Below are 72,089 nucleotides of genomic sequence, written 5' to 3' on the forward strand. Positions count from 1 at the left end.
AACGATCCAAAACGAAGTAGTATGATGCTAAGTCTAGTTATATGTATATACCGTATTTGCTCGATTATAAGACGAGGTTTTTTTCAGAGCAATTGCTCTGAAAAATACCCCTCGTCTTCTAATCGGGGTCGTCTTCTAATCAGACCTCAAATAGAGGTCTGATTATGAGACTAAGATCCAGATCCCCCGCACCGCTGCAGGGGACCTGGATCCTCCTGTCTCCCCCCCACACACACTTACCGGTGCTTCCTGCTGTATTGCCGGGGCAGCGGGTTGACGTATAGCAGCGGTGTGGCTAGCAGCGGGGGTTGTCTGCGTCCGTTGCGCATACCTTCCCCGACTGTCAGAGATCAGAGTTCCCCGCACCGATGCGGGGAACTCTGATCTCTGACAGCCGGGGAAGGTATGCGCGACGGACGCAGACAAACCCCCGCTGCCAACTCCACCTCCTTCCGGCTGCAGCAGAAGGAGACGTCAACCCGCTGCCCCGGCAATACAGCAGGAAATTGGAAGCACCGGTAAGTGTGTGTGTGTGTGTGCGTGTGTGTGTTAAATGGGGGAATAGGGCATTTCTGGAATGCCTTATACCCCTATATGCCACCTCTGGCACTTAGGGGGTTAAAAGGCATATTATGGGGCAGAGTGGCATATAGGGAGGTATAAGGCATTTCAGGAGGCAGAGTGGCGTTAAGGGGGCATTTAATAGAGCACTCTGCCTCCTGAAATGCCTTATACCTCCCTATATGCCACTCTGCCCCATAATATGCCTTTTAACCCCCTAAATGCCAGAATGGAATATAGGGGTATAAGGCATTTCTGGAGGCAGAGTGCTCTATACAATGCCTTTTAACTCCCTTAATGCCACTCTGCCTCCTGGAATGCCTTATACCTCCCTATATGCCACTCTGCCCCATAATATGCATTTTAACCCCCTAAATGCCAGAATGGAATATAGGGGTATAAGGCATTTCTGGAGGCAGAGTGGCACATAGGGGGTCAAAAGGCATACCATGGGGCACAGTGGCATATAGAGGGTTAAAAGGCATATCATGGGCCACAGTGCCATTTTGGTGTGGCAAGCCTGGGGGCAGATGTGCGTAACTGGGGGACAGGTTGGAAAATACAAGGAAATAAAAACAAAAAAACAAAAGTTAATATTCAGATTTTGGGGGGTCGTCTTATAATCAGGGTCGTCTTATAATAGAGCAAATACGGTAATAGCTTTATGTTGTCAATGATTTTCAAAGTAGAATGTTTTCTTTGTTTTCAAGACAAAGGGCTAGACAACAGGGGGCATAAAATACAGTTTGAAAATTTTCTCTCCCATTTCTCCCTACCTCTCCCCTTTCCCTTTATCTCTCCCCCCTTCTCTTTGACCCTGCTTCTCAGTATCTCTCTTCTTTTTCTTTAGCCGTCCTTTTTATCTCTCCTCTTGTTCTTTATCTTGCTTCTTTGTTTTTAGCTCTTTGTTCTCTTTATCTCTCCTCCTTTTTCTATTTGTATCACTTTTTCTTTATCTACCCTCTTCCTTCTCTTTACCTCTCGTTTTTCTCTCTGCCATTCCCTTTTTTTCTTATTTCATCTTTAATTTTAAGTCTTTCTCTCCTCTTTTTCATCACCTCTCCCTTTCCTCTCTACCTTTCCCCGTTCTCTGTATCTTCTCTCTTCTTTATCTCCTTCTCTTCATCTCAACTTTTCTTCTTCCTCTGTATCTCATTATCTCTCCCCTTTCCCTTATCTCTCATCTTTCTCATTATCTCTCCCTTTTCTTCCCACCTCTCTTCTTTCTCATTGTCTCCTCACTCTCCTCTTCTTACTCTTCATACTTTTCTGAAGTTCTGTGGTGGGAGCGCAATGTCTCGGTCTCACTGCTCCATTGCGGTGTGCGTGGCTTCACTGCTGGGCGCCAGCAGCATTGCAGGGAGCGATGAAACAAACGTCGGTGTGAACAGACCTCGCACTCCCTTTTTTTGGGCGGCTTAGAGGGAGATCCAGAACCAGTCCTGCTCCTCCAGTGGTGGGTAGACCAGTCCGGCGTAGAGGAGGCGCCGGCCCTGTGCACACATAAATTTTCTTTTTGCACTGGCTGCAAAACATGTGCATGGACACTCATGCACAGCCTACAGAGAACATTGACCAGAGCCTGAATTATGAATTTGCATAAGTGGACTTTTTCTTCAACTTGACTTATTTTGTCACATAATTTCTCATGCAAAACTTATACAACCACCTTAAAATGTGTCTGTTTTATCGACCAAAAAAAACGGCATAGGAAGTCTGAATATTGTTCTGCAGTTACAAATTTTAAATGTGATTTTTTAATATTTTTTTTTAACTGTTCTGTGGCCTTCATCCCACATGCTACTCTTTTTAATAAATTTTTTAGGTGTTTTAAAAAAAATTTAACTGACCAAAAAATTATTTATTTATTATTTAGAATTAGAAAAATTATATAAACATGCTTTATGGGCTTGTCACATTCAGTTTCTTGGATCTCAAGAGAAAGAAGTGATAATTGGATGGAGAGGCTTCTTTATGCCATACGCATATCCATCAACCTGAACCAATCCCCATCACTGACAATTTTTTATTGAATGATATTTAAATTGACTAATTGTAATTCAGTTGTAGCACTCCTGAAAATGACACTGGTTGTTACCCACATAAATTTTTGCGCTCCAGACAATATTTGAAATCATATATTTTTTTTTGCAGTACTGAGCAAAAGTACAGAAATACCATTTTAAGGAATAATTATTCACTGCACGTTCTTTAACCATAATCGCAGCTGTTTGTGTCTGCCCTTGCTGGAACGCTCATGTCTATTTATCAATATATTTTTTTTCATAACTTGGATATGTTCCCATGAGAGCCGTGAGAAAGAGTTTAGTGTTTCGTCACGCTTGTTAAGTTATTTATCATTAATGCTTATGCTGTCAGATTAATGCTTTTCTACTATGGCAATTGGCTGTATTAACAAAATATTAACCAAGCAGCGTGAGAAACCGAATGATTAGATTGCGTTACCAGTTTTTGTTAAAACACCATTAAAATTAAAATATGACTTTTCTTAAATATACTGAATCTTGACTTTTAAGATTCAAGTAGAATCTCCAACAGCAGCAGGGCTTAAGGGTGAAAGCGAAAGGAGAGGTCTATCCTGGAGGTTGCACGGGCCTCCACCTCTGGACTATGGCAGCTGTTGTAGGCCCTAAGGTAAGCCTGGGGCAAGGTCAACCGCCATTTTGCCCCACGTCATAGATGGCCTAAGACAAGCAGGGGAGGGAAATACCCATGTAATGAACCGTGTAGCTGAACTGTGGGTTCCCATGAATATACTGTTTGCCTCAATGGGCGAGGGAAACACATGAGTGTAATACTAATTGCTAATTAATTAAAATGGAGTGATTTCCACATGTAACACTTTAAAAAAAAACACATTCCACGAAAGAAAAGAGGGCCAATTCCGTAAGTATATAAATTCACAACATACCATGTATGGCTCCACAAGGTATACTAATCTTACAATTTATAGAGCCACTGTACATGCAACCAGTTACAATAGATACTTAATGTCCCACATCCCATCTGAGTTTAGCCACTAGGTTTTCGGGTGCCTAGATGAATTTTTACAAGTGTCAGTCATTTCGCAGTCACCTCTGCTCATTGTGACACAGCTGCGTTTTTTTATATGGAATCCATAATTTCATAGAAGAAGAATATTCAGTGGCATCAACTGACAACAACAGATGGGATATGGGAACTGATGTTTGTTTTTTATTAAATGAAAGCTTTGGCTGCGAGGGAATGGGTGGAATTATTTGCCTTTTGAAAACTTTTTGATTTTGAGGATGGAAAGTTCTTGGGGCCGCTCATTCCATGAATGTAATGTATATATTATAAACGCATTTCCTTTTTTGGATCCTGTTTTACCCATTTCTTGCTTATCTTGGATATATCGCTTGGCCTTTAAGGCTAGATCCCTACATCAATTGAAGGTAAGTATCCAAGTAAGGAAAGAGTTAAAAAATACTATTTTTTTATTCTATCTCAAAGCAGGCAAAGAAAAAAATAATAATATTTAATTCCACTTTAACGTCTTCTGATCCTTATGACAAAATGATTTTTTTCTATTCTGTACATTCTTTACGTAGACGGCATACTGCAAATCCTGACAATCTTGAGAAGTCACATTTTGACATCAGCGTATCACAGTTTCACCCAATTTAATGTAATTTCAATATTTCAAAGCAAACATAGAGGAGATATTTTTTCAATTACTGTTACCCTTTGAGAAAACACATTTACATTTATATACAATTTTTATACAATAGAGCACATAAAAATATTATTTGACATATACATTTTCTTTTAAATTCCTTATAGTCTGTTTTGCTAAAAATGGTATGAATATATTTTAGGAAGTAATAAAGAAAAATATATTCACGAGTAAATAACAAAAAAAATTACAAAAAAGGCTGAGGGTGTGAAGAATGTTCCAAAGGTGAAACATTTGTCTCTCTGTGACCATTTCTAGATGGACTTCAAAAAGTAACCTGAAATGTAAAGGTCGCTTGAGTCGATGCCAATGTAAATACGAATAGGAAGGACATCTTTTCTCCAGGTTGTAGTTAATGTGAAAAAAAATCATTAAAAAAAAGAAAATTCATTTCACTGATCGTATCGTGAAGTTTAATTGCACCTAATTAGGTTCAGACAAATAGTCATCAATAATGACAACTTATTATTTCTTTGAAGAATCGTTAAGAGGGGTCAGATGCTGTTGTGTTCCTTAAGTGTTTTTTTTTTTTAAATCGATGCAATGAGTTTCCATCATGCATAATGTCAGATAATGGGGTAAAAGAACAAGCTGTCCCAAGGTTCTTATGTATTAGGGACCTCAGTGTGACACAAAGCAAACTGGAGATGGCAAATTAATAGCAAATTAATGTGGCCGCCAGAGGCCCCACCATATAATTATTAGAATGAAATAAACAATCAGTATAAATGCCATTGTGACCTTGTAATTTATTATATTGGAAATAAACCCATCCATATACTGGCCTAGGCTGACTAGGCCTACACTGAGGGCAGAGGGTACTCGAGGGCATACCTGGGAACATCCAGGCTCCAGCTACCTGGAGTCCTCGCTCTTCGGGATGTGGGTTGGCGTGGACCATGAGTGAAAGGACCCGCTGACATGGATGGCCAGTCTGCTGACATTGCAGAAAAAGTGGTGGGAGAAGTAGACCGGTACAAGGGAGTGCCTCAATGCCGCTCTCAAAAAGCCTCTGCGCAAAAGCCGGAGAGTTCCCATGTATTCTTAGGGGCAGCATCTCCTCTGTCACCTATTAGGCCATCAGCCTCCATGGTGTGCCGCTGCTTAATGGGCCAGTTACAGGGGTGATCTTTGATCTCCCTAACCAGTCAATTTACACTATAGGGAACTGTGCCTAGCCACCATGGACAGAATGCTGTTCCCATATGCCACATGTCCTTAATTTGATAATAAAATCCAGACACTTAGCAAGGACAGCAGCTGTCGTGGGGCCCCTGGGGGTACTGCCCTCTCCCTAGGGAACTCCCAGCCAGGGCCGCAACTTGAAGCCAGAGGTCCCTGGTGCAAAAATCCCCCCAGTGACCCCTGACTTCACCAAGCAACATGTGCCACAGTGCCACCTTTGCCCTAAACAGCTTGAGTGAGTTTGTCCCCAAGCAGCTTATCAGTGCCATCTTTGCCCCAGCTGATCAGTGCCCAAACAGCTTGTATCTTTGGCCCAAACAGCTTGTATGTGTCATCATTGCCCCAAACAACTAGTCTGTGCATTCTTTGCCCCCCCTTTAACATACACTCTCACTCTGACACACACATATGTAAGCACACACAAATTACACAAACTTACTCATACATTACGAACACACATGTACACATTAACACACACACATACACACACATACATGCTCACACACAAACAGTTACACATAGATGCTCTCTCACACAAAATTACATATCCATGCTCACACACACACAATAACACATCTATGCTCACATACACAAAATTGCATATCCATGCTCACACAAAAAATGACACGTCCATGCTCACACACACACACACAATTACATATCCATGCTCACACACAAAATTATACATCTGTATACATCTGGATATGTAAATAAGCCTTTTCAGCTTTAGCTCTAGAAAACCTGATGTACAATTCCCCTGGACCTTTTTACAGGTTGGGAAAAATATATTCCAACCGTACTTAATGTTTGTCCCTGACTTTTATTTATGCACATTGCATAAATGTACTGGAAATCCTTTGTGCCAAGATAAAAGGAACATCTGCGGGGGCAAATAATAAAAATAAAAGTCCTTTTACCTTAGTTAGAACCTCTGCACATATGACATTTTTTGTTAGGTTTCTTTTACTTGTAACAAGATTTGTTTAGAATTCAAATTTCTAAGACACACAATAACGTAAAAAAAATAAAATTCTGCGGACAGTGTCAATGCATTTAAAAATTCCTCTAGAAAATAAGCTTTTTCCTGTTTATCATCAGTCAAGGTAGTATCATTGCTTCTGTAAACAACAGCGTCACCTCATGCATGTTTAAATTCCTTCACTGTATTAGCCTCCACCACTTCTGACGGGAGGCTATTCCATTTATTTACCACACTCTTTGTAAAGTAAAATGCATTGTTGATGGGGCTGCATGGGACACTCAACAGCATATTCCAGCCTAAACCAACTAGACCTAGGGTGGCAGGTCCAGGGGACATCAGTGGCCCTGCCACAACACAATCGCATTGAGCGCTGGTCTGGTTACAAGGAAGATCTTTGATCTCCTCAATCTGCCTGTTTCCACTATGGAAGACTACACCAAGCTCTTACGCACCTTTAAGACCCAGGGCACTGGGATATGATGTCATATGTCGGCGATGAGTGTGGCTGGAAACAACTAGATGAAATCTTTCATCTTCTGCTTCTGCAGGGGTTTTAAGTCATTATTGAGTTCCATTTAGCTGCCATGATGCAAAATGAAGCATAGAAACTCTTTCCCTATGACAATTTTTTTCTACAGTTCTAATATAATTTCCAAATATCTTAAAATATTTAAGAAACATATATAAGGCAGCCTTGAAGAGGAGACGACATACAATCTATGCAATATATGGTGCAAATTCTAGAGACATGTAATGCAAGGGCTAAGGATTTATTAAAACATATCTTGGTTTTTTTCTGACGAGGCTATGTATGATATGGAAGACTGATGTCTGGTGTATTACTGGTTTTTTCCACTTTTTGTGTACTTTCATTGATGCCTTGATACAAACGCAACTCACTCCTTTTGCGGTTATGTTATTAGATGACTTATACACGTTCAAATAAATATAAATATAATAATTATAATATATAATATAATTATATAAAACATTAGATAAAAAAATTTAAAAATAAAAATATTTTGACAGCTAAGCCATTTAAAATCAGTAATGGGGGGGGGGGCGTGTCCAGCTACCGAGGAAGATGGCTGCGTGATCTTTCAGCTCCGCCGCTGCTCGCTCTTTTTTTAGCCTGAAACCTGCTTTAACTTACCTCTTCCCTGCCATGGGACGCATTAAGAAGCTGCCTGCGGACCCTCCTACACCGGGTGCCCGCTCCCGCTCGACTTCTGCTTCCCTCCGGGAATATTTCCGCACTCCTGCGGACCTGGCTTCGCAGGCCTCTGAGGAGCACGAGGCCCGGTCTCCCGCTAGCTCGTCCTCTCTTGAAGATGGCGCCCCAGTGCCTCCGATACCTTCTCAGCCTCTTACGCCTGAAGTTCGTCAATTGTTTTCCTCCGCTCCGTGGCGTACGGACTTCTCAACGCTGATCCTTGAGCTCAAGCAGGTAGTGAGAGACGAGGTCTCTGCGTTGCGAACCGACTTAACCTCTCTGGAGCGCAGGGTGGTTGCTTTGGAGGACGCCTCATCGGCCCACCATGATGCTACTCGGCAGTCGCACCAGGACACTCACCGGCTGTTCCGGTGTCTGGGACAGGTCCGCCGCCGTGTTGAGGACTTGGACAACAGGGGCCGCCGCCATAATATCAGGATCCGCGGTGTGCCCGAAGCTGACGCCTCTGAGGACCTCCCGGGGCTGCTGTCATCTCTGCTCTCCAGCTTACTGGGTCGACCGTTTGATGCAGCGGGATCTGTCGACCGTGTTCATCGGGCCCTGCGGCCCAGAGGTACTCCGACCGGTCCTCCCAGGGATATAGTCTGTCATTTTACAGACTTTGCCCTCAAGGAAGCTGTCATGTCACGTGCCCGGGCGGTGGGGACATGGCCTTGGCAGGGGCATCAGCTCACCTTTTACCAGGATGTCTCTGACCTTACCCTCCACGTACGGCGAGCCCTACGGCCATTGACCTTGGAGTTACAGCGTCTGCACATTCCGTATCGATGGGGGTACCCCTTTGCCCTGGTAATCCGACACGCAAACACCTCCCTCACGCTTCGGTACTACCACGAGCTCCCTGATGTTCTCCGCACGCTTGGCCTGTCTTCTCTACGTATCCCCGATTGGACTTTCCTGGGTCTCGATCCTGAGATCGGATCGTCGCGGCCTCCGCTCCCTTCTCGCCCACGAAGAGCTCCGCGTCCCCGACTCGGGGGTACTCCACCGGACTCTGACGCGCACCCGGGAGCCTTACCTTCCGCACGGGCCGCTGAGGAATAACACGGTCTATTTTTCTGCTCTATTGGCTGCCCACTTGATGGGCCTCAGGCACGGTTTGCTCTCCCTATGTTGCTACATTCACCGGGGTTTAGACTTGCGGCTTTTCACACCCTCACGTTTCACTGACTTCTTCGCACATCTGAGGTGGACTATGTTACCTGTACAAATTCCCCTGCACGTAAGATGCCCGGTGTCCTTGCCTTGCATTATTCATGTACATTTACTTCTGTAATTTTTTGTATTTTTTTTTTTTTTTTTTACTGCGGTTGTTTATGTTTATTTGCGCACATCGCACATGTCTCTGAGGCCGCGCGGGGGTGCCCTGTGCGCACGAGGGGATGTCCTCGCCATGTGGCCCTCACCTGCGCTCACATACTCACCCATTTGCGTCGCTTTCTGCGTGTTTCTGGCACGCGCAGGGCTGTTCTTACGTTGTGGTCGATGGGAGGTGCGCTTTCCGCTCACCTGCCCACCGCCTCCTTAACCAGGTTCACCGTTGTGGGGCTGCCTCCCCACTCCTGTGCGCGCGGGGCTCTCCCTCCTGGGCCTCCCTCTATCCTCGCTCCTCGCCTACATACACATTTTTATTTTTTTTATTTTTTTTTTAGTATTGATTTTGTTATGGTGGTTGTTTATGTTTATTTGTGCGCATTGCATGTGTCTCTGTGTGCCCAGGGGATGCCCTTGCCGTGTGGCCCTCCCATACGCACAAATGCTCGGCCACTTATGTTGATTTCTGTATGTCTTTGTGCACGCACGGAGCTGTCCTTGTGTTGTGGCCCACTGGAGGCGCGCTTTCTCCTCACCTGCCCGCCACCTCCTCGCCCGGGTACCCCCCGCTGTGGCACTGGTTGCTCACTCCCTGTATTGTGATCCACGGGTGGCCCTCCGGACACTCGCCTTCTCGGAGCTGACTCCCTCCTCGCATGCGTAGACGTGTTTTTTTTTTGTTTGTTTGGTTTTGTTGTTTTTTTTTTACTGCGGTTGTTTATGTTTATTTGCGCACATCGCACATGTCTCTAAGGCCGCATGGGGGTGCCCTGTGCGCGCGGGGGGATGTCCTCGCCATATGGCCCTCACCTGCGCTCACATACTCACCCATTTATGCCGCTTTCTGCGTGTTTCTGGCACATGCAGGGCTGTTCTTACGTTGTGGTCGATGGGAGGTGCGCTTTCCACTCACCTGCCCACCGCCTCCTTAACCAGGTTCGCCGTTGTGGGGCTGTCTCCCCACTCCTGTGCGCGCGGGGCTATCCCTCCTGGGCCTACCTCTATCCTCGCCTACATACCCACAATTTATTTATTTATTTATTTATTATTTTTTTTATTTTTTTATTTTTTTTTTTCCCTTGCACTTGTCTTTCTGCGCGCGCACAGGGTTGTCCTCGCACGCTGGCCTCCCCTGCCTCGCACACACGCATATGCATTTATCTCTGCAACTGTATATATTTGTATGATTATTATTTTGGTGCTCTCGTTACTCTTTGAGCTGGTGACTTTGGCATGTCTGTTTACGTCACCCTGTAACATAGCGCACTCACTCTGTGTTCCTCCTGTCAGTTCTTTTCTGCCTCACCCGTGTTTCTCCTATCTCACCTGGGGACGGTCCTCTGTCTACCGCCCTTCTGCCGCTCTGTTCTTGCCTCGGTGGCTTGCTCTTTCTACATTGTGACTGGCCCTGTGGCAGTTTTAACTTGTAACTATGTTGTTTGCTCAGGTTTCTACTCCGCGTACATCTGTTTGCGTGTAGCGGCGGGGTTCTTTTTCTTCCTTGTTGGTTGCTCACCTCCCTGCACATATCGCCTCTTTTTTGCCGACTCGGCCCCACTTTCCCTTTTACTGGGAGGTGGTTTTCCCCTTTTTTGCCGTCTCGGCAGGCGCTTGGTGTGTTTCGGTCCCCTGTTCAGGGCTTCGGCTCCTCTCCTCTCCCATTTTTCTCCTTCCCTTCTTTTTCTCTTTCCTCTTCCCTTTTACCTCCCCCTAGAGCACTTGCCCTCCCCTCCCCCCCCCTCCCCTATCCTTCTCTCTAAATCTCTCCCCTTCCGGGAGCTGGATGTCTGCGTTGATCCGGACGGACGTTATTTGTTTCTCAGGGGGACTGTCGCGACCCAAACCTACACTTTTGCTAACCTTTACCTTCCTAACCGGGGGCAACATTTATCTTTGAAACGGATCCTGACTAGATTACGGGCCTTTACTGAGGGTACTCTGGTTTTGGGGGGTGATTTTAACGTGGCTCTTCATCCCTCTATGGACACTTCCTCTGGCCATTCCCGCGTTCCGCGCCGCGTCCTACGCTCCCTCCTTTCTCTTCTCTCCGCGTATCGTCTTGTTGACTGTTGGAGGGCTCTTCACCCCTCCGATAGGGACTATACTTTTTTCTCCACCCCTCATAATTCCTATTCTCGTATTGACTACTTTTTCCTCCCCTATGATTGCGCTGTCCTTTTACGTCGGGCTGCTATTGGGCTAACAACGTGGTCTGATCATGCCCCGGTGATTCTCTCCCTGGCCTCGCCTCTGACTCGCCCCACGGAACGCTCGTGGCGCCTGAACGACGCTATCCTTTCCGATGAGGCGGTGTGTGCTGAGACCTCACAGGCTTTATCCCTTTATTTTAGTGAAAATTCGTCCCCCGATGTCCCGGAACTTACTATCTGGGAAGCCCATAAAAGTGTGATTAGGGGTCATTACATACGACTCTGCTCCCAGCGAAAGCGAGCGGCGGGCAGGGAGCTCAGCTCCTTGTGTGCGCGCATCGCTGAGTTAGAACGGGCCCATAAGGCCTCTCTGTCTGGAGACATCTTACAGCAGCTTACGCTCCTTCGTGGAGAACTGGCCAAGCTCCTTAACGATAAATACCACTGCTCTTACTTACGCAATAACGCGTTGTTCCGTGAACACGGCGATAAGCCTGGCAAGTATCTGGCTCGTGCCCTCCGAGGCTCCCGGCGCCTGACATATATCCCTAGGGTCCGGTCTACGGACGGTCGTCTGCACCTTCTCCACTCCGGCATTTCGCGGAGTTTCCTTGATTACTTCACGGGCCTCTACAACCTCCCCCCTTTGGATGGTGGCCCCTATCCGACCGCTGACCGATCGGCGTTGCTTGCTTACCTAGATCGTACTGTCCGTACGAGCATCCCCTCTACTGCTGCGGAAGCGCTAGATGTTCCTATCACGCTGCCTGAGTTTGTTCAAGCGGTGACAGCCTCTCAAACAGGGAAATGCCCGGGGCCCGATGGTCTCCTTTTGCGATACTACTCTCGCTTCCGGGACACCCTTGGCCCACGCTTTGTCTCTGCCTTCAATTCGATCCTGGAGGGGGGCCAGATTCACGAGCATACCTTGATGGCTTCCATCTCCCTCATACCCAAGGAGGATAAGGATCCGGAACAATGTGGCAACTACCGCCCCATTTCGCTTCTCAACTCTGATTTGAAGCTCTTTGCGAAGATCTTAGCTATGCGCCTGAAACCGTTGTTGCCCACCCTGGTCCATCCGGACCAAACCGGTTTTGTGCCGGGCCGGGAGGCTCGGGACAGCACCATTCGCACGCTTAATCTGATGCACTATGCGAAGCGCAACTCGCTGCCTGCTATCTTTCTCTCGACTGATGCGGAGAAAGCTTTCGATTGGGTTGACTGGTCATTTCTATTGGCTACTCTCCGCCATATGGGTTTTGGTCCTGGGTTTCTCACCTGGGTCCGCTCACTCTACACGTCCCCCTCCGCGCGCCTCCGCATCAATGGCTCTTTATCTGATGCCTTCCCCATCCGTAATGGGACACGTCAGGGTTGCCCACTGTCGCCGATGCTGTTTGTGCTCTCCCTGGAACCCTTGCTGCAGGCTATCAGGTTGAACCCCGATATTACGGGCCTACAGGTGGGTCGCACATCTCATAAACTTCTGGGGTATGCGGACGATCTTCTTTTTGCAGTTTCCCAGCCCCGGATCTCTCTCCCTTCCATTATGCGAGAGCTTCAGTTGTATGGTTCGCTCTCTCATTTTAAGATAAACATGGCCAAGTCGGAAATTCTCAATCTCACCCTGCCTCCGCGGGAGTGTAGTGCCCTGGGTGCTCTTTTCCCTTTCAAATGGTGTTGCTCGAAGCTACGCTACCTGGGTATCTGGTTGTCCGCTGACCTTCCCCAACTTTATGCTTATAATTTCCTTCCCCTTCTGTCGTCTCTGCGCTGTGATCTGCGGAAATGGTCTGGGCTAGCGATCTCTTGGATTGGACGGATTAATGTCTTGAAAATGACTGTTATGCCCCGCCTGTTGTATTTATTTCAGACTCTTCCTATTCACATACCTCTTCCGTTCTTTTCTGCCGTCCGCTCTGCTTTTCTTAGGTTCGTTTGGGGGCGCCGTTCCCCCCGTATTCGTTTCAGTACTTTGATCCTCCCCAAGGCTAGAGGGGGCCTTGCGCTCCCCTGCCCTCGTACTTATTATAGGGCCTGCCACCTCCTTCGGATCTTGGAATGGGTGCATGGCCCGCCGCAGAAACTGTGGATTGGCATTGAGGATGCTCTCTTGGGCTTCCCTGCCAGGTCCCTTCCCTGGTTGGCGATTCCTACGGCCAATCAGTGGGCCTCCCACCATCCTTTTCTCAGGGCGACGCTGCGTGTCTGGCACTCCTTGTTGCGCGGTACTGCACTGTCTACTATCCCGTCGCCGCTCACCCCTGTCCGGGATAATCCGGATTTCCCGCCGGGTATGGGTGTTGACCTTTTCCCTGCTGTGACCACAGCGGGGGGCTCTGGTATTCGTGCCTTTTTGTCTCCTTCCGGCCTCAAGCCTTTGGGGGACTTGGTGGCTCCGGGTCCTCCGACCCTGTTGGCCCGGTTTCGTTATGTGCAGCTTCGCCACTTTTTTCGGTCTTTGAGTCGGCCCCATCATGTTCTCAGGGACCTTACCGCGTTCGAAAGCCTCTGCGTTACCGCCTCACTCCCTGCTCATGGTGTCTCCCTTCTCTACGGCCTCCTCCTGACGGTCCTGTACCCTGCCCTGCCCTCCTTTATGGGCAGATGGGAGTCTTCTCTACAAGTGGTCTTCACGGAGGCTCAGTGGGAGAAGATGTGTGTTCTTGCGCACCGCTGCTCCATCAGCAATAGGGACCAGGAAATGTCCTACAAATTGCTCGCCCTGTGGTACCGGTCTCCTGCTTCTACTGCGCACTATACCTCTGCTGTGTCAGACGCGTGCTGGAGATGCAGCTTCTCGCCTTGTTCCATCCTCCACCTCTGGTGGGATTGTCCTAGCATACGCCCTTTCTGGACGACTGTGCACTCCTATCTTCAAATCCTGTCGGATAACGCTATCCCCTTTACCCCTGAGTTTTTGCTCCTAAACCACATGCCATACCCGATCTCTTGGTATAAATCCTCTGTGCTCCGCCATTTGGTGACTGCGGCGAAGGCCCTGATCCCCTTTCACTGGGGTGATTCTGCCCCCCCCACGATTCGGGAATGGTTTCAGCGTGTTGAGAGGGCGCGAACCCTTGATGAGCTTATCTGTTCTGCCTCGGATGCGGCGACTAGACATCTACGTACCTGGTTCTATTGGATGCAGCTCCTTTCCGATTCTCCGGCCACCTCCTTGTTTGACGCGCCATGTGCGTGACTGTAATGGGCTTCTGTTGGGACTTTTTGTTGTATTCTGTTTTTGTTTATTCTACTTCTATTGCCTGCTCTGCCTCCCCCCCCATGTATATGGTTTTTTTTTTCTCTCCCTCCTCTCTCCTTTTTCTCCCTTCCTTTCTCTCCTCTTCCCCTCCCCCCCCTTTTTATTTTTTTCCCTTCTGGGACACACGCGCCTCTCTCCTTGGCATGCCCCGCTCATACACTAGTATATCGTATCTCTAGTTCGGCGTCTGCCTGGTTCTTTCATGTGATGTGCTGGTATGCTGTGTTATCTCGGCACTTGCTTCATCTAAACATTAGGTTTCATATATGCTTATGTTGATGTGCTCTTATGCCCTGTTTTTCTATCTACGGGAGCTTCTCCCATTCTATATTCATGTTCCTACCACTGATGGGGGTCATGACCGAGTGACTATGCTCATTTGGCATGTTTTTGATGTACTCCGCATGACTACTGGTTATTGCATGATTGTATGCTGCCTTGCCATCCTCCTTACATGCTATATTGGAGTGTGTGTTCCCTTGTTTACCTTCCCTGATTTTTCTCTTCTGTATCCCTACAAAATTTGAAAATTTCAATAAATATTGATTTACCCTAAAATCAGTAATGGAATATATAGTCCTTTTTGGTGATATATTGATTAATAGAAACCTAGTTTTCATGGCATTCTCTCCTTAAAAGACTCACCAGAAAAACAACAATTGTAATGATACAAAGAGACATATGTAAAAGAATTTCGAGTCATTTGTTTCTGTAGATAAATATGGAAACTTTTCCTTTTATCCATGATCTAATTCAACTCTTTTTGTATCCCTTTTTTGTATTCGTAAGCAATAGCCCCATCTGCTGATTACCATTGCAGAGAACGTCATAAATGCACATCAAGGAAGTTGAATACCTTTGAATAAAGAAGAATGAGCAATCAGTGTCAAGTCTACCAGCTATTATGAAGCAGATCAAATAAATAACAGCACGAGAAAATGATGATGTCTCAGAATAAACAGCGGTTTCACAAACTCTTTACTGGCTGCCTTCTGTTGTGCTGGTATACCAGGGTCACGTGTGTCCTCCGAAATTATTATTATTATTATTATCATCTTTTATGTATCTAGCGTCAACAATGTACGCAGCGCTTCTCACAATACATATATTCAAGGGGTCTGACAAGACGAGAATTGACAGACTGAGGCAAACCGATACATTAGGTGGAGAGAGGCTCGGCTCTCATGCTTACAATCTTGAGCGAATGGGGTGACAAACATAAGGCACAGAGAAAGGGTGAGAGGTAGTGTGGTGGTTGTATCAATGATAAGGAAGTTCTAGCAGCTAAGATGGTGCGGCTTCTCTGAAGAAGTGGGTTTTGAGATGTTTCTTGAATGTTGGGAGGGTGAATGCTGAAGTTACCTTGGGAGTAGATTCCAGAGATATGGGGGCAGCTCGAGTGAAATCTTGTAGACTGGGAAAAGGAAGAGGTGATAGGTGAGGAGAGCCTTAGTCATGGGACGAACCTAAGGATCGAGTATTTGTTTATGAGGAGGAGTAATGTGTGTGAGTGTATATATGTATGTTTGTTTACTGTACTGTTTGTGTTAGTATGTATATAAAGTGTTAATTTTATAGAAAATATATACACTGACTCTAACACTATGCACACTTTATACACACACACTAACACGATAGTGTTAGTATGAGTGTGTGTTAGAGTGAGTGTGTGTTTTGGTGAGTGTGCGTGCTAATGCTATTAGATACGATGGGGCCCATGAGGCTTTTTAGATTTACCTGCCCCCTGAGCCAGAAGGTGCCAGCCCTGCTTTCGAAATTATTGGATTTTGTGGTCTAACAACCATTGTTTATAAGTGGAAACACTTGACTTCTGACTATGTGTCCAATAAATTGTCTGTTCTGTGTCACTTCTGTAGAACAATAAAAATTGATTTTATCATCATATCATCTGATGTATCATGTAATGATGTTTTTTGTTCTCAGGCATCATTCATCATCATTCCGTGCTATGCATTGATTGATGCAGACTCACTAACACAAAGTTAGCCATGGCACGGAAGGTGTACTTGACTGACAATCGTCACTCATTATTGCTACTTAAAAGCCAGCTGTGTGCGAAGTGAACAGAGGCAATTCTTCTTGCAACATTTGCCTCTTAAGCGTCATTAAAGATGCTACTAGAAGCGATCACAGTCAATGAACATCAGATGAAATGCGGAATGACATTTATGAACAGAAGGTCTACTTAAGATTCCAGGAACCCAGAACAATTATAGAATCCAAAAGAATAAAGTACAATAATCGAATAATGATGCAGCTACCAATAAGGGAGGGATCACTGAGCCACACAAGTTCCACTTGGGAAGAATAGAGAAATAGTGAAAAATAACAGTTCCGAAAAAAATATTACAGTCAGTACCCATCACAAACTATGTGACATAAAAATGAGACACATAAATGCCTCATACCAGAAATGCCTTATACCCCTATATGCCAGAGTGGCACACAGGGGGTCAAAAGGCATATCATGGGGCACAGTGGCATATAGAGGGTTAAAAGGCATATCATGGGGCACAGTGGCATTTAGAGGGTTAAAAGGCATATCATGGGGCACAGTGGCATTTGGAGGGTTAAAAGGCATATCATGGGGCACAGTGGCATATAGGGGGTTTAAGGCATTTATGGGGCAGAGTGACAAGCCTGGGGGCAGATGTGCATAACTGGGGGGTAGGTTGGAAAATAAAAGGAAATAAAACCAAAATATTTTTTTAGTAAAAAAAATTGTTTACATGAATTAACATTTACTGGTAAAACTTTTTTCCTATAGGGTCGTCTTATATTCAGGCTTTTTCTTTTTTTTTTCTAAATTAATATTCAGATTTTAGGGGGTCGTCTTATAATCGAGCAAATACGGTATGTGCTGCCTTATTTATTCCAGTTGTCAATTTCGACATATAAGTCTAAGCCTCCTATCACCAATTCTACCCTACCTTCCAAATGCACATCTCCCTGATGTAGTAATCCTAACGGACTCCCATTGACAGGCTCTTATCAAGTTCTCCCTCACAAAAAAAGTTTAAATTAACTTGTAGGACCAGCAATATTATACATTTTTCAAATTTCAAGCCAATTTTTCAGGTTGTCTGCAAATTTCTTTTGCAAGAACACCATCTAACTTCTTTAAAGGCAAAGTCATTTTATCTCCATTCTTACAAATTTGTATCCTTCCGGAAGCTCAACTGTTTCACACAATAGAGACTGTCAGCACAAATGTTTTAATATTACCACAACTCCTTAGATGTTGTAATCTATGTGAATGGAGGGCAGAGAGAACCCGTTCTTTGAGTCTAAGCCGTGGACCCAAGGCAATCTTCAAAACAGGTCAAATGATTTCCTAAAACACGTAGTTCCACAGCACCAAGAATGTGCTCTACTATCTATTTGCCCTGAAGATAAAAAACAGAACTATTCTCATCAGCCGATGAATGGAGAATGAAACATTGAACTCTGACATTTTATCTTTTTTTTCATGAGATAGATTTTAGAGTTATTTGTACAGCAAAGAATCAGTTCATTGTTATGTGCAATCTCGATCGTATGCATAGTGCCACTTATTTTTTCTCCTGTATTCAAATGTTCAACTAAATGAAATGCCATTCGCTGTACATGTTGTATTTTTATGTTTAACATTTCCAGAATTAGCTTTGTATTCAATGCCCAGAAAAGAACACATAATTCTTCCTTATATACCTGTATCTTTATATTCAAAGCTGCCGGGGCTTGATTTCCTTTATTGCAGACTAGAGCCCAATTTTGAGGGCATCGCAGAAGAAAAGAAGGAGCTGACCCCTTTTACTTTGCCACGTTTTTGCATAGATACATGGCTCACCTAGTCTGCGCGTCTATTATCACTTTTTACTTATTAACTCCATATCTTAAAATTTTTTGGATTCCATTACTTTGTTAACTGTGTCTGACTACGTCCTTATGTTTTGTTAATGCAGGATATGGTTAAGGCGATCTTTTTGCTATAAATATTAATTCGCCTATGAAAGCCATACAATTGGAGACATGTACAAACGGAAGACATAGGTACAAATTCCCTATGGATCTTTCGATAGAGAAGAGTAAGAAAAGCTATTTTTATATATCCAAATTCTGATTATTATAACATAACTAAGCAATAATTGAGGTTGGCACAATCGTGTGACTAGACAACTTTTCAGAAGCACAATTTCTTTATCTTCAGGTTCAAAAGTAAAAAGGAATGACATTCCAATGACGCTGAATCTGGCCAGCTGTGGAGACAGGTGGTACAGATTCAATTTCAAGTCACGGGCAATAAATCGGAGATTGCCCACAGTCAGAATAACATCCCAAGCCAGGAGCTTGGTTATTTTCATGTATGTATACCTAATTCTTATACCTGCCAACTATGCCAAATGTGGTGCTGTATAGTATATTCCAAACCAGTAAGTGAGATTAGTTGAAGACCGCGGGACTCTAAATTTGTGATAATTAGTATTGTTGGTTATCTCCCGACCTTTTGTAGACATTTTCTTGTGAAATACTAGGCTGTATATTGGTACATTAAGTACTGGTAAAAGTAATGATATTTTTTGAATAGCTGTTGCAGCAGCTATCTGACATTGTGCAATACCATTAAATAGATTTCCAATTCTTTTAAGATTGTGTTTATATGTCTTTCCTCTATTTTCTTTGTACAGGGACAAGAAATTATCTAAGATAATGCATTAAATTTAGACAAATTGACAAATATTAGGGAAACAAAATATATTTATTTTAGGCACTACGACCAAATAACCAATAGCTTCAGTGTATCTCAGTGGACTAGAGGAGCTCGTGAGGTTCGCATTAGACCCTGTCATGTGCTGACAGACACTTCTCATAGTTATTTAAAGATTTTGCCTCTGGTGATATGAACTGAAATAGGAAGCGCCATGGAAAACAAATGTTTTTCTTTCAGATTTGAATTAAGTGCTGTATACAGTAATGTGGGTTACCTTTGATAGGAGGTGCAAAGCCCCCTTTGCCTCATATAAGGAGTAAGCAATGGGAAGCACAAGGTATGGCCAGATTGTATTTTAATTTCATTACATATGAGCAGAAGATAATTCCAAACATGTACCCCCTAGTTTTTATAAGGACTGTTATTAAAATAAATCATTATCACCACAACTCAACGCAAAGGATGCTTTTACAGCATGTGAGTATTTGGATCTGCAAACTGAAGACTCTCTGTCACCAAGGACTAAATTAAGGCTTTTTATTTTCATAATTTATTGAATAATAACTAATATAATTAATTATACTGTTTTTCTATACAGGGTTTTCTTTACCCAGCGCTGCCCCCATCCCCGTGAATGCCTTTTCTCTGCATATTCAACTCTCTCCTTGCCTTCGGTCCATCAAAAAATCACTCCAGGCCAACTTTCTTAGGATCAGCTGACGTGTTAACTCCCTTCCTCCCACCTGCCTCCAGCTCACCTGTACAGTCCCTCTCCTGTGTCAGACTGTATGTCCAGCAATATTATTATTTATTCCACTAGCATGGCTGGTCCAATGCAAAGAGTAGCACTTTTACCTCTTGTGTAATAAACCCAAACTCCTTCTAAGTTATAAGCAGGTCTAACTATAGGCCAGGTAGGTGACGGCCTAGAGCGCACATCTACTAAGGACGCACAACATGTAGGGTGACGACGTGTCCCGGATCGCACACAATGGGAAAAGAGGCTGTCCGTGTGTGGCACAGAGGCTCTGCCCCACATTAACTGGAAGCTGCGGAAAAAGGAGACAGGGATGCAGAAAAGGTAGCGAGAGGTGCAACTCTGAATGAGCAAGCGCCTAGAAAGGATCCTGGGCTGGATATTTCTCACTATATATCTCCCCTTTCCTAATATCTGTCTCCCTCCCTTTCTCCCCATCACTAAGCTTGCTGAAGTCCTGTGGACAGAGTGCGAGGCCTCTGTAATATTCCTGAGCACCAACCGCCAGCACCGCTAGGGAGCAGTGAGATAGAGGCCTCGCACTCCCACCACCACAGTCCTCCTGGAATGCCCACTGCAGGGGGTGCAGGGCCAGTGGCGGACGGTTCAGTCAGCCACAGAGAAGGAGCCTCTAAATAAAGTTGATGCTGCCCCCAAAGGTGATGTTGTCTCTCTAACCTCCAAATAAAATGTATGCTGTCCCCTAAACTCAGAATAAAATTAATATTGTCCTCCTAACCTCAAAATTAAGTTTATGCTGTCCTCCTAACCTCAGAATAAAGAACGGCTGGTGGGTCTTGTCATGCTGTCTATTGAGGAAAGCATTGTCCATGACATTGACTTTGAAACATTGCTGTAGACCCAATAGTCTTTGTGAGATGATGCTTGAAGAGTTCAGAGATCAATGATTGGCACTTGCATTATTGATTGTATTTCGCGTTTGCACCGTTATACGTTGTTTTGCACTATAATTGTGTTATAATTTGCTCTTTTGCACTTTAGTTCATTGACCCACATTTATTTTTTTTTTTGTTCTGGTTTTATTGAGAGGTTTTCGAAATATTGGAATGTTTTTCTCTCCTATCTCAAAGTGTTCGTAGAGTGCGTTTTCGTGTTCGTTCCGAAGACACGCCGAAGAGAAGACGGCGGCGGTAAAATGTAGGCGAAGACGAAGACACACACCACGAAGATCTTCGTGATCGTCTTCGTCTTCGTCTACCATTCCCCCTCCCCTTCTAACTTACCTTTTCTTCCCGGCATCGCGGCAGTTCCCGGAAGTGGAAATCCGCAGGTTCGCCGTCACGGGTTACAGGGCAGTGCGAATGAGCCTATTGGTCGCCTACAGGGACCTCCTCTGGCATCAACCAATTGGTTGATGCCAGAGGAAGACCCTGCAGGTGACCAATAGGCTCACTCGCACGGCCTTTGTAAGTTGTAACCCCTGACAGCGAACCTATGGATTTCCGCTCCCGTTAACCCCTTCGATGCTGCGTTAGATAACGGGAGTGGAAATCCGTAGGTTAAAGGGCCGTGCAAGCGACCAATAGGCTCACTCGCACGGCCCCTTCACCCTTTAAAAAAAAAGTTAACCCCTAACGAAAGTTAAAAAGTTAACCCCAATGCTGCAACTTACCCTGCAGATGCCACTGGTCTCCCTCCCTGTTCAATTAGTTAAATGTCCGTACGAGCGACTTTATTGGTCGCTCGTACGGACATTTAACTGATAGAACAGGGAGGCCAGTGGGATCTGCAGAGTAAGTTACGGCACCAGAAGTTTAACAGTCTGTACGAGCGACCCTATTGGTTGCCAGCAGGGGGCTCGTCTGCCATCAACCATTGGCAGACGAGCCCCCTGCTGACGACCAATAGAGTTGCTCATACGGACATTTAAACTCCCGGCGCCAGAGCTGCGTTAACCCCGTATTAACTCCTTAACCGGAAAAAACGAAGAAAAACCGAACACGAAGAATGTCCACGAATATTCGCCTAAAGAGAAGACAGGAACGGGCGAATATTCGCGGAATACGAAGATTTTTTTCCCCCCGAAGACGAGCACGAAGACGAACACGAAGAGCCCCCTGTGCCCAAGTCTAGTTCTTGTTATTTATTTTACCATTTCATATAATGTTTTATATGATTTTATATAGAGTGTAATTTACATTTTATTTTATTTCGGGGAATCCTGTTACCAGTTGATACATGTGCAATGCTTTGTTATGTTATGTTTTGCATATGACAAAATAACTAAAACAATTAAAATCTTCTGTTTTATATTTTTGTAATTATTTGATCCAAAAGCTTCATTGGGAGGGTTACTGTAAAATATCCAAAATTAGCTAGTCTGGTAAAGCATTACATGCAGTTTTGGTTTCTATGACAATGACAAGATGTCCTCCAAATTGCAACTGCCAAACAAAAGTATATATTTTGACAACTCAAAGTATTTTACAGGGGGGGGGGGCATTTTAACACTTTTTAAACATTAACTATATAACCATTTCAGCACTAATTTGTGACAAACATTGCAGTTACATTTTGTGTTCCCCCCCCCATTTTTTACAAACACCTTATATACAAACACAGCATCTCAGTACATTTCCAGGGTACATAAAAGTACTGAAGCAACTTATTATTTGTATTCATCAATACCCCCCAAGTACACGAATACCCCTCGTGCATGGGTAAGTCATGTTTCTCAAACATTTTGGGGCGGAAACTGGAGCATGCGCATTACAGCTTTCAAACTTGGAATTTTGACAGATTCCTTTGCTAGGTCCACATCTCGTTTGAGACACAGTAGAGGTCCCATATTTCAATGTAACCCCATAAAACGATATATTTAGTCTATCTAGCACAATTAAAGACTAGAGTACCAATGGATTTAAGTGGATTTAATCATGAACCCAACTGCCTTACTAAAATGCTGCCCCTTTAAAGGGAAAAATGCTACATATTTATTTGAAAGGCATGGTTTGCTTACTTTGATACACATTACTGCCATTGACTTGAGAAGAATGAATGATAAAGTACAAGAGTGCCTTTTAATTGTAATCCTTCGTCATGGTTTAAGTCATTATTGTCTTAATATCATGCGATGCTTCAAGGTCGCCAGTCCCGAACTAAAGTCAAAAAGATCTCTCACAACATATTGTTTACGTCGTACCAGCAGGATATAAAATCAATGTTAATAGCAGGCAAAAAAATTTTTGTATAGTATTTTAATAACATTGTGTATTCTGTAGTGGCTGGAGTTGCCTACAGAAAAGCAGTATTTAGATAATAACACGGAATTACAAGTGTGCTCTGTAATAAATTTGGATTGTTCTGTGCTAGAACCATAATTTTCCAGTAATAATAAGGAATAGGAGAGCCTTCTGGAAGTCTGTTTAATACTCAGATCACACAGAACGGTGAAATAATGTTTGATCTCCAGCTTTTAGTCTACAAATTCCATCAATATATCTAGAGACGCGAAGGAGAAAGTGATCCCCACCTTGGACTTTCTAGAGGAAGAGATCTGTTCCTCTGGTAGCACAGAGCGGTCCGTAGGGCCTTGTCTGGGGGCATAAGGAAACATATGTATGCTGAAAGGTGGGTAACCAGATCTAATTATCCCTTTAGCCTAGGACAAGTGTGCAAAGTCTATACTGTGGGACAGCATTAAAATAATTAACATAGAAGCATAGAATTTGATGGCAACTAAGAACCACTCGGCCCATCTAATCTGCCTGTTTCCCCTGATGTAAAGACTCACACCTTAATTAGTTCTCGGTTTTGTCTCAGGATAGCCATAATTAAAGTTGATCTTCTGCGCATGCACTTCCTTTTTGGAGTTGTAACTGGCAAGCTTATCACATTGTAATGTTGGAAGTTATGCTTTAGTGCTACTATTTAGAATATCCAGACCTGGCCCTCACATGATTTATTTTAGTCATATAACTCATTAAATATGTCGTCTTTTATCTCACATTACTTTTGTTTGATTGTTATGTTTGTTCTTTGTTTTTCCTTTATATATTGGTCTTTGGTTATTTTTGGAGGGTTTTAAAGGAAATGGTGAATTTTTGTTACCAAACAGATCTGCCAAGCTCTTTGACCGGGTTCAGGATGTTAATGGCACCCATGTTTGCTGCTGGTGTTTTTGTGCATATGACCCCATGAAGTAGACAGGAATTACAGCAACAGGAAGCATTTAATGTTGTTGCATTCTTTTAAAGGGTGGGAGAGTGAAGCAAACACTGATTCATGTACCCCCCCAAAAACCCAGAAAACTAGTCATGGCTAAATCTTGAATCAGGACGTTAAGATGGCTGCCACCATGGTAGGGACTTAACTTCCATGGGACGGGAGAAGGCTAGATAAGGGACACACTTGAGGCACCCAGTGGCAATGCCTCTATACCTCCATGTGCTTCCCTCTGCATTTCAAGGTGGACAACAACCTGGGCCATGATCCCTAGTTATGGTTCTGTCCCACGGTATACATATAATGTTGGATTGTAAGAACTTTAATATGTAAACGTTGGGAAAAATTAATTAATACTAACAATCAAAGTTTTGAGGACATTTCTGCTGTTTTCAGTGGAAAGCAACGGGTTGGCTGCACCTAGGCTTACTTTTTGTATTGAGTTCTAATGCAGACGAAAATAAGCCTTGAAGTCTTTAACTGGCAGGTCCCTGCTGGGTCCATCTATGGGATCAATCTATGTATCGCTGTGAAACAAGATGACGGCCGACATAATTGCAGTGGGTATGGTAACAATAACAAATCCTTCTTATTGTGGAACTTTGTCAGATTTCTCTTTTTTTATATATAATTCTAATTAACTTAAATCTCCACCAACAAGATAGATAACAATTATGAGATTGAAAATAAGATGGCATTTTAAAAGTTAAATAACAACATATTATTCTCTTCAGCTTAACAAAAAAAGGGATTTTTATCATTTAAATTCCACACAGACGTTAAAGGTTTAAAGTAAGACATAAGGACACAGCGCTCAGTTAATACGGTAGAAAAACTACTTTAATGCATATCTTGACAGCAGACCCCAAAAAACACTAACGTTTCAGAGCAACCAAACTCCTTTATCAAAGCGTACAGCCCAAATCAAGGTTCAAATGTGAAATTAACCCCTTAATGACAAAGGCCCTCAAAATGCATTGTTTTCAATGGGTTTAGGGACTGCCCATTGTCCTTAAGGGGTTAATAAGACGGTTGTATTCTTGTTATGGCGATTTCTTTCGCTTCCCGAGAAGAGATATTTAAAGTTTTTTCTTAATAAATTGTTTCCAAAATAAAACCGGTGACCCGGGTTCCTTCTGTGATTCAGCATTGTGAAAGAAAGCGTAATGGGGTCTACAAATATTTCCAAGCCGCTGAATGAAGAAGTATCTGCAGGGGTCACAGCGGTCCCTATCCTGCTTTAACGGGACAGGATGGAAACTTTTGTATGTAGGTGGACCTCTCTGGCTCACGCAATTCCAACCCTGCCATCAAAGCTATGTATAAATTAACAGAGAAATGCAAACAAGGCAGCCCATGTAACAGCGGATAGGGAATTGTAAAGTAACATAGCTTTTGTCGTTACACATATGTCTCTGCCTGTACTTCTTGCTGAGTTTTGCAAACTTTACACTGTTGTAAATTCTTTTTCTTACCTAATTTCTCATCATAAGTGTATTTCATGTTCCTTGATATTAATGTATATTGTAACTGAGTTTGCGGTAAAGTGATGGATGGGAGGTCTATAAGACCTAATTTTATGAAATATGTGCATCCTTTCTGAAGACGTTAAACAGCCTCGGGGTAAACATATGTACTGGGCAGATTGTGGTGTTCGCTTAGGCTTGAAAACATTGTTCAGGGTCCCTGGGGTGGAGAATCTGGAGAGTACATGTGGAATAACTGCATAGTCACTCCTGGGTAAGGTATAAAGAAACATCTCTGTAAGGAGACAAATACACGGCCCTTTATTACAATGGTATTTGAAAAATTAATAATTATTAACCCCTCACAGGTATTATCTGTTCATTTTCGTCGGGAACACTATTGGGCGAACATATCTCCGTGCTCCAATCAGCTCGAGTGCGGGTGAAAGCTCCGGGAAGAGGATCCAGACCCGGTGCGCGTGTACGGCAAGCACTCCCATAGATTTAAACAGGAACACTTTCCTGCCACTGATTGGCTGCTTGAAGTTATTAACACGGGTAATTAGCAATAGATAAAAAGTGCTTTTAGTGTTAATATTCGTTACTATGTATGTGAACAGGAAGCTTTTGTCTGCACATCAGAACTGCTTTTGAGCTGCCAAGACCGTTATAACCGCTGGTAATAGAATCAACCAGAAGATTTGCTCGATCTTTTTCGTGTAATTCACTTGTAAATCCCCACCTCTTACCTGTTACATGATTAACAGCTGGCGGTGCAAAGAATTTGATATCGTTTTACCTGCAATTTTCTTCCCGCTGCCAGATAACGAGCCATATCCCGTGTCTTTGGTGACTTTGTAATTAACTTTAACGATTACTTGGCTCCAGTTATGTAGTGCGTTAACCGGTGTGCCTACAGTTATCTAACTGACACCTGAATACTAAAAAACAACGGTCTTTGGGGTCCCAAATACCCCTGACCCTCTTTTATCTTCTGATGTCTTTTCTAGAAGCTCTGAGAGTTTGCTAGGTACCAGTGATCAACAAAATATATATTTTATTTTTAGCCTTAGAAAAAATTGAGTTTTCAGTTGACATTGATGCCTTTTATAGGGCCTATGAAGAAGAAACCTCTAAGCCTCAGACGTTTCACAATACCATAGAAACGTTCTGTCTTCTGTTTCGGAGGTATATTATTTTATTATTATTATCTGTTATTTATATAGCGCCAGCAATTTAGGCGGTGCTTAATACAATACATAAATTCAAGGGGTATGACAAGACTAGAATTGACAGACTAAGACAAAATAGTCTAAATAACAAAATAAAAATAAATACATTGATAATTACAACACTAAATAAATAACCCCTAAAGGACAATGGGTAGTCCTTAACCCCTTCAATCCCCTATAGACGTACCGGGACGTCCAAAAAACGCCCACAAAGAAACCCCTATGGACGTCCCGGTACGTCCAGCCCTTCGTGCAGCGTCAGGGACACATCCCTGCCGCTGCACGGGAGACCAGGCTGTCGTTTGACAGCCTGGACTCCCCACTGACAGCAGAAGCCGGCTTTGCCGGCTTTCTGCTGTCCGATCGCCTGTAACAGCTTCCGGCATGAAAGCCGGTAAGCTGTTACCGGTAAACTGCCTGATCGCGCGATCGCGCAGTTTCAAACGCGCGATCGGGCATTCCCTTCCGGGTTGCGTCACTGCTGACGTAACCCGGAAGGTCATCGGAGGACAGGATATCCCCTGCGGGGATATCCTGCCCTCCGATGAGGCACAGAGACGCTGCGATCTCTATGCAGGTCTGTGAGGACCTGCATAGAGATCACAGTGTGATCGGTGCAGGGGGATCACGGGGAGGGGAGTAAGAAACCATCTCTCTCACTCCCCCTCCCGTCCTGTAACAGAAAAGCTGGGGAAAAAAAAACGTTAGGCATTTAAAAATAATATTAAATAAATCATTAACATAATAATATAAATAATACTAAAAAAAATTATGTGAGCTGTGATGTCACTGTGACATCACTGGCATGTTCAGGAGGTCCTTAGGAGGACCTCTAACCATTACTGTGTAAAAAAAAAATATAAAAAATACTAAAAATGTAAAAAAAATTAAAATAAAAAAATTTTTAAAGAAAATATATAAAAAAAGATAATAAAAAAAATTCTTAAAAAAACCTTACATCCCATTGCCCTAGCATAACATCTAGCCAGTATAACCCTCCTGCCCCCGTTCACAACCCCCAAACCCGTTAAGCCATAGGCATAAAAATTATACAAAATTGTACACCTAATAGTATGCTCCCTGGTGCTGGGAAAGTCTGGAAAATCTATATAAATTAGGTATTTCTGAAATCAGGACACCTGAATTGATAAACTTGGAGGGGATTTTCCATCACTTTACCTAATTTTGGGAGGATTCAGAGGGAATATGTAAAAAAAAATTAGTTTATTTTTCTAATCTTCGCTAGTTTTTACTACATTTCTCATTCTAAATTTTCAGCTAATCATCCAACTATGGTATCAAACGAAAGCTCTATCTCTCCTTGAAAAAACAATATATAGTTTACATGGGCACACTATTCACAGGAAAAGAGAATCATCGCTAAACCGACATACCCCAAAAATGGCAAAATTGCTCTGGGCTTTGAGGTACCAAAAACCCCTGGGATTGAAGGGGTTAAACCCATTAAAAACAATGTATTGTGAGCCCGTACATGTACGGGCTTTGTCATGAAGGGGTTAAGCAGGTAACAAATAAGTTGTAGTTCAACTGGCTTATTTTATGGAGGAATACGTGTAATAGGGAAAAAAAGTCTAGATTACAGGACTGGAATTGTTATTGAGAAAAAGTACAATGCAAAAACCAGGGGCGTAATGAAGACCCCCCTCTGTCTTGTGGAGCAGGAGGTCCTCAAAACCTGGCCCAAACGCATTGGAAAATTTATCACTAGACGAAAGTTCTTGTCTGAAGGTTCTGAAATAGAAAAAACGATCCGATTTATTAACACGGCCTGTAGACGACAGGAGGAAGATGTCAACTTTTGTGACAAAGGAGTATTTGGATCTTCAGAGGGGTTAACCTTAAACAATCAGAAGCGGCGCATTCTAACATTTCTTCGGTTTCAATATTTTCCTGCACGAGATATCATTCTTTTGTTATGTTATACTATTGTATATTCCTGGTGCAATCTGGTATATATTTATGCTTTTTAGAATAACACCATTTATTTATAATGCTATTCATTTGAGACACTCACACCTGAATGATCTGTGAGTTGTATACATAATAATAATTTTGGTAATTTATGTATTCTGGGAAAGAACATTTTACCTGCACAGAATACTGCTTTGCAATGTACACTAATTAGGTAACAAGGGTTACTCGAATCACGTAGCTAAGCTATGTAAATGACAGATGGGTCTTTGGGTAGAAGCTCAGCAAGATATTAAATAAAGTATAGGCATTATTATTATCTTTTATTGATATAGCGCCAACAATCTACGCAGTGCTTAATACAATACATATATTCAAGGGGTCTGACAAGACGAGAATCGACAGACTAAGACAAACCGATACATTAGGTGCAGAGGCCTGGCTCACAAGCTTACAATCTTGAGGGAATGGGATGTTTTGGAAATAGTGGGTTTTATTTTAGCTTAAAATGTGGAAGAGACCATGGGTCTGTCCTCTCTAATATAGTTGGAGGGCAATACATTATTTAAGGAGCATGAGCGTCCAACTTTCCGCTCTCCCACCCCAGTATTTCCTTACATGATCCCCAAGATCCTTTGTCACACAAAGTTCCATCTTCCTTCCTCGTTTTTGCCGTGTATTCCGTGATCATGAGCATCTACTGGATGTCTGGCACAGACGTTTTCTCAATATTCTGAAACGTATCGACCGGTACTGTTCCAGCTTTATGGGTAGTTGTCACTTTTTCTAAATGCTAGGTTTTACAGCTTTATACATCAAATAAACCCATGTTTATTGTGTTTGCAGACTAAAACAAGCAATAAAAATGTGAAACGTATGTTTATACCACGAGGAAAGGTACCTTCCTTTTCTAAATATCTACATAATTATTCTGACTTTTGCCATGCACCTTCGCACTCTTTTAAATGCTTGAGTTAAATATTAAATATAACTGTATATGTTATAGCGCTTCTGTATACTGAGTAACAACATGTCTATATTAATTAATCTATATTAATTATCTGTAAATAGCAATTATATAGCTATAGTGGAATGACTTATTTGATAACAATAAAAACTTTACAAAACAAGTATGTTGTTGAATATCACATGTTTGAGAACCAACACAAAAACAGGTTTTACATATATAAACCGGTTTACATATTTACACCAAGAAAGATGTTAAACATTCTATAGAACATTTAGAAGCACAATGTTAATGGAACACAGTCTCCACCTACTGGTCAAAATAAAACATTGCAACCTATTTAGAATTATACACAATTAAAAAAAAACTTTTCATTATCCCATGGCAAAAATTGAAAACCAGACTGGAAGTTTTTATTGAAATTGCATTGTAGCTACAAGGCTATACGAAGGGACTAGGTGTTAAGATGAGACGCTGCAGAAAAGGTTACAGTTTTGTGCCTGTTTTCTCAAAGATAAGTGATCAAATAATAATATGATAATTCAGAGTTGCGTCTTATGTTATGTATAAAAATGTTGCAATGTGTTTTATTCTATGGATGAGTTTTTGAGTTACAAATTTTGAACTGTAAGGTGGACGAGTACGTTGCATTTTGTGGATTCAAAATTGCAACTGAGAATTAGCATTTATGGGTTTTTTTGGTAAATCTAAGAAAAGATTCTTAAACAAGGAAGTCTTAGAACACAGGGGGACAACACAAATTCAAATCATATGAAGTCACATGCAGGGCCGGCCCGACAATGGAGCCGAGTGGGACAACCGCTCCAGGCGGCACTTTTGAAGGGGCGGCACTTTGCCCTTTTTTATTATTTTTTTTAAAAGCGAAAGAGAGAGAAAGGGGCCCCTCTCTCCCTCCTCTGCGGCGAGTCTCCCTGCTTGGTCTCGGTGCCGGCTTGTAATGCTGAGTGCCGGAAGATTTCCTCATAGCCGGCACCGAGACCGAACAGGGAGACTCGCCGCAGGACTGCTGAAAGGTAAGTACAAGGAAGGGGGGGGGGGGCAGGGACGGAGGGAGAGGAAGGGTAGATAAGGGAGGGGGGGGGGGGGGGCGGCATTTTAAAATTCGCCCCAGGCGGCATTTTGCCTTGGGCCGGCCCTGGTCATGTACATGTTTTTATAGAAACACGGAATCTGACACCAGATAAGACTCATTCGGCCCGTCTAGTCAGCCAATTTTTCCCTGACTATAACATTAATCAGTCTTTGGTCCCGTCTAAGATTCAGGAGCCAAATGCCTATCCCATGCATGTTTCAATCCCCTCGCTGTAATAACCAATACACCCAAAGTAGAAGATAGATTTAATTAATTGAGGGAAACTGCTGGATGCGGAGAGGCGGAGGTGGATTGAAATAATAATTTAGCTGTTTAGGTCAACAAAAAGCTAGAACAATTATGCTATGCAATTAGTGCATTAAAACAGTTTTATTCAAAACGTTTTGTTTTTAAGCAAAATTTAAAAAACACTTATGACAATATGGATATGTCTAAGACGTGTAACTTTTTTGATCCCTTATCCATAGTGACATGGACTCCCTCATTTGCAGTTTTTAGACATAGCTTTTGAGCGTGTTTTATTTCAGAGAAATACACAATTCCTCCACTAGATGGCGTGTCTGCGTTCCGCATTTATGGCACTAAAATTTTACTTGCTTAGTGGTTTTGTTACAAAAAGCGACAGCAAACAGTACAATAAGATTTAACTCATTACATCAGATCTCCAGATACTGCTGAACTAAATCTAAAGTGATCATCTTACAACCGGATCTTTTTGATGTTGGAGGTATTTTGGGTCCAATAATAAAAGAGTAAGGCAGTCACTGCAGGATGAGCAGTCACAAAGGCCATTGTAAGAAAAGCATTGATCCTTGCAAATAATCATAAAAATAATAGTTAAAGGCTCTTCAGTGATGTCATTATGACAAAGTCAATTTACTTTACAAGGGTCACAGCAAAATCTGTGTAAGCAATAGTACAATAAAAAAATAATAAAGGATTAAGATGCACCTAAATACTCCTTCCAAAAGAAATGAAGGAACTTAAAAAAAAAACCTGCACTGCCCCCTCCACCCCCACCCAAAAGTATTAAACAACAATGAAAAATATAGTATTGCTTCCAAAATATAAAAACCAAGGTCTATGATATAATACTGTACTTGGGGGATGTAACAAAATTGGATTTTATTTTTTCAGCAGTGGGACCTGTGCTGTGGAATAAATCCTAAGCAAAATTGCAAAGGGAGTGGAAAAAATACACACTTTTGTTTTTTGACACCTACCATAGAAGTGGCTAGTGGGGAAATTAAACCTTGTAGAGTTAACCTTGTCAAAAAGCCTAGATTTAGAGTTTCAGAAACGTATCCTTACTCAAATCTTCAGAACCCGACAGTTCTATAAATTACAGATCGCAAAAAGATTTTGCGTACTTTATTATTATTATGATTATCTTTTATTTATATAGCGCCAACAATTTACTCAGAGCTTATTACAATACATATATTCAAGGGGTCTGACAAGACGAGAATTGACAGACTGAGACAAACCGATACATTAGGTTCATGATATCCAATGGCGTGGATAGATCAATACCCAAGGCCTATGACCGATTTTCAAACTCAATTCAAGTGAAAGGGAAATTAGGGTTAAAGTTACAGAAAAATTATTTTGTCTACAAAAGCGTAAAAAAGCATTTGTCCTTAGGGGTCTGGGTACCTCTTTGTGAGAAGCCCCCTCAGATAACTTCAGTGGTCCTTCCCTGCAGGGGACCAAGAGCATTTCGGCCCTCCTGCAGGCCCTCGGGCTGAGGAGGAAGGGGTTGCATATTCCTTTGGGGAGTGGGGCCTCAGAAGATGTAGACTGGGGGGATCTGGTACCCCATTGTGACCCTTAAATGGACACAGTTCACTTTATTTTCACATGGAGTCACTAAACCTTTGTGGCTTCAAAAAACTGGGTAGTCCATTGTGCCCTTGGAGGTCTACTTTTGTAAATGTTAAGCTTCATGGGAGTTGTAGTCTGCACCAGCTGCATGTTAGCGGTTGGATATCCTTGTGTGGCCCTAACGCCTACAAGATACTTTCTAATGTCATAAAGAACCACTGAGCCAAAAAACCTCCATATTAATTTCCTTACTGTGATTGCCAAAAGCATAGTCTGGTTTACCTCTCAACTCAATAGTGATATATCTCTGAACGCATGATAGCGAGTCAAGCAAAAGACGCACAATATTATTCTTTGTTAAACAACACTCCTTCACGCTGATGCAATATTTGCATTACACAAAGAAAACGATATCTGAGTCACAGTTTCCCAGACGAAACACGAGGTGTTAAGTAAGTGGCGAGAGATCGTGTGCTTGTCGGTGTTCTCTTCATCTGACATGACATCATTGTGATAGAATGACTCTGTCTGCAAGTAACCCTGGGCTGCGTTCAAATTAGAATTAACCTAATACCTATTGCGAAACAACGCAAGTGTGAATTGCCGCCAGAAACGTCGATTTTAATGATCTAATTACAGAAAACCAAACGCTTCATAAAGGCTGAAACATGTTAGGACTGTAGAATTCTACTTCTGGGTTAAGGAACACCGTGTGATTGTACATAGTTTACGTGTCATCGATATCCCCCACTATTTATGAATTACATTCACGCATCACTATTAATGTGACTTCATACATAGCTCCCAAATGTCCCTCTTTAGAAGGACCAGTCCCTATTCCGTTTGGAGAATATGACCCGAATTTAGATAATGATTACAGAAAATTTGTTTAGAAGTTACGTTGTAAAAAACGCATTGCTCTTGTATTTACCTCTTGCAAGGACATAGAAAGCTATCAATTGTATTACTATCGCTATACTACTCTGAATGCAAGCTGATCTGAAACCTTAAAGGGATGGATATGAGTCTCTATGATCTAATCTTCCCTGCTATTATTATTATTATTTTATATAGCACCACCATATTCCATAGCGCTGTACAATGTCTCGCATGGCTCTCCAAGGAACCTCCACCATCCAAGGACTATCCCTCTCTCAAGCTAGATGGCCAACCAGCAGGGAAAGAGCGGAAATGTACTGGTTGGACCATAAAGTTCTTATAATTTAATATACATTCGAGGGATACTGTGCTGACCCAGACAGCCTTACCAAGCATTATTGCATATTAAATATAATGCGTTGATCTCTTTTTGAAGCTGATAAGCATGAAAACTACAATCATTTAGTCTTCATTGGATAACTTTGCTCATTTCTATGAGTGTAACGTGTCTTTCTGGGCAAGTCTTCCATAACAGGTTCTTCTCCACTTTGCAGAAGAGCATGTTGATGCCTTCCAACAACAATACGTCTTAACCTCCATGTAATAATCACTTCTAAGTACTGAACGCTTCCACAGAATCCCTGGAATACTTATTATGTCCAGGGTTAGATATGCGCGACCTGGAATTCCTAGAGTATCCAGGGTCTGGGGAATAAGACAAACTTCATGGCATCTGCAAACCATTTACTTTGTCACCAGGAACGTAACTGGTATGAAAAGGTCAGCCCAGCCGCCATTTCAACTTAACTCACAACATCTACTACACCTAGGATTTTTTCTACTGTAGCTAACGAGAATGTTTGACTTTGTTAATTAGATTTTTAAGACTATCTTTTCAAGACAGTCTGATGTCCTATGCAACCCCATTAATGAAGAAGGTATATTAAAGTACTTTAATATGTATTTATTTACAAGCCTGGAGGAGGTAAAGAACATAACTGTGGAAGAAGCTTCAACCCTTATGTGGTCCCTATTTACATTAGTGCACTAAAACAGAAGACTATTCCTGATCCCAACCACACTTTTGTTTTTAAGATTGCTTAATTAGCACACACTATGCGGAAATAATTTAATTATAAATGTCCATAAGTCCAAAAATTATTGCCCATCCATACAGAAAAAAAGAACATTATAAAATAACATTTTTTGGCTGGTGGGTATACGTTGGGGCTAGGTGAGACAGTTTTTAAAATGTGTATGAGCAAAAAAATTGGATTCCCACAGCTCCCGTTTAAAAAGGGTCCGTGTCGGTACATAACAACATACATAGTAACATGGTAATTTAGAAAAAAAAGAGAAAAGTCCATCAAGTTCAACCCTATTTTTTATCCAAGAAAAAAAAAACCAAAAACCTCCATTAAACTATTTTTGAAGGTTGCCGCTTAGGAGTTTCTTCTTGACTCCATAAGGCTCCTTGCATCATGAAGCTCTAAAATATTAATATTTATTCTATTATTTATAGCCCAGTATGTTCTGCTTTTCTAAATCAAAATACCCATTGTATTTGATAACACCACCTCTCTTGGCAGTGAATTTCATAATTTTATTGTCCTCACTGTAAAGAATGCCTTCCTTTGTTGTGTATGAAATTTTAGCTTTTCCAATCTCAGAGGATGACATCTTATTTTTTTATACATTTAGTAATGAACAGGTCACTGAAGAGCTCTTTATATCGGCCCTGCAAATATTTATACAATGTTATAATTTCCCTTCTAAGACAGTTTTAGGCTAAGTCATAGAGTTGACTTGCAAAGAGGCAAGATGACATCCTCCTCTCGTGACTCAATACCCCTTTTTATACATGCCAGTATCTCATTGGCCTTTGCAGCTGCTGACTGGCATTGTGCACAGTTACCAAGTCTGCTGTCTACAATTATTTATAAATACTTCTCCTTACTAATTTTCCTCCCATGGAAATACAATTTTTTTCCCCATAATGCATAACTTAACAATCGTCTGTATTGAACTTTATTTGCCACGTGCCTGCCCAGTCCCCCCCGTGCCTGCCCAGTCCCCCACGTGCCTGCCCAGTCCCCCATGTGCCTGCCCAGTCCCCCACGTGCCTGCCCGGTCCCCTAATCTGTCTAAATCCTCCTGCAGAGAAGCAACATCAAGGTTAGACTGTCACCCTACTTAATTCTGCGTCAATGCAATATGTAAAAAGGACACAGAACAGACCCTGAGGTGCTCCACTTATACCGTATACTTATACCTTGGTCTAGTTTGAGAATTTTCCATTTACAGAAACTCTTTGCATTCTATATTACCAACCCAATTTCCAACCCAAGTATACATTTGCCCCAAAGCCTATTTCTGGCAATTTGTAGGGTAACCTTCTGGGTAGAACCGTATCAAACGCCTTAGCAAAGTTCAAATAGATCACGCCCAGATCTATATGTTCCTGACTTCTTCATAGAATACTATTAAGTCGGTTTGAAAAGACTTGTCTTTTTACAAATGTAATAATAACAAGGGGAAAAAGGGACAATGTGAACCGCGAAGTGCCTCGCTACATTTCTGTATTTTGCTAATGATTTATAAATAAGTAAACATTACACGTTTTGGAATCAGACAAGCAGTGTCTGGACCTGCCTGTTCGCGATGTCTTCTGCCAAAAGCTGTTCCGCTAACGATTGATTCGTTTATATAGCAGGCAGTAAATGTATGAGTTTATTAGTTTCTTGCCATATGCTGAACCCATATTTCTTGGCTTGGTTTCACTCTTCTTTCGGTATCCTATGTGCAGTTTTCTGTAGGTGATCAGTATACCTGGGAACGTCTTATATGAGCTGGCCCTGAGACTCTCAAAATGTTAACCCTTTAATAGCTCACTGTGAAGATTCTATGGAGTTACTTTTCAAATGTGTTAACCAAATGCCTCTAATAGCGGCCCCCAAAGACCTTCCAATGGAGCTCGTCTTCACAAGTTTACCATTTACGAAGCTTGTTGTCTAAGCAGGGGGGGTGGACTGGCAATATTCAGCCCTGGGGTCAGTTCCAGCTGAGTGACCCTTAAATAACGAAGTTAAAAGCTCATTAAGAAGACAGTCGCTGAAATGCATGCTGTCCAGTCTAACGCATTAACAGGGTAAGCGTAAAAGCGTATAAGTCAATGAGTGCATGTGCTTTGTTACTCTGAAAGTTTATCAATGTGCAAGCAAAACACCCAATAGAGCTTCAGCCAGTCGCCCAAAATCGTTATATCCGAGTGGCCCAGGAAGCACTCCCCCCCTGCCCCTCACAGACCTCACATCTGTCTCAAGTGTACAGTCAATTCATTGACTGTCTCAAAGAGACACTCCAGCCTTCGTATGCTCTTTAATGTATATGAAAGCTGATTGGTCCCTCTAAATTGTCATCGTTTCCCTCTTGCTAGTGTATGAGGGGATCAGAACGCTTTTCTGCTACTGGTTGGAGGCTCCAGCAACTGCTATAAAGGGACAGCCCATCAAATGCGCTTCAAGCAGCCAATCAGAAAAATTGTCAGATCACAGAGGAAAAGTGCAGCTGCAAAGCTGCAGTTCCTACCTCAGGTACCGTATTTTTTTCCGTTTTGGGTTAGGATTACTCATAGGGTACTTTAATAGGCATTTCTTTTTTTGTCGAGGCTGTTAGGGACAAAATGAGGAAGAATAATTATGTAAATCATGCGTACAGGAAATTCAAATTGCTGCTCCTATGGTATCCATATAAGGCAAGTTTCATATAACTTTTATATATATATATATATATTTTTTTATTATTATTTTTTTTACTCATTAAACATCATTCCATTGGTTTAGTAAGCCCTGGAAAATGTAGAATTAGTAGAAGTTGCCGATTTTTAAATATACCCAAATATGTACCGTCACTCTTTAAGATTTAACCTTTTATGGGCTGGGATATGGACGACAACCCTGAATGAGTTAATGTTCAGCAGCATTCCTGCATTGTAATTATGTTTGTTCTCTCCCGTTCAGACAGAAGCCGTCTGCATTCCTGCATATAGTTACATCGCAATGTCCAGCGCAAGAACATGGGCACCCGCTAAATAGCAGCTTGGAGTTGTTCTTGATGTAGTTTATTACAGGTTTTGGTAATAGCTTCCTGGAGGCAAAAACAAGGTGGAGGCTTAATAAAGAGATCAAAGCGCTGGATGTCTGGCCAGTGGATAGATATAAGTGTATATCCAGTATATATGTTGCAGAGTTTCGTTCATTAGATAGTAAGCTCTGTTGCGAAGGGTTCCCTGCGTACCTATTTGTCCTTATATGCCTGAAGATTTGGGGGTCACATAGCTGTTTTCATGGAAAACAAGGACATTTCTGCCTGTAACATCATTGCAAAAGGGTTTTCTAATGATCAGTCGGCCTTTTAAACTTAAACTTGGATCAGCGAACATAAAAATCAGACGTTTCCAGTTACAAAAGTCATTTACACCATTAACCCCGTCTGCGCTGGATTTCTGATCCATTGTATGTTACTTTAAGGCGATTTGGGTCTCGCTGAGAGAAAAGTGCAATATAACTGCCTGTTGTTGTTGTGAATGGACAAAATTGTCCATTTTCCTTTAAAAACAAGGACATTTCTAGGTGATTACATAATTACATATATAGTTACATAGTTCATAAGGTTGAAAAAAGACCTAAGTCCATCAAGTTCAACCCTTCTACCTAACCTTTCTATTCTTGATCCAAAAGAAGGCAAAAAAACCCTAATTAAGCTACTTCGAATTCTGCCATCAGGGGAAAAAATTCCTTCTTGACTCCAAGAGGCAATCGGATTTCTCCTTGGATCAAGAAGCTCTAAAATATTAATATTATTCTATTTATATCCCTGTATATCGTGCCTTTCTAAGAAAATATTGAGGCCCCTTTTGAAGGTATCTAATGTATTGGATAACACTACCTCCCTTGGAAGTGAATTCCATACCTTAATTGTCCTCACTGTGAAGAATCCCTTCCTTTGTCGTCTATGAAACCTGCGCTCTTCCAGTCTCAGAGGGTGACCTCTTGTTCTTTGTATATTTATGTTAATGAACAGGTCACTGAAGAGCTCTTTATATTGGCCCTGCATATATTTATATAATGTTACCATATCCCCTCTGAGACTCCGTTTTTCCAGTGTATATAATTTTAATTTTTTTAGTCTCTCTTTATAACTAGTATCTCCCAAGCCCCTTATTAATTTCGTAGCCCTCCTTTGCACTTTTTCTAATTCCATAATGTCCTTTTTAAGGAGGGGTGCCCAGAATTGTACCGCATATTCAAGGTGAGGTCTTACCAACGACCTGTACAGAGGCAAGATGATATCCTCCTCCCTTGAATCAATACCTCTTTTTATGCATGCCAAAACCTTATTGGCCCTCGCAGCTGCTTGCTGGTATTGTGCACTGTTGTCAAGTCTGTTGTCAACCGTTATTCCTAAATCCTTCTCATTGGTACTTTCCCCCAAGGATATTCCATTTAAAGAATAGGTTGCATTTTTATTATTTTTACCATAATGCATAACTTTGCATTTCTCTATATTGAACCTCATCTGCCACTTGCACTTACAATTGTTTGAACAGTTGTGTGTGTGATGTAGAAATAAATAGATTTTGTTTAATACATATGGTTTATTCTACATGCCTGCTTAGTTAAGTTTGCATATAAATAAATATATATACGGGTATATATATATATATATATATATATATATATATATATAATTGGAATCGTTTTGCCTTAAAACGTATAATTTAACATAATGTTTTATGTATATGTTTTTTTGTGTTGTGGTTCCTGTATCCCTGGACGCTCGCCCGTTAACCGTCTTGTTTGCTTTTCCAGCGGCACTACTATTCACCAAAAGCGAAGTAAAAGACGAGCCGACCGAGTAAAGAGATGGGCTAATATTTTTATGCCAGCTGCATGTATCTTATTAACGTCTTTTCATGCGTTGCAGATTTCAGCGGGAGTTCGCCGGCGAGTTACAGATCACTGCCTTCACTCCACGTAATAAAGGCTCAGGCAGCTTTTCCTGGAAGGAAGATCACTGTAATCTGGATGGGTCCCTGACAGCGCTACTAAATAAGAAAGCATATTAAAGCAATATGTCAGTAATTTAATATGAATTCCTCAGAGGAAAAAAAAAGAAGGCATTTAGCCAAGCAGCTGTACTGCCGTCCTCCTCAGTGACAGCAAAGCGCTCCCATTAAAATCAATAGGAAAACTTTCCTCACACAATATGACCAAAAGTGTTGTGGACGCTATGCTCGCGGATTTGGATTAATGAAAATTTTTTATTTTAACAAAATTTTCCAATTTTATGAATTTGTATGAATGTTCGTAAAACAGAAGGGGCCCCAACAAAACAAACGAAAAGAAACAGGATTATTTTTTGCATTTTGTTGTTGTTTTCATTCTCACACACATTCTCTCGCAGACTCCATCTCACACACTCTCTCACACACACACACTCGCTGTCTCACACACTCGCTGTCTCACACACTCTCTCTGGTTGTCCGTTTGTCCCGTCTGGCCGCAGCGTTATCCCCTGGTTTAGGAGTTCCACAGCGGGGCTCTGCTCTTTTGTAGAACTACTACCAGGCCGGGATAACGCTGGAGACCACCGGAGAAGACAGAAGAAATAAGAGACCAAGAAGTGCAACAAAGAAGAAGAGACAATGACAGAATTCAGTTTGTGAATGGGAAAAATCCCTCAGAATTTCGCCCCCAAACCGAAAAAGAGCAGGAAACGAGTGGACCAAAAATGCAACTAAAAATGAACTGCAATCGTTTTTTGGTCCATGAGCACAAATCTAGAGGACCTCTTCCTAATCATTGAGTTTGGGTGTTTCAGCCACATCCATTACCAAAAAGGTGTATAAAATCAGCACACAGGCAGCCGTCTCCATAGACAGACATCGGCAGCAGAACGGGTCGTACTGAAGAGCTCAGGGGCTTTAAACATGGCGCTGTCATAGGATGCCAGCTTTCCACAAGTCATTTTGTGAAATTTCTGCCCTGTAAGCGTTATTGTTGTTCGCTGAGCCAGTGCTGGGGGTAAGTATATCGCATACACGGATTTGTGTGAACATAACTCCTGCACTGAAAATAGCTGGGGAAGGGGTAAAATCCCCCCTGCCATGCATTTACAAGGGGGGCGCCACAAAAATGTAAAGGGACCACAGAGCTACTATTTGCATTAACGTGCATAAAATTGCTGGAATGTCTCTTTAACTACGTGTTATACCGACCGATCGAGATGCCCATTTGGGTTTCTCCCTGATAACGGCACCTTTTCGGCAAACTCTTCCTTTACAATTTTATTTTTCCCAGCCACGCGCCATTAGATGACCCGATGGCTCCTTGCACATCACCATCTGGCCGTTCCGTATTACTTACATATATTTTCCATTTAGAACTGCTAATATGAACCCAATAACATCAAATGCTGTTATTTATCTGGATGGAGCCGTACCACAAGACCATTATATTATTTGCCCCAGGCCCTAAATAGTGATTTTATGTCCTTTTATTACTGGGCTTTGCAATTAACCCATTTTAAGCCGCTGCAGTTATCATACCCTCTGGCCGTGCTGCTAATAGTATAACAAGCTGCATTTATATGAAGACTGCAATGAGGTTGGGTGTCGCGTGAATGTTCTGGTTCCTACCAGCCTGGTTCTTTTAGGGAAGACCTGGCTAGGGTTGCGGTTAAAGGTGTATTACCTGCAGCTTAGCTATAGATATACATATGCTTCAAAGAATACATAAGACCTCCCTGCGTGAGCAAGCAGTTAGACAAAATAGGTAAGTTTGGTAAAGTCTACCCCGGTTGGGGGGCTCTTTCTACAAACCCTTACACTTCCAACTGAAAAAAGAAAAATAAGATACGCTTAGGTAAGGTTGGGCGCATCTTAAATCAATCCTGTTTAAGACTCATCCGTGGAGACATGCAGGACACAGGTATATCAACACATGGTTACCTTTTTGCTGCATACAGTAATAATCCCCAGCGCTGTATACAGTAATATAACCCCCCAGTGCTATATACAGTAATATAACTCCCCCACGCTGTATACAGTAATGACCCCAGCGCTGTATACAGTAATATAACCCCCAGCAGTGTATACAGTAATAACCTCCAGCGCTGTATACATTAATATAACCCCCAATGCTGTATACAGTAATAACCCCCAGTGCTGTATACAGTAATAACCCCCCAGTGCTGTATACAGTAATATAACTCCCCCACGCTGTATACAGTAATAACCCCAGCACTGTATACAGTAATATAACCCCCAGCACTGTATACAGTAATAACCTCCAGCGCTGTATACAGTAATATAACCCCCAATGCTGTATACAGTAATAACCCCCAGCGCTGTATACAGTAATAACCCCCAGTGCTGTATACAGTAATAACCCCCAGTGCTGTATACAGTAATATAACTCCCCCACGCTGTATACAGTAATAACCCCAGCACTGTATACAGTAATATAACCCCCAGCACTGTATACAGTAATAACCACCAGCGCTGTATACATTAATATAACCCCCAATGCTGTATACAGTAATAACCCCAGTGCTATATACAGTAATAACCCCCCAGTGCTGTATACAGTAATATAACTCCCCCACGCTGTATACAGTAATAACCCCAGCGCTGTATACAGTAATATAACCCCCAGCACTGTATACAGTAATAACCTCCAGCGCTGTATACAGTAATATAACCCCAATGCTGTATACAGTAATTACCCCCAGCCCTGTATATAGTAATAACCCCCAGTGCTGTATAGAGTAATATTGCCCACAGCATGGTATACAGTAATAACCCCCACCGCTGTATACATTAATAGCCCCCAGTGCTGTATACAGTAATGTATGTCGGCATTGACCAAAAAAAAATGTATCTTATTTTGTTCCAATAAAATTACTTTGTGATATTTTGGTGACTTTTCCTGCTTATTCGCCAAACTGTACTGATTCTTTATGGAAATGCTAATGAAGTCCGTTCTTCCATAGACTTGTATTAGTCAGAGTGTCTGGTTGGGTGATTAAGACTAAACAATTCTGCAGACAGTACGATAACGAGTCGGGTGTTTGTCTCTTACATTGGGATAAGATAACAGCGAGAACTACGGGGCTTTCTGAAAGGGTTATATTATGCAAAAACTTCGAACTATTGCAAAAAAGAAAACCACGCAAAGTTTATGGAAACTTAATTTTAATCTTATACAAGTAATAATAAGATTGTGGGAGTTCCCCTTTAAACACAGATTTTAAAGGGGAAATTCATACATGAAGTAAGCCATCTAGGTATATATATATGGATGGGGATGAACGCATAGCTGCCAAGAGTCCTGAATTTGCTGGGAAAATCCTGACAACCCTATTTATGTCCTTGCTGTGGACTGTCTAGGCAGATGCTATTGTTAAATGGACTACTGGTAGCTTTGTGCATGCAATGCCAGAATTGGCCACCATGGGTCAAAGTTGGGGCACCCCATGACATCATGCTAACATTCACATACTGTTTGGCAGACCTGATTGTGATGTCACACAGGGTTGCTTTGGAATGACGTGTTCATCTTGTAGTGTACAAAATGGAATGAAATAATATCTAAATCATGATATAATTGTGCACAGCAGTCTCTCGTACTGCTTTCCATCAAGGCCAATGGAAATGTTAAAAATAACCATTTTTGAATTAGAAGAAAGAGGAAAAACATATTGTTATGTTTTTGTTGGGAGAGCATGAGGTCTCTACTAAATGTGGCAATTAAAGTTATGTAATCATTCTTCCCAAACAAACCTCCAAAGACAAATGCACTTAATTATAGCCAAGCATACATCAAACGCAAGGACGTAGAACGCAAAAGGGCCCCCGACTTTTCGTTTGAGCTGAAAGTTGATTTGTACAATGCACGTTATGTTGGAGCGGCTCGTGTTTCTGTTTATGTGAATAAAAATCATTATACAATTCTTCAAAATTCCAGAAAGGCTGCAAAACAAACTACGTTTAGAAAGTCATGTAATCAAGTTAACATTCATTTTTAGGTTTATAGTAGAGTTCGTTTCTGAATACAAATACCGCATATATTACCAAATTTCAAGGAATTTTCCTTAACTTTATGATATGAATAGTAATTGGTATCCATACATGGGAACTTGTTGGCTCCGGCTGCCTGGAGCCTACCCTTGCGGGATGCGGCCAGGACTACCCTCTGATGTCAGTGGGCGTTCCCGTAGGCGTCAGTGGGCGTTCCTGCTGACATCACCGGAAACACCCTCATTTAAGGGGGAAATGGGCGGGGAGTAGGGCGTGTCAGGACCCCGCTCCCGTGACCCGGAGGATTCCGGTGTTGATTTGGAGAAGCGGTGCTTCTCCCGGGGTTCTCCAGGCCAAACCCAGAGAGTTCCCAGGTATGATGGTAGGAAATGATTTTGCTGTGCGCCTTATAGATTAAGGGTTCCAAAAAATATTTCAGACTTAGGTATTAAAGGATAATTATTCATTGGTGAGCGAATAGTTTATTATGAAGATAGCTGGTGACAAGCTTAATCTAGGTAAAGCCTGTTTTCCCATTACTGAGTTTTTTGCTGTAGCCCCATTAATTCAGGTTGGGATTTTATGGTATTTTCACTGTTTTAGTGCATAAAAGAGCTCTGTTCACTAAGCAGCAGGTTTTACATATCGGGCAGGTCCCAGTTTAAGAGAATTAAAGCCATTTTTACTGCAGGGAAATCCTTAATTAAAAACTGTCTGGTAGAAATTGGCAACAGCAAAAAGTTAAGGGATAAATACCATTCACAAAATTCACAAATCCATAGACAGTGGTGTTTTCTGGCTTGGGCAAAGGTCTCCCTGTCTTATAATATGGAGCCAATCACCCTCTCGGGCAAATGGGCACCCTGCAGGGCCACTGTACCCCCCAACCAGCCCATTATTAAAATGTAGGACTGAGGTGAATAAGCGCAGCCTCCGTAGCTCATTTGGGATATGACATCATACTGCGATGCTCAGCAGTAAGGACGGCGGAGCGGAATCGAATTGGTTATCTGGGAAAGGTACATCTTATAAAAAATTGACACTTTTTAAGATATCAAACTTTTTACATTATTATGCACCCGTGTTGTCGATGAACTAAGCTGATCTGTTCTCAGATACTTGTAAATATGAAAATAGTTAAACGCGGATCTAGGACTCTTAATCCAGCCGCATAAAATGGTATAGAAGAATGTAGTACATAATCCTTAATGATTTGACTTTATGATCTCGGAATAGTTTTCATTCTTTCATTGCATTTCAAATCTAAAATACGAAATTGAATTGGCAAACATTCGGAAAAAAAAGACAAAGATAAGTGGTGTGATGACGGAATGATATTTCAATTTATAATCCAATACAGATGTATGGATATTGGACCTGACGCGATGATGTTACCTTCTGCCAAAAATGTGTCTCAACCTGGATTAAGGAAGAGGTTCATGAGCAGTTACTAGAAATTAAAATTTTACATGTCTGAAGTAAATTTAATATGAAAAACATAGATCCTAGAGATTATTGGTCAGGATGAGCAAGTATCTGTATATACGGTTCTCATACCAGACTGCATTCCTCTATATACCCCTTTCAGTAAATATATATGTCCTTCTGGAGCTGATGTCTCCAGTACCTGTTTATAATACTCAACCAGCCTCCAAGCCATCTGCAGACCTCTACGTATCAACTCATCCACACCCAAGTGGTCATCTCCTACTGTTTCACTACCCTGGCCCTGCATACCCTGGCCCTGTATAGTGCATTGGTTAATGCAGACCCACACTGGCCATTGGCCACGAGAAAGTCTGTGATAACCCTGGGCCCTTAATCACAGTATTCCATAGGTTAAAAAAAAAACTACTGCAACTATTTATGTCCCAAAGTATAAAAATATAATGGTAAGTGGTCCCGTCCAGTTCGCCAGATGGCCAGTCTCTTGATGTCCAGTCTCCATCCTAAAATCAAATGAAACAAATCTAGGTACATTCTTAAGCTGACTTTTTGCAAATCTGGCCCCGCATAGTATTGTATTGATACTTTCTCTTTGTACTGTAAGGTTGTATTTACTGTCATAACATGATACGTCAAAGCAAACAATCGACAACGCTAATGTTCTAAGTGTCTGTTAATGAAAAGCTAATTTATGTGTCTGCACTGAATAGCTGTGCAAACACTATGGAAACAGTCTGTCTGCTTCAAGTCAAACATCGCGGAGTGTGTCGGAGAAGAGCTGGATCTGGGGCTATTAGAGACATCGCTGGGCGTGAAACATAAAACAATAAATAATAATAATAATAAATAGCCCAACTTGGATAACCTATATAAAAAAGTTACCATAGACTACAATGCAGGGTGGGGGTATATTTAAAAAGACCCAGGTTCCCCACTAAGCCTTTGCCTAGTTAAAAACCTTTTTAGGGGCAGAAGTGGTTCAGGTTAATACTGTTAGGGAATTTAAACATGCATGGGATAGCCTTATCGTTTAATCTAGGATAAGGTTTAAGTCTTTTAGATAGTTTCTACATCAATTTAACATTTTACATCAGGCAGCACTCCCTGCAAATAATACATTTATGTACATGTGGATTATTCAATCCTTCACAAAAAATGAAAAAAATACATAGATCTCTCCATTCAACACCAGGGCAAATATTTAGCTTTTACACCTGCATTCTGAAAGAAAGTTTGCACGTTCCCTGTACAAATATATGTCTTTTTTCTTCTTAAAACAGTCTAAGCAAACACGGTTATGTACCTCTTCTAATGTATTTCTCATTCGAATACTTGCAGGTAAATAATATAAAAAACAATATTTTAATATCAAACCTGTTAAACTGGTTCTTTGGCCAAGTAAAAAAAGCAATATTTTGAGGAATTCATCTCCACTGCTTTGTTCCTATCCTCTTAAAGCGACAAACTGGTAGCTACATTTTATGCCTATTGGAGTCCATTTTGCATTTTACTGAATTCAAATCTGCCATGAATTTTTTAGTTTATTACAGTAAAAAACAGACTTCATTCAGATTAGGCTCCTCCCCTAGCTGCCTTTACTGACTACAGGAAGTGTACTTAAGTATGATTTCTCCACATGCGCTGCACTGCTCCCATGGAAAGAGAGATGCGCAGCCAATTGAAGCATTTGGCTAGAATAAAAACAAGAGCTTCCTTTAACATGCAAAGCAAACGATAATAGCATAAATGGTTTGCCAGATGTGAAAATAAACAATGCATTATTATATCCATTTACTTTCAGAGGGTTACTGTATGGAAAATAAGATCTAGCTGATTTGATATTAATAAACCTTAACTATTGTCAGAAATCGGAATATTTTGGGTGAAGAAAAGTGGGACCACCAGCTGCCCCCTCAGCGCTTGCATCCATAGTGCTGAGCATCATGGTATGACATCATATCCAAGCATTCCACCTATGAAGAGCATGCAGAGCCGAGTGGAAATGAACTATGGAGGCTGTGCCGATATGGTGTGATATGGAGATCTCCCTTATGACCGGCCCGTAGAGCAGCGGTGCTACAGGGTACCTGATTGCTCTCTTGCGTTAGAAGGGTTGCCGCCGCAATGGACCTGCCAACGTAGGACTGGCCATAGTTGGTCTAGGTCAGAATACGCCAACGAAGAAGAAAGGTTTGAATAATTTCATGGGTTTAATATCTGAGGCTGGACTGGAATGTAACTAATTTATCTGCAGCTGGAATTGTTACAAAAATAGTCTCTGCCCATATGTATAAAACTATTAACCCGGCAACATTCTTTTTAGACATATGTTGCCAAATTTGTTGCAAAACACACTACAAAATACACAACATATTATTGCGTATGTAAACTGGAGACAATACTATGTTCCTTATTTAAGTACATGTTGCAGGGATTGAAGAAAGCTTGACACAGGCATAAAGCTACCCGAAAGCGGTTTGTTTATTAGAGTCTGTGGGAAAGTTTTGGTTTCAAATCACTGAAGTTACCATGCATTATACAGGGCCATCTAAATGTTTCAGAATGTATAGTAAAGTCTGCCAACCCCCTCTTTAGTGAATACATTGAAAAGTTGCTTATATTCACATTATACTCCATCATTATTAAGAAAGTTTAGTATTTCCACTTTTTTTTCCTGGGAAAATAACTTACGGGTTTAGCTTTTTATCCATACGGATCAATGTCATTAACTATTAAAATTATTTCTGCATGCCTAAGCAACAATTCACTTTTTTTGAAGTCATCAATCACCTCAATCACTGCTTATTAAAGATTTAGCTCTGCTGACAAACTTGAATGTCTTATGCAGAATAAGACATTACCTGCTAGGGTAATGTCTCTTACCGACCTTATATATATTATTCTGTGATATATATGATTGTGTGATAACCGACCCTATATATATATATATATATTGACAGCAATGTGTGTGATTTAAATGGGAGCTTCACAGCCCGTGCACAGGAAGCATACAATTCCTTTATCAGTAAAAAGTGTTGGTCAATGCTCACCTCCTATAGAAAGTGACAAAGAGAGCAAATACACCGATCAGCCATAACATTATGACCACCTGCCTAATATTGTGGAGGTCCCCTTTTGCCTCTAGAACAGCCCTGACCCATCGATGCATGGACTCCACTAGACCTCTGAAGCTGTGCTGTGGTATCCGGCACCAAGACGTTAGCAGCAGATCCTGTAAGTCCTGTAAGTTGTGAGGTGCGGCCTCCATGGATGCGTCCCGGTGCCGCGTGTTCTCCAGGTAAGCGACGCACCCGGCCATCCACATGATGTAAAAGAAAACGTGATTCATCAGACCAGCCATCTTCTTCCATTGCTCCGTGGTCCAGTTCTTATGCTCACGTGCCCATTGTAGGTGCTTTCGGCAGTGGACAGGGGTCAGCATGGGCCCCCTGACTGGTCTGCGACTACGCGGCCCCCATACGCAACAAACTGCGATGCTCTGTGATGCTCTGACACCTTTCTATCAGAACCAGCATTAACTTTTTCAGCAATTTGAGCTACAGCAGCTTGTTTAACCACACGGGCAGGGCCGGCCCGACAATGGAGCGAAAGAGAGAGAAAGGGGCGCCGAGTGGTTTTCGCTTACCAAGCTGTCAGTACCCGCTCGGCGCCCCTCTCTCTCTCCTCTGCGGCGAGTCTTCCTGTTCGGTCTCGGTGCCGGCTTGTAATGCTGAGTGCCGGAACAGGGAGACTCGCCGCAGGACTGCTGAAAGGTAAGTACAGGGGGGGGGGCGGCAGGGATGGAGGAAGGGTAGATAAGGGGGGGGGGGCGGCAGGGACGGAGGGAGAGGAAGGGTAGATAAGGGGGGGCGGCATTTTAAAATTCGCCCCAGGCGGCATTTTCCCTTGGGCCGGCCCTGCACACGGGCCCAGCCTTCGCCCCTCACGTGCATCAATGAGCCTCGGCCACCCATGACCCTGTCACCGGTTCACTGCTTTTCCTTCCTTGGACCACTTTTGACCACTGGACTGACCCCTGCAGACTGGGAACACCCCACAAGAGCTGCAGGTTTGGAGATTCTCTGACCCAGTCATCTAGCCATCACAGTTTGGCCCTTGCAGGGCTGGCCCAAGACATTGTGCTGCCTGGGGCGAAGTGTGAAGTGCTGCCCCCCCCATATATGTGGTGTATAGTCCCCTTTATAGTCCCCACCCCTGTATGTGTGGTGTACAGCCCCCTCTATAATGAAATCAGCAATTGTGTTTCACAAACTCCGAAGAACCAATTTAAGTTTCCTTAAGTTTCCGAGTAAATAACACGATACCTTAACTTTTCCTCACACTGATTTCTGGAGTTTTGTCCTTTGAAGTGACTAGAAATTCAGGAAGGCGTTTTATCTCTGGATTAATAAAAATTACAAAGTTCTATTTATCCCTACAGTTAGTAAAGTGCCAGGAAACAGATAACCAAACACATACCAGGACAGGCTCTGCCACACCGACACCCAAACACACAAACCAGGACATGCTCTGCCACAATGACACCCAAACACACACCAGTACAGGCTCTGCCACCGACACCCAAACACACACACCAGGACAGGCTCTGCCACAGTGTCACGTTTCCCCATGCGCTGACCGGACTTGTTTATATTTTGCATTATTCATTTCTCGTTTCCTGCCACTAGTGGCCGCCCTAGCCAATCAGGACATCCTAGACTAATTATCAGGTCCAGCTGCAGTGGCTTACCTGATCAAGTCAGCCTTGATAAACCTGCCCAGCCCTGCAGTCTGGGCCTTGACATTAATGTTGGAGGACTACCTGTTTGGTTCCTGATTTGTTCCTGTACCTGCCTTGTTCCTGTACCTGCCTTGTTCCTGTACCTGCCTTGTTCCTGTACCTGCCTTGTTCCTGTACCTGCCTTGTTCCTGTACCTGCCTTGTTCCTGTACCTGCCTTGTTCCTGTACCTGCCTTGTTCCTGTACCTGCCTTGTTCCAGTACCTGCCTTGTTTCAGAACCTGTCAGAACCTGCCTTGCTCCAGTACCTGCCTTGCTCCAGTACCTGCCTTGCTCCAGAACCTGCCTTGCTCCAGAACCTGCCTTGCTTGAGAAACCTGCCGTGTTCCTGAGTTGCGGCCTGCGCCCCACTAAGTGGACTCCAAAGCAGAGTACCCTGCAAGTGGGCAACCTGCCGTGTGCCCTGCAAGTGGGCAACCTGCCATGTTCCTGAGTTGTGGCCAGAGCCCCACTAAGTGGACTCCCAATTGGAGTGCCCAGCATCGTTACTCCCAGGATGACTGCCCACTAGCGGACTACCCCTGGTTGAGTGCCCTGCAAGTGGGCAACCTGCCGTGTGCCCTGCAAGTGGGCAACCTGCCGTGTGCCCTGGAAGAGGGCTTCAAGTCGTGTGCCCCGCAAGTGGGCTTATCTGCCGTGTGCCCCGCAAGGGGGCTTGTCTGCCGTGTGCCCGCAAGAGGGCTTATCTGCCGTGTGCCCGCAAGAGGGCTTATCTGCCGTGTGCCCGCAAGAGGGCTTATCTGCCGTGTGCCCCGCAAGAGGGCTTATCTGCCGTGTGCCCCGCAAGGGGGCTTATCTGCCGTGTGCCCCGCAAGAGGGCTTATCTGCCGTGTGCCCCGCAAGAGGGCTTATCTGCCGTGTGCCCCGCAAGAGGACTTATCTGCCGTGTGCCCCGCAAGAGGGCTTATCTGCCGTGTGCCCCGCAAGAGGACTTATCTGCCGTGTGCCCCGCAAGAGGGCTTATCTGCCGTGTGCCCCGCAAGAGGGCTTATCTGCCGTGTGCCCCGCAAGAGGGCTTATCTGCCGTGTGCCCCGCAAGGGGGCTTATCTGCCGTGTGCCCCGCAAGGGGGCTTATCTGCCGTGTGCCCCGCAAGAGGGCTTATCTGCCGTGTGCCCCGCAAGAGGGCTTATCTGCCGTGTGCCCCGCAAGAGGGCTTATCTGCCGTGTGCCCCGCAAGAGGGCTTATCTACCGTGTGCCCCGCAAGTGGGCTTCATGCCAAGTCGCGTGACTTTCTTTGTATTTATTGATGTACCACCTTATTCAATACAACTCTTGATCCAGATCTGTTGTCTGTTGTATGTTGTATCCCCTGCACCTGGGCTCCTTATCCATCTGTGTCCTCGGTTCGTGACAGAATGTCAAGGCCAATACAAGGAGTCCGCGGGGATACCTGCAGCGTGGAATTAGCGGTGAAGACCAAGACCCAGACACAAGGAGAGACCCCAGGTCTGTGAGCATCCGGAGGCTGCTCCTTGCGGTGGGGGTATGTCACGTTTCCCCATGCGCTGACCGGACTTGTTTATATTTTGCATTATTCATTTCTCGTTTCCTGCCACTAGTGGCCGCCCTAGCCAATCAGGACATCCTAGACTAATTATCAGGTCCAGCTGCAGTGGCTTACCTGATCAAGTCAGCCTTGATAAACCTGCCCAGCCCTGCAGTCTGGGCCTTGACATTAATGTTGGAGGACTACCTGTTTGGTTCCTGATTTGTTCCTGTACCTGCCTTGTTCCTGTACCTGCCTTGTTCCTGTACCTGCCTTGTTCCTGTACCTGCCTTGTTCCTGTACCTGCCTTGTTCCAGTACCTGCCTTGTTTCAGAACCTGTCAGAACCTGCCTTGCTCCAGTACCTGCCTTGCTCCAGTACCTGCCTTGCTCCAGAACCTGCCTTGCTCCAGAACCTGCCTTGCTCCAGAACCTGCCTTGCTTGAGAAACCTGCCGTGTTCCTGAGTTGCGGCCTGCGCCCCACTAAGTGGACTCCAAAGCAGAGTACCCTGCAAGTGGGCAACCTGCCGTGTGCCCTGCAAGTGGGCAACCTGCCATGTTCCTGAGTTGTGGCCAGAGCCCCACTAAGTGGACTCCCAATTGGAGTGCCCAGCATCGTTACTCCCAGGATGACTGCCCACTAGCGGACTACCCCTGGTTGAGTGCCCTGCAAGTGGGCAACCTGCCGTGTGCCCTGCAAGTGGGCAACCTGCCGTGTGCCCTGGAAGAGGGCTTCAAGTCGTGTGCCCCGCAAGTGGGCTTATCTGCCGTGTGCCCCGCAAGGGGGCTTGTCTGCCGTGTGCCCGCAAGAGGGCTTATCTGCCGTGTGCCCGCAAGAGGGCTTATCTGCCGTGTGCCCGCAAGAGGGCTTATCTGCCGTGTGCCCCGCAAGGGGGCTTATCTGCCGTGTGCCCCGCAAGAGGGCTTATCTGCCGTGTGCCCCGCAAGGGGGCTTATCTGCCGTGTGCCCCGCAAGGGGGCTTATCTGCCGTGTGCCCCGCAAGAGGGCTTATCTGCCGTGTGCCCCGCAAGAGGGCTTATCTGCCGTGTGCCCCGCAAGAGGACTTATCTGCCGTGTGCCCCGCAAGAGGGCTTATCTGCCGTGTGCCCCGCAAGAGGGCTTATCTGCCGTGTGCCCCGCAAGAGGGCTTATCTGCCGTGTGCCCCGCAAGGGGGCTTATCTGCCGTGTGCCCCGCAAGAGGGCTTATCTGCCGTGTGCCCCGCAAGAGGGCTTATCTGCCGTGTGCCCCGCAAGAGGGCTTATCTGCCGTGTGCCCCGCAAGAGGGCTTATCTACCGTGTGCCCCGCAAGTGGGCTTCATGCCAAGTCGCGTGACTTTCTTTGTATTTATTGATGTACCACCTTATTCAATACAACTCTTGATCCAGATCTGTTGTCTGTTGTATGTTGTATCCCCTGCACCTGGGCTCCTTATCCATCTGTGTCCTCGGTTCGTGACACACAGTGACACCCAGACAAACACACCAGGACAGGCTATGCCACCGACACCCAAACACACACACCAGGACAGGCTCTGCCTCACCGACACCCAAACACACACACCAGGACAGGCTCTGCCTCACCGACAGCCAAACACACACCAGGACAGGCTCTGCCACACTGACACCCAGACAAACACAACAGGACAGGCTATGCCACACTGACACCCAAACACACACACACTAGGACAGGCTCTGCCACACTGACACCCAGACAAACACACCAGGACAGACTCTGCCATACTGACACCCACACACACACACACACACACCAGGACAGGCTCTGCCACACCGACCCCCAAACACACACACCAGGACAGGCTCAGCCACATCAGGACGGGATAAGCTACTAAGAGCATAAAAAAATGCTTTCCACATTGCTGCTTGTTGTGTGTTTGCCACCTTTGTGTATCTGTGCCCCCAGCCAGGCCCCTTTGTGCATTTTGCCCCAACACACCTCTGTCTATTGATTTATTTGATGCCCCCAGCCAGCCCCCCACCCTTGTGTTTTGACCCCCCCTTTTGTACTGGTTAATTGTAATGCCCCCGATACCCATGTGTATCCCCCCCTCCCCTTTGTGTATAGATTGTCCTAATCACCCTGTTGTGTACTTATGTCCCCAGACACTCTCTAGGGCAGGGGCGTCCAAGTTTTTTCTGCAGTTGGCCACTTCATCAGAACTGTATACGTGCGCGGACCGCACTCATTTTTCACTGTGAGAAAATATGGCCTTTAATAAAATATGCAGATTATAATAAAGTAAATAACACTAAACCTTTACTTTTCCTCTCACTGATTTCTGGGCCTAGAAAGTTTTGTGACTACAAATTCAGAATTCAGGATAATTAAAAATGAAATAGTTCTATTTATTCTAGGGATGCACTAAAATGAAAATTCTGGACCAAAACATTCACGGTTCAAAACCGAAAATGACCCCCCACCTTTAAAAATAATAATAAAAACTCACATTTTTAATAAAAGTAGGTAACACACCATAATTGGACAAAAAAAATAGCAATATGACTTGGCATGATAGGACTGTGCTTGCTGTTAGCAATCACACTCCTATCATGCCAAGTCAGCCAGTACATGCTGGTGCAGGGTGGCTGTAAGTGAGGTGCAGACTCCATACTGCTGGCAGCATCAATATACAAGGGGGGGCAGCTAGCTAGGTTTCAGCATGTACTGGCTGACTTGGCATCATAGGAGTGTGATTGCTAACAGCAATCACAGTCCCATCATGCCTAGGTTCCAGCACTTACACATCCATGCTATCACACACACGCACACTCATTCATTCACAGATTCATTCCCTCAATCACGCATACTCATTCAAACTCCCTCCCCACCCCCTTACCTGCACTGCAGCTCCCTCGATGCCGCTCACAGACTTCAGCAGGGGGCGCGGCCTACCACTGCGCTCTCTGGTACTGTACAGAGGAAGCAGGACTGGAGAAGAGTCTTGTGATGTCACGTGAACTCTGCTGGGTTCCGCTTCCTCTGTGCACTACAAAAGACCCTCCCACAGGTAAGTAGCAGGGCTCTTGTTGTAGCAGGGCTCTTGTTGTAGCAGGGCTCGAGGTGCGGCCCGCGTAAGATCGGTTGCCCTGGCTGCCGATCTTACGCGGGCCACACCTCCAGGTCTCGCGGGCCGCATTTAGCCCGCGGGCCGCATGTTGGACGCCCCTGCTCTAGGGGCATGGATATGTCTCTCCATGACTCCATCCCTCCGTCTATCACCTCAATTATTTATTTTTTACAAAATACTTACTTTTTCTGCTGACTTTCTTCCACTGACGTCCTCTTCTCCCTCGAGATCTTCTCCTTGTCACGTGGTGACAAGCAACTGTTCTGCGTGAGCCCGCCCCCTTGAGCGTCACGGTGCATCTTCAAGGGGGCGGGACGAAGAGCCGAACTGATCGGCATGCACGCAAGCCGTCCGCTTTCAAATAATTAAACGGAGGCGGTTTTACAGCTGTTTTAAAACCGAAAGCCGCATTGGAGCGAAAAAAACAGCGCTTGGGGCGGCAAAGTGCCGCCTCTTCAAAAGTGCCGCCTGGTAGGGCCGGCCCTGGGTCCTTGTCAAAGTTTCTCAGATCCTTACGCTTGCCCATTTTTCCTTCTTCTAACACATCAACTTTAAGGATGAAATGTTCACTCGCTGCCTAAACCAGTGACAGGTGCCATGATAACAAATGCTCATACTGTTATGGCTGATCGCTGTGGAGTAAATAAGTTTCCTTAGATGATGAAACAGAAGATAAGACCATAACCAGGTATGATGAAGAATTAAAAATGAATTACATAACCATAATTATCAGGCCCGGACTCGCCATCTGGCCCACCGGACAAATGCTCAGTGGCCAATAAGTCACTCACTTAACTTTCCCCAGAGGTTTGGGTTCTTCGGCGTATAGCAGTGTGAAGCCTCCGACCGGAGATGTCTCTTATATCTTATACAACATTCCATTCATAATACTGAGATAAACATTTCATTGTGATCAGCATTCATGATCTAGTAGCCTGACTTAGCCAGAGTAATTTCCCTTTGCATAGCAATGTAACAGATGACACATGTTGTTTGTGGACCTGCATTTATCTACTTCATATTTGCAATTATAAGTGGGAATAGTGTGCCGCTGCCATGGAGAACACGTAAATGTATTTACTTCTGGGATTTTTTCCCATCACACCAATGTCAATGGAACAAGGGGGGTGATTACGTGCTCATTAAACATCTATGGATGCAATTAGCAGGGGGATTTTCCATTTTCCACCAATTAAACATCTCTGAATGTCATTAGTGGATTAAAGCACCATTTAAAACACTATGAGTTCAATTAGTCAGAGATTTGCTTCATTAGCCCAATTGAGAAGTCCTATTTAGCACCATATCATTTTGTAATAGTAAGCAGAGATGACTGAGATTATAAATATAATCAAACGAGAAGTATACCACTTAAATGGGTAAAAAAAAATAGATTCTCTTTTTAATTAATTTTTTTATTCCTGATTATTTATTGTATTATTATATAGCACCATCATAATCCATCGCACTGTACAATTGGTAAAACATGTTGAGGTTCTGGAATTATAACCAGGGTATTGAATCAATGAACTTTGCCATAGAGTTCCAACTTCCAATCCTCATCTGTAATGACCCGTGAAAATAAGCCCCCTTTACAAAACCCCACCTCGTCTTTTTAAAAACCCAACTACTTTCCCTGTAGCCTATTGTGTTTGGGAAAAAAAATTCTCCCCCAGAGACCCACTGCTCCCATTCCCCAAGACCTTTTATGCTTCTTGTGTTTTTTTTAAACCCTACCACTTCTCCTAGGGTCCCCCTGTTAAAGAATTAGCCTCGGCCTCATGGTACGTGTCTCTACTGAAAACAATGCATAAGCATTCAACTTAGAGACATTGGCGGAGTACAACTGTGTGCGAGAAAATAAGGATACAATAAGAAATCCTCCCAGTTGCTCTAGAGCTATCCGGCCACAGGGTGCTATACAACCTCTATAGCTCACCTATACTTCTAAAGATGTAAAGCGCAAAGTACATTAAATGAAAAAATATTCAGAAATACAAGAACATATTATTCTCTCTGTTTCCAGATAATTTCACCAATTTAACACCAACTGCATTTTTAACTTAATTTATATACTTTATATGCTGTGCAATCCAATGAAATTTAAGAAGAAGGTGAACTTTATTATCAGTAAACTATGGCTCATAGTCTTGTCATAAACAACAACTCTGGTTTGTTTGCATGGCGTCATTTACAAGTGTGCGTATGTGTATTCAATTTTACAACGGGCTGCAAAAATTTATGAGATGTAATTGAGAGGTCTCTAAAGGTTTTACATTATACTGCAATGTAAACTAGGGAAGGAGTATCTAATCACATCTGGGCCAGTCTTGTAAAGTTATAAAGGGTTTGTTGATATACAAGTTAATGGTAAGGATTAACTTTGTAGAGGATCAGCAGTTAAGGGAGACTCTATAAATATTACAGAGAACTATTGTTTAGCGTAGAGATGGCAGACAATGTCCTTGTGTGTGCAGGGAGGGTGGAGGAGACTACACTGACCCCTTCCAATATTCCAAATGTCCAAATATGTATACTTTTAGTATAGAAGGGTGTGAAACCTGTGTGACTAGACAAGATTTTTGTATGACGTTGGGATCTATTTACAGGGAAGAGTTTTCCGTAGTCTCGACTACCTGATGTATAGTATGATTTATGAAGGTCCAATCACAGCGAGCTTCTGCCAGAGGAGCTTGGTTGGGCTTGTTTAAGGTGTAGTTTCATCAGTGAGATTTCTTCACGGTGTCTTCACTCTTTAAACTTTAGACTTGTGCACCTGAAACAAATGGAAAATGGATTTTTCCTTTCAGTTCGGATGAAATTTGGAAGGCTTTTTGATTTGGAAACATTGTTGTTCTTCACCCTCTCTAACCCTATCAACTTTTTGCAAATTATGAGACTTAAAGGGGGGAATGCAAGAGTATGCAAGTGCAATGTGAACTCGTATGTCCTCATCTACTACTCGGAAAATTTCCTATTTGTACCCTGTTGAGTCTCCTGACCTCCACCTTCCAGTGGGTGTCAGCATTGATGTACTGAGGCATGTGCTGAGCTCCATCACACCCCATCTGCTGGCAGGGGAGAGCCCAGGCTGGAGGAGATGCCCCTGCCCAGGGCCGGCCCAAGGCAAAATGCCGCCTGGGGCGAATTTTAAAATGCCCCCCCCCTTATCTACCCTTCCTCTCCCTCCATCCCTGCCCCCCCCCCCCTTGTACTTACCTTTCAGCAGTCTTGTGGCGAGTCTCCCTGTTCGGTCTCGGTGCCGGCTTGTAATGCTGAGCGCCGGAAATCTTCCGGCACTCAGGATTACAAGCCGGCACCGAGACCGAACAGGGAGACTCGCCGCAGAGGAGAGAGAGAGGGGCGCCGAGCGGGTACTGACAGCTTGGTAAGCGAAAACCACTCAGCGCCCCTTTCTCTCTCTTTCGCTTTAAAAAAAAAAAAAGGGGGGCTTGGGGTGGCGAAGTGCCGCCCCTTCAAAAGTGCCGCCTGGAGCGGTTGCCCCACTCGGCTCCATTGTTGGGCCGGCCCTGCCGCTGCGAAAGTCATGATGTACTGTTACATCCTGAGAGGTATCTTGTTTTAGCTTTTATGGAGGTACCTCTGCATCAGTAGGGTTGAGAGGGGGTTAAACCTGCATGAACTCTCATACATGTTCATTTCATGCATGTGAGTGTATGCAATTTTTATTTTCTTTTTTGCGAGTGCTAATGTGAGTTGGCTTTATTGAATTTACGATCTGGCCTACTGGTAACTTGCAAACATTTGCCGTTTAGAGGAAAAGGGAGTAGTTCCAAGAAATATAATCTTTCTAAATAAATCCCATATTAAATCCAGGTCAGCTTTGATTCTCCACAACTGAACCACTCCAACTAACCACCTGAAATGATGTAAGTGGCAATTTGCAGTTATGCATTCTACTTTTTAATAGAATGCCACTTCAATGGTATTGTCGAAAATATACAATTTACAATTTTAATATCCTTGTCATTTTCATATCAGAAAATACACACAGAAGGTATGATTAAATTAAAAGGTTTCAATCTAGAGATTGTTTGTTTTTGGCACAAATAAGGTACTAAAGCCCCATTTTTTTTTAATGTATACATTTGCGTGTTTGGAATAAAGGACATTGTTAAAAATCATGACTTTGCAACACCCAGTAAAGTGGGATTTAGTGCAGTGATTCCATGTCCCTGTTTTAAATTTTTTAAGCCTATTTAAGTGGCAAAAGCTAACTTCTTTTAATGCTGGCAAAATATTTTCTAGATTTCCTATTTAATGGACAGACACTCCGACTCCTTAGTATACTGCCTGTGATAAACAATAGAATGGCTTGATTTTAATCACCCAGTCGACACCCACCCATGTCGTCTGACTAATATGAAAGTCTATGGCGGAACGCCATAAAGAATCAGCTCAATGTGGTAATAAACAAACAAATAGATTTTATGCTCAAGGAGAAAAATATTTTTTCCATCGAACTCCCCCTTGGTAATATTTCTCAGCGTTCAGTCTGACGGTGACTGATGATGTGTTAACATGGACCTAACTCTCATGACTATAAGTCATCTTTCCGCCCCCACTATGCCGTCTTGCATACTTATGCAATGTGGTTGAATGCAAATATCCAATTTCCAATCCAAGTGCATAATTTAGATTTTCCGTAAAAATTTTATTTAATTTACTGTCCCCCGCCCCAATTTTACTTTTGAGTGGCGGTGACTACATGGACATGATATTTACTAATAATATTGGGAATTATGCAGATGCAGATTAAGTTTTGCACTATAATCACTTTTAATGCTAACGCACATCATGTTATCTTCCCAGAATTTGTCTTTATCTTCATAAACTCCCAAAATGTGATCATTTTCTCCCCTAACCCACTGTATGATTTCATTTTCATCAGTTCTCAGTGTGCCTACTTAACTGGATTGGAGAGTAGACACCGAGCATGAATTGCAGGTTTTTTTAATCTCATTAACTCATTGAGTGTGAGTAGTCGTATAAAATTTCATTAGGCTAGGTTTCCACTTGGGTTTTTTTTTTGCTAAAAACGCCCATAATAACGCCAATTCAGCCACACGGCGTTTTATTAGTGAAAAAAACCGCTGCGGCCAGATGTTAGCTGTTCTTCAATAGGAAATCGCACAATGCCATATCCACTTGGCGTTTTTCTGTTTGGCGTTTTTTCAGTCCTCTTTGGCGTTTTTTGCAAGGAAATCTTGGGGTTTTTCTCCAATAGAAGCCATGTGGGTTTTGCCTTGGCGTTTTTCATGGCGTTTTTTCCACAGTTACAATGCAGAGGATGGACCCAGTATCTGTGCGTCCTACGAGAAATAGGCGGGAAACAAACAGTTTCACACAAAACAAAGTTCATATTGAATTTTACACCATTCGGAACGAACATGCCATTACAAACAAACCAACTGGATCCTGCCTGCCAAAAGCAACAGCAAACCATTTGCACCATCATTTGGGGCCAATCTTCCTAGAGGAGCAGACATTCGGAATAAAGCACGCCTTACAAACCACAGAAAAGAGACAAAAGGGTCCGGCGGGGCGTTTAAGTAGAACTCTACCAAGGAAATGACATCAGGAGGGGGCAGATACTTGCCATTTATCCTAATTCCTTTTAGCTGGGTGACAATTCTAACGTGTAAAGGCTGGAGGCCTAAGGTCACAAAAGCAATTTCCACAGAAAGGCTAAAACTCCAGAAAAAACGCCAAAACGCAGGAGAATGCAGTGGCAGTTTTCTTGGCGTTTTTCCTGGCGTTTTTCATCAAGAAAATAACGCAGGAAAAAAACCCAAGTGGAAACCTAGCCTAAGGAAGCGGGTCTGATCCACTCAATTAAGGGCTTTCTTTTTTCTTTTCAGGCCGGCGTGTTCGCCATTACTACTACTACAGAATCGTGGCTTAGACCAGAGAGAGACCCGACCCGTTCCTGCTTCCATCAACTTCTGTTACAAGCTGCAGAGTTCCAAATAAGTAACAGCAAAAGAAGAAAGCGTTGTCTTTGTGGATAAACGTCAACAAAAATACCAAAGCAGGAAATGTAACGGTCACCGAATAAAACCTCGCAGATCGCATTGTTATTTTTTTTTTTATTGACACTCCATAATGATTTTAATGATTTTTTTTTTTATGATTTCACAGATTTATCATAATATTGCATCGTTGCATCCCTATGGTGTATGTTGTAAACATGTACGTAGGCCTTTCGTCTCCCTTAGCTCATGTATAGTTAAATTCATCACATGTGTAAGAGGCGGGGGTCTCTAGATCTTGTCACTCGGGCCCCTTAAAACCTAGACCTGGCCCTGCCACCACAATAAATACTACTGCAGAAGTTTCGTCTAAACTTGGCCGGGATCTTACCGTCAAGAACAAGACTCTGTTTGTCTAATGTAAACAGGCGCTCTTGCCAATATGGAGAGCCGATACAGAACACGAAATGCATAACTCTTTCCTTGCTGGAAGATCTAGCAGTTAGTTAATATATTAAGTCTAACCTTAGTAACTCATCACAATTGAAAACATTAAAAAAGGCAAATGGGTATTTTTTGTTTGCTTTGTGTTCTTCTTTATCACAATTCTCAAAAAAATAGTTATTTTTTTAAATCTGATCATCGGGTTAGTACAATAGTATTCGGGATCATATTCCTCTTCCCAGCGTAGACAGTTCCGTTGGCATACGGCAAATATGAATAGTTTGAGTAAATTGGAAAACTAGACAAGAGTTTGGCTATTGCAGTTTAATGCAAAAAAAAAAATGGACAATAACGTGTTAGTTGTGCAGCCTTTAATGTGTAATAAGTATGGAGAGTGTCTAAAGAAAGGCTATTTAAATGGTCCATGGTTTACATAATAAATAATGGTTAATAAAACTGGAATGGGGCATAAAATGGAAGCATTTAACCCCTTAAGGACAATGGGTGGTCCCTAAACCCATTGAAAACAATGCATTTGGAGCCCGTACATGTAGGGGCTTTGTCATTAAGGGGTTAAATACTAAAAGAGAAACAATTAGGTACAACATTAAAGAATATTTCAAATGAGGATACAGGCTAGATACAAAAAGAAACATAGTACGCATAGCGATCTAAGTCTTAGGAGGACGTTCTAGCCATTGTATTCAGCTTAATGCATAAGATAAATGTGTCTTCTTTAAGGAGAACCGCATTACCCCCCCCCCCAATCTACATAGAATTTGCTGCTTTACTCTAGAATAATAATTTAAAGTCCACCCATGAATTCTTTATTCTAGAATAGGCAAGCGGAATAATTTACATTGGATCATAATGAATGGGAAAAAGTATAAGTCTATAAGTGTGTAAGTGTGACAGTAAGCATACATGTTCCCTAGTTTATAAATAATTCTATCACTTGTACTTCGAGATGGAGCCCCTAGAAACCCCCAGCCTTTCCTAATTAACCGGATTAATTAATCAAATTCAATTAACTAGATCGCTTGTCTGTCTGCAAAACTGAAAAGTGCCTTGATTGCTCCATGGTCACAACAACAAAGGGTTACCCAAAGGGAAACATTGCTTTTGAAACAGACCTCTCACAGGCAGCCTAGGGGCGAGCTGGCAAGGGGGCAATTGCTGATTTAGAGATTTGGGGCAACATTACATCCATACATGATCCTTTCTGTGCTCCTTTTATGGGCTTCCTCTGTAGTTCCTTTTTGTAAGTGCCTTTTGGACCGACTGGACATTACATACTTAGAGTATTCACAGATGGATGCTACTGCTGGGAGGCAATAAGAATTTTATATAGGTGTTTGTGGACGTATCATGGAATAAAAGTAGGCCGGCTACCAACGGTTTTATATTAATTTCTTTGTTTTATAAAGTAACGGTTCATTTTGCAAAAAAAAAACAAACCCCTGTTTAAATGATTACATGAACGCTTATCCAATTAGCGGAAATTGTTTTCTTTTCTGTTACTTTCCTTACAAGGTTACAGGAATTATTTAAATTAACGAGCAGATTGAGCTCACTGTAAGTAATAAATAGAAAATTGTCAGAGAACTGGCTGTACCTGAATTATAACTTCCTGGCGGAAAGTAAACCGGATGCTTTTATGCCATCTGTTGGATCCACTGGGGTCTCCGGTCTATAAGACGCTAGTAATCAGTGAAGGGTCTCTTTTGGAAGACCCCTTACTGTTATGACAATTCCAACTAAGCTTTACGTAATCCTCAGCTTCGACCCAGGATTTGACGGCAAATAAGAACAATTTGGTCCATCTACTCTGCCCGTTTTTTTTATAATGTAAAGACTCAGGCCTTATTCAGTCGTTGGTCTTGTCTTAGAGTCAGACGCCATGTGCCTATCCCATGCAGGTTTGAATTCTGTCACTATATTAACCTCCACCACTTCTGATGGGAGGCTGTTCCACCCATCTACTACCCTCGCAGTAAAGTAAAACTTTCTTACATTACATCTAAACCCCTGACCCTCTAGTTTTACATTATGACCACTTGTTCCAATGTCACAATCACCCCCAAAATATATTGAAGCTATGAAGGTGACCTTGACTAATAAACACATATAATTCCTAATTCAGTGACATATAACTAAGCATAGGAATAGCCTAGTGGCTTTTTTTTTGTTGTTGTTGTTGTTACAGTCCACGTGTTGGCATTAAAAAAAGGAATTGTCACTGATATATTTTTTTTGCCTGTCGGCCAGATGCAGGTTTTTATTTAAGCTTTCTATGGCTCGTTAAATTTAGATTTATTGTAGACCAAGTTTTTATAAGGTCTAAAATGTAACTGTAAGAATATATATATATATATATATATATATATATGCTTTATTTGCTCCAATATACTTTTCTATTGATTTCAGTGAAGATTTTTTAACCAGCCACTGTCTAGATCGCTATTTTGGCTTTTAGTCTGGGAGTTGAACCACAAACTGGGTATTTTCAACAGCTGATAACAGCAATTAAGTTTGGGAAAGGTCACCTAATTGAGCCAAGACCTTTGTAGTTCTAGAATACTTCTGCCACTCCGGACAAAGGAGAAGGGGATATATTTTCTAAATCCCTACCAAACAGGTTTGAGTTACAGGTGCAATCTATTGAAAGACGGCTTCAGGTGCAAATGAATCCGAGCAGCCGTCATAAAAAAGATATTGGCGACGTGGACAATAAAAAGACCCTATTATTGTATGAAAGGCAGTATGTGAAGGCCAGGGTGTCACGTAGTGCAAATGAAACTGCACCCAACACAACAGTCACAAATTGTCAGGATCACCTATCCGTTCGAGCTTCTAAAGATACTTCTCAGCTAATATTTTACTGGCAGGCATGGAAATCTATGACGCAGCCATTAGTTGTTACCTCGAGGCCTTGACAGAAAAGCAAGTTTTGTCCATTAAAATAACATGAAATGGCTCAGAAATCCAGCGCAGACGGGGTTAATGTTGTAAATGACTATCGTAGCTGGAAGCGGTTGATTTTTAACCCTTACGAAAAAATTACTGCAGTTTTTTGGACATGAAAAAACTGCAATACTGCACATTTACTGCAGTTTTACTGCATTTGTACTTCACTGTACTGCAGTTTTACTGCACATTTACTGCACTTTTTTTTATATAGCAAACCTACAGTTGTACTTCAATGTACTGCAGCTTTATTGTATTTGTACTTCCGTACAAAAATAACTGCAGTAAAACTGCAGTACAGTGAAGTACAAATGCAGTAAAACTGCAGTAAAAGTGCAGTATTGCAGTTTTTTCATGTCCAAAAAACTGCAGTATTACTTCAGAAAAACTGCAGTAATTTTTTCGTAAGGGAATCTTCATAGGCATACAGAGGCCCTTTATCACTCCCATCACTCCTGTGTTCCAACGGCCCTTTATCACTCCCATCACTCCTGTGTTCCAACGGCCCTTTATCACTCCCATCACTCCTGACACTGACATTACATACTAGTGATGGCTTCTGCTCAACCAGTATCACTCACCAAAGAGAGTGTATAATTGTATGGGATTATTAGATGGGGCCAAAACTATTTAGGTGATGAACTACTAGATAACTACTTTTGGATAACGTATCCAGAACAATACCAGCCTTTATTTATCTACATAAACTAATTTACCGACACACTTTACTGCTGGTTGTACACACATTATGGGGTTTGTATCGCTGTGATCCACCAATGTACACAAACATTACAGGGCAATGTGTTAGCGAAGACGACTCGGATCCCAAAGACAGACTGACGCTTCTAAAGAGGGACAACCAGGAGCTCAGGGAAGCCAAGTGTGATCAATCTCTGGCTGTTACAGTAACAACAGCTAATAAGGGACATATATAACTATATATCTATGTCTGAGTGAGAAGCCCAATGAAAAAAAAATGTCTCCTTGAGCATAAACCCCAGTGCTGTATACAGTAATAACCGCCCAGTGCTGTATACAGTAATAACCCCCCAGCGCTGTATACAGTAATAACTCATAGTGCTGTATACAGTAATAACCCCCAGCGCTGTATACAGTAATAACTATTAACCCCCCCAGCGCTGTATACAGTAATAAGTAATTACCCCCCCAGTGCTGTATACAGTAGTAACTCCCATTGACAAAAACCTGGTTTTATCTCATTTTTTTTCTTCTAATAAACTCCCTTTATCTGCAGACCTGGAGGCGCCATTGCTGTAAGCCATGTGATATTTTGGGTGACTTTCCTGCTCAAACACCACACTGATGGCTATGCTAATGAAGTCTGTTCCGCCATAGACTTTCATTAGTCAGAGGGTAATTAAGATCTAGCCATTCTACTCTTTACAACAGGCAGCATGATAAGGAGTCGGGGTGTGTGTCTAGTAGATGGCTGATATACAGTTACCTGAAAATTTTTTAAGGAAAAAGTAGAACTGGTTTAAAAAAAGAAAACAGCATATTTTTTTATTCAAAATAAGACATTGGAGTTACCCTTTGATAGAATGTGTGTGAATTCCAGGGTGGGCGTGTTGAGGTGAATGAGCGCCGCAATATCTGGTGGTTTTATAACAAGTCAAGTGGGTTTCCACATTCATATAGTTCAGCTGCCGCCCCCCGGATTGGCTGCACTTGGTACTGGAGATCCGTGCAATGCACTAGCGTGGACCAAACCATTAGCAGGTTACGGGGTGTACAAGGACGCCTGCCCAGGGAATGGCCACTCCTAGCCGGTGACAGTGGCACTGAGCGTGTGTGCAGCTATTGTACGGGACAGCGGCTGCCCGCACTGAGCACTAGGTGGCGGTAATGAGCCTCCAGTCCCGATTCAAACTGCCTGCGAACAAAAGAGGAAAAAGAAAAGTACAAAGATCGGGAGCCGGAGGGTCGGAGAGGAGATCAAAAGCCGGCAAGCAGCGGAGAGAGCAGAAGCAGCGGGGTATCCGGAAGGGTATTACTGCCCGGGGCTGCAGTCTGCCCTCCTGTCATGTGCCCGGAATTGGAGGCTTCTGCAAGCAGCACTCCCAGCCAGGACTAGCAGGAGGCGAGCACTCGTATGGGGTGAGAGGCGGACTGTGTGGCATTGTAGTTGTTGTGTAGGATCGGTGTCTGTGTTGTGTGCGCTGAGGGTGGGAGTCGGTGTGTCGGTCGCCCCCCCTTTGGGACGGGGACTTGGTGGGGTCCCATTTTTCTTGTGCAGGGCAATGCAAGGTAAGGGCAGGTCTGCGATCTCCGCCGCGGCCATATGGCTTCACAGCGGGGGTGCTTCTGGGGCGAGCTGCCCTGATTTCAGGGAACTAGTAGCGCTGGGCAACCTGCAGACTTTCTGCTACCCCCACTACCCACAGCCAGCGCTTCACAGTAAGAAGCTCCCGGAATGTTCAAGGGTCTACAACCTCATCCACACTCAAGCTGTCGTTGGAATACAACCCCTATTACCCTCGGCCACCCTTACAAAGTCTCTGGGTGGCTCATTCCCCAGGTTCCTCCCCTCTCTCCACTGTTGTTATAGTCCAGCTCCCATCACTCTTAACCAGCCTTATAAAGTCACAATGTAGATCATCCTCCCTCCCTGCACTGTGGTTGGAGTATAGCTCCTATCGCTCTGAGCCAGTCTTTGCCCTGACTGCCCAAGCTTGGCACAGAGCTGGACAGAATTTTAGCTGTAGCTGGATTATACTTCCCATCACGGGGGCAAAAGATTCTTAATGTTGTTAAAAGGCGATGGTTGGGGCAGATGCTGCAGAACCTCTTTGAGCTGTCACTGCTGATGTTCTGTGGCATGTAATAGAAATGTCCTGCTAACCCTTCCCTTTAGGGCTAGGATGTGCCTGATAGGAGTAGTTGTCTTTATGACACACTGTTGTTACATTGTGCCTTGTATGGTCGCCGCTTGTACAAAAGCAATACAAAACATCATTTTTTTTAACACACATGTTTTCGTTAATTGTGTAAAATCTCCTATTATATACATTAAAAGCCAAAGTACAGGAGGGAAGTTTATTTAAAAGGAGGAGAGATGTTAGAACAAGAGGTCGTAATCTAAAACTACAGGGTCAGAGGCTTAGATTTAATGTAAGGACGTTTGACTTTACTGAAAGGGTGGTAGATAAGTGGAACAGCCTCCCAGCAGAAGTGGTAGAGGCTGATACAGTGAGGGAATTTAAACATTCATGGCATAGAAATGTGGCAATTTTTTGCATGTAAACTGGAATTATACAAACAGCGGGGTTGGCATATATATAATTTATAGGTGTGTTTGGGCAATAAATTCTTTCTAAGAACTTTGTATTGTGCGAAGATCGAAATACCAACACAAGGCTGTGACTGCTCAGCTGTTAATGAACGGCAACTCCCATCATCCTCCACTGGCAGAAAGCGGATTGTGAGAATGATAGTTCATTTACAGTCAGGCAGCTGGAGATTTTCAGTCCTTTATTGAAATGACTTCTCGTTTCACAGAAAGTCTGACGGGACGGGGAAGGGAATCGGAGAGAAGGAATGCAGCGTGGGGCAAATCCTGAATAAGGGAGTGGGAAGAGGTAATGAATGGTAGAAGAGAGAGGCACAGATTCTGGAGGGTAGGGGGAGCCGGTGGAGCGATTGGCAGGGATGAGGGAATTGGGGAGATGAAGGCGCAGGATTTGGTGAGGGACTGGATGTGAGGGAAGACGGAGAAAGCAGAGTCAAGTTTGACACCAGGTGTGAACTTGGTCAGTTGGTTGGATGGTGGAGTTGTGATAGAGATGTCAGGAATTGTGGACAGAGGGGACAGTGGAATATCCATAAGCTCAAGTCTTGGAGATGTTGAGCTTCAGGTCATGCGCCGCCATCTGTGATGCAGTTCCAGATCTAGGGGTTCATTGGGTGACAGAGCTAGCGGCTGATTGCACAGAATAGATTCTTTCTGTGATGGATCTCACCTGGTCCTTTGGGACTCCGTGTGTGAGAAGGGTCCTACGACAACATGGAAAGCTCCTGCAGTGGAAGCTCGCTTACTTACTCTCAGAGGCCAAGGAACTTTACCGTTTCGGTGTCTCGCGAGGAGGAGGCTGCCTTGTAGGACGTCTTTTGACCCAGTTTAGAGACGAGCGACCCAAGCCTGTCATTATCTCCTCCACATGTGGATCTGGTGTGCAGCTGTGAGTGATAATCGAGGTGGAACTCGGTCACACTCCCTGAAACATGACTCTTGGGTCACTGCCTTCATTTTCGAGCAGCTTATCCCCGAGGACTAGCAAACGCGCCAGTGGTCCAACCCTCTGCCTGTAAGATTTCCAGAAGGGGTTAAAGAGAAGTGGCCATCAAAGAGTTCCCCATCTGCTCAATCACATCTCTATGACTACAGTTCCATGTGACGGAGGGAGATCAATACATTATTATTAGCTGTGAAGGTAATGGGTGCCCCTGACGTGATCCGCTATACAGCACAACTTAATTCACCGGGGCTTAATGAATAAGCAGATACATTGTAATAATATTAGTGATAATGCATTTTATTTAGAATAAATATTTATTCCGCAATATAAAATTATAGAACCTGCTGGGTGCGGATTTATGTTCTGTGTCATTATGATGAGTAAAAGTTTTAAGGGGTGCCGTTTCTGTGATCGCAGCACCTCGTTGCTCGTATAAGTAGATCGGTCACTACTCGCACGTTTCACACGGTAGCATAGAGTTTAGCTGAAGGTTTTGTGAACTGGTCCAGTGTGGGGTCGGGTACATGTTACTGGGACAGCCCAGCTGCTCGTAATGCAGCCCCGCCAATGAAGAATGCGTGTGAACATTGGAAGAACTATAGATCGATAAATGGATGGATAGATAGAAACATAGATCGATAAATGGATGGATAGATAGAAACATAGATCGATAAATGGATGGATAGATAGAAACATAGATCGATAAATGGATGGATCGATAATAGATAGGGTAGATAGATGGATGGATAGATAGATAAATGGATAGACAGATGGATGATGATAGATAGATAATGGATAGATAGATAAATGGATGGACAGATGGATGATGGATGGATAGATAATACATGGAAGGATAGATAGATAAATAAGTGGATGAATAGATAGAAACATAGATTGATAAATGGATGGATCGATAATAGATAGGGTAGATAGATGGATAGACAGATGGATGATGGATAGATAGATAATGGATAGATGGATGGATGATGGATGGATAGATAATACATGGATGGATAGATAGATAAATGGATGAATAGATAATAGATGGTTAGATAGATGACAGATGGATATATAAATAGATGGATAGATAGATAGATAAATAAAGGCTATTGAACATGACAGAAGGGAAAGAAGAAAGTTAGACTCACTGAATAGATCCGCATGGATTTGCATTCTGTGAAACGCACGGGATTCCAGGCAAATATCATTTGAATGATCAAATAATCCTAGACCTTACCTCTCAATATATAGCTGCTTGAATATGATATGCTATTGTGGTCTGGCTCAACCCAAGCTGATGTTTGTTTTTGGTTTTTTTTTTACAAACATGCCATTTTTGGAAATAAATGGAATGACGAAAGGGATAATGCTACCAAATATTTAATTACTGAAATATATTTACGGAACTTTTCTCAGAAAACGGAAAGCTTTTGTTTTTGTTAAAGGGCAGCGGCAGTAGATTCCGCCCGGAGATGCGGTGCTCCGGATCACGTGTGCTTTTGGGTTTTTTCCAGGTGTATTTTTGGTGATGATGATTGGTGAAGCTGAAATGTCCGCAGTATTTGTGGATTATAAATACGGATTAGTGCTGCGTGTGTCATTCTGACTCAGTACAGCAGCTTCTCCCGGTAACGTAATATTCTCAACAGAAGGCGAAGCCCTGCGCTCCAGATGTCTTATTGCGGTCGAATGGGGGGAATGACCCCGATACTAATTTTTAACCCTTTAAGTGCTAGTGGCAGTGATGTAGGTTTAGAGCGACGGGTCCGGTGGGGGTGGGGTGGTAGCCACACCTGGGAACAGAGAGTCTCCGGGTCATCACAAGACCACTACTTGTAAAAACGTGGCTCTGTGGGAGGAGCATAGACATTAAATAGGTGGTGCCTGGGAGGAAAGTGGGCAGGAACTAGGTGGAGTCTGGTCAAAACCAGCAGGGCATCTGTAAGAGTGGGCGGTGCTTCAATAAAGTCCCTCCCCCTTTGCGCAGGGGCAGTTGAGCGCATGCTGTCGTCACGGAGACACTGCGCGCTGGAATATCCTATTCATATAGAGTTGCTTCACTTCCTGAGACTGTAGATTCTTTTGATGACATCATGTTGTGTAGTTAGATCATTTCCATTAATAATGGGAAGGAAGTCATACGTTGTTTAGTAGAGAAACAAACTTGTGGCTTTCCTCGAGGAGATCTCAGGGTTTCTGTATATGTTTGTCAGTAGCGGCCCTTAACGCTTTTATACACAACCTGGAATTACTGTTTGTCTCCGTGAAAACAGCGCAGATGTTGCAGTGAAATCTATGGAAGACGAATGACGGGACTTGTTTTGTTAGCAAGTTCTTAAGTGTTTAAGAAGATAGGAAATGGCTGAAATAACCATGACACCTGGCCATAGATTATCCCGTCGGGCCACAGGGCCGTGTGTGTTTTTAATGGCAGGATCTATCGGGGTTGTTTGCTCAGGCAACTGGGGGAGGGGGGTCGTGGCATGAAAATATATGAAAAGGAATATATATATATATATATATATACACACACCAAGGGGAACTCGGAGTCGCTGGAGCGGTGTTGTGGCGCGCCCCACCAAAAATGGAGTGTGTCCGGCTACGTCATTGGGACCGCCCACCAACGTCAGTGGGACCTCCTACCCGCAAGGGGGACTCTGGGTAGCCAGAGAGTTCCCAGGTATGAAGATCAGAGGATCTCCCCAACTGCTCACAAAAGGAGGACAGAGGGGCATTTCTTGTAAGACATGGGGGGACAATGCCTGAAAATCGGGACTGTCCTGCAAAAATAACAGTACAGTAGGAAGGTATGGCGGTAAAGAGGAAGAGCTGATGTTGCCGCCCCTTTAAAGCCTCTTCCAGGTGCTGGACCCCATTAAGGAGTTCAAACAAATACTATCAATTATCAACTTCTTTTTTATAATGAGTAAAGCACAAAGGAGCGGCCATAATCATACCTATGCCACCGGAGCCCTCCCCCTGCACATACCTGGGAACTCTCCGGGTCTGGCTCCCTGGGTCAACACCTGAATCCTCAGTCCCGCTCCTCGCCCATTTCCCCTTTTAATTGCGGTGTCAGCGGGAACACCCCCAACATCAGTGGTACCGCCCTCTGATGTCATTGGTACCGCCCTCTGATGTCAGTAGGCAGTGCTTGCCGTTTCCTGCAAGGGTAGGCTCTGTGTAGCTGGAGCCCAGAAGTTCCCAGGTATGCCTCTTCGTGATGTGAGTGGGTGGTCCAGCTGGGCCGCCTGGTGACATCGTGGTCGGTCCCGCAGACGTTGCACACGCAGGAAAACATTGCTGGAGGGGAAATGGAGCATGCTGAGACCTGGAATATCCCCATAGAAACCCAGAGAAGTGGGGCTTCACTTGGTGTCTCCGGGCGAATCCCAGAGAGTTCCCGGTTATGTCCATAGACCACTGCAAAATATTATTATTATTATTATTATCTTTTATTCACATAGCGGGAACAATTTCCGCAGCGCTTAATGCAATACATATATTCAAGGGGTCTGACTAAACTAGAACGGCTCCTGCTCACAAGCTTCCACTTATCCTATTGTTCTGTGGCACGCAGTAGAACGTTAGCTCTGCTGCCATTTTCTGAGTCTCTAGCCCTAAGGAGCAGCTGAATGGTTTTGCAGCCAGACGGTGATTGCCGATGAGTACAGTCTACAAGCCCTAAGAGCTCAGAGTGGGGGCCAAGGAATTCCGTAACGTTATCTTTACGGTCCGAGTGACCTTCCCGCGACGTATGCTCAATGATGAAGCTCGTTGGAACTTTAGCTTTATAGTAATTCAAAACAGCCGGCGTGTTTACGGTCCACGCTCTACCCCCCCGGGATAAACGATGCCGTCTGTCCAGAGAGACAGAAAAAGGGCCATTTATTTTCTAGGGAAAAATCCAAGTGGGAGAATAGATTGTAGAAGAAATTGTAAAATATTTTGCCATAAGGTGGGTCCATGTCACGACTACCATCTAATTTATTTTCTAGTTGTGTTATGATGTCCGTAGTGGAAGAAAAAATAACCTTAACCCGTTT

The sequence above is a fragment of the Sceloporus occidentalis genome, unplaced genomic scaffold (genome assembly GCF_023333645.1).
Source record: "Sceloporus occidentalis isolate IW3139 unplaced genomic scaffold, rSceOcc1.0.p SCAF_101, whole genome shotgun sequence".
Classification (NCBI taxonomy): domain Eukaryota; kingdom Metazoa; phylum Chordata; class Lepidosauria; order Squamata; family Phrynosomatidae; genus Sceloporus; species Sceloporus occidentalis.